Genomic DNA, 72,089 nt, shown 5'->3' on the forward strand with positions numbered 1-72,089 from the left:
TCATTTATACCAGCAATACTATAAATTCCACAGATCTTGTCTCTTACAACAATCCGTATTTTGGCCTAATTTACATATGACCCCCAGGTTATTCACTCAAAAGGAAGTTCTTGTTCCCTTGCTCAAAAGTCTTTAATGGGTTAATATTTCCTGATGTCTCTATTTGGAGCCTCCATCACCTAGTCTCATGCAGTCTGGCCAGTAGGCATGACTTCAGCCTCTATATTTTTGGGGATGCTATGTTGTCAGCAGGTCCATTGCTCTCCCTGGTGATGGAGCATGAACTATCAACAGGAACAAGGCTGGTGAGGGGCTGATGTGGTGATACCTGGACACCTGGACTCGATTCAAGTAGGAGATTGTGTCATAGGAGTTCCATCTGATATGCTGTCAGCATAGTTTCTGAGCAATGAAAAATGGGGAAATGGAATGTGGTTTATTCCCTTTCCCTCATAACCATGCTTTTCACATGCAGCAAAAGTGATGAATGAGAAACTACTGAGTTACGGAATTTCTTACAGCCTGGTGAAGGCTAGTTTGAAGGAAGGGGAGAAAGCAAAGGGACTATATATCATGTTTATTATTATTATTATTATTATTATTATTTGAGAAAGCATAAGAAGATAGAGTCTATTTAACACACAAAGGGGTTCTAGGTCAGAATATTGTGAGAATGAAAATCGTGGTGGAGTCTCCATTTGGATGTGGTCTCCTGTGATGTTCTTTCAGAAACCACTTCTGCTGCAAATGGCATTAAAGTCATTACCTTGCATTAGCTCACCACCTCTCCTCAGTTCAGCAAAACAGGTGCTTAAATTTCCCAGGTGTTTGAAGGAGCAAAACATCTGATTTGTGTACTTTGCTGAGGTGGGTAGTGCTGGCTGAGGAGGCTGTTACCTTTCACAGCTTTTCCCAGGATGTCTCTTATGAGGGACTGCATTCTTCTCCAAGTCCATGGAGCCTTGGTTTCAGAACCCCTTCTTATTTGATTTGTCATGATAGGATGTTCTGTAAAATTTCCTTCGATGTATAAAGTGGTTTTGAATGCTAATTGAACAAAGTACCAAATGATGGAAGAATGATCAAATACGTGGTGTGCAGCAACATGATGTGAATTTATGGGAAGGGAAAATGTCCTTTTAGTATGTGAAAGAGGTGGAGGCAATATCATGAACCCTTTTCATTGGCTCAAAAATTTAACACTCTCTGAGATCCTTTTCTGAAATATATTAGTTTTGTTAGTTCTTCTGAGATGTAAGAACAAATTATGGGCATACCTCATGTCATTGTGCTTTGCTTTGTTGTACCTTGCAGATATTGTGTTTTGTTTTGTCTTACAAACTGAAGGTTTGTAGCAACCCTGTGTTGGGTGAGTCTATTGGCACCATTTTTATAATAGCATTTACTCACTTTGTGTCTTGGTATCACATTTTGGTAATTCTTACAATACTTTAAAATTTTCATTATTATTTTATTTGTTCTGCTGATCTATAATGAGTGATTAAAATTCACTGAAAGCTTAGTAATGGTCGGCATATTTTAGCAATAAGTATTTTTTAATGAAAGTGCATACATTTTTTTAGACATAATGTTATTGCACCCTTAATAGACTATGGTATAATGTAAACATAGTTTTCATACGAACACATTGGTAAACCAAAAATCTTCATTGAGATATTCACTTTATTGCAGCAGTTTAGAACTGAACTCACAATATCTTCAAGGTATATCCTGCCAACATTCAACCTCTTAGATTTAAGGGTTCAGTTCAGTCTGGAGAGATGATTAATTTTCCTATGTAAAAATGATTTTCTCATTTAAAGAAGTTATCTCAGTTTATATATTTTGATGTTTTATACTATGATATTTTCAAAAAAGTCAATGAGTGTTTGACAAAAAACAGATTTCTTCTTTCCATAGTTGAGACAGAAAAAAAAAAAAAAAGGGAAAAGCATAAACATCACTCCCTTCCTGGTACTGATAACAAAAATTGATGGTGGGAGTCGGGATGAGACCATTTGACTCCATTTTGTGGATTTTCTGGGAAGAAGCACTTTTAAATAAATCACCTCGTGGGGATTTGAGCAAAACTGTGTCTAGGCTTAAAGAATAAAAAAGGAGCCCTTACAAGGTTATTTACTAACAGAATTTTGGGTAAAGACACTGGGCTTTCAGCATTTATCCTAAGTAGTGTCCTTCTCTTGTTCTCTCTTTTCCTTTTTCAGGCCACACCCTCCTTCTCTCTCCCCTTCCTCACTTCCCTTCGGGTTCCTCCTTCTCACATATGTATTTAAAAGATACTAGATTTTTTTTTCCATTTTTGGGGTTTCATGTTTATAGAACTTTTGGGGCGAAGCAAAAAACACCTATCTTTTAAGGATTCCTTCCTATTCCATTCGTGCACACTCCCTGCCTAGCATGTAGCCCGACTCTGCCCCTGTCCTCCAAGAAAAAAAGAGATAAACACCAGTGTCCCACATTTCCTATTGTTGGGAGTTGACCCTAGGATCCACAATTTCATTAAACAGAATTGTTGCATGGAGAAAACTGTAAGCTACTCTTTGACAACAATAATAATAAAAAAGGTGGATGCTAGTGCAAACTTCATATGTATTTAAAACAAATAACCTGTGTACATAAAGACAGAAGACTATTGTGTGCCACCTGAATGTTCAATGAGGAGGAAAGCAAATTACCCATAAAAGGTAGTGTATGCTGTGAGAGAGGGAGGGGGCTACTTGCTCCTCGAGCAATAGTATGAGATTTTCCACATGGTAATTGCTCCTATTCTTGGTCTACTGTAGTGAAGAAGGAAGTGTGGCTTGTATTGGCCTGTATGCATTGAGATGGTTAGTGATACCAAATCCAATTATTGTCAGCTGCATGACCACCAAAGCTGTTTTCATCTGTGAATTATTTCTCACAGCCAGGAGAGGAAGGCAGCACTAAAACTCCCTTTTATAAGGCAGAAGAGGGCGGTCGGGGAGGAAACTGAAGGAAAGAGCCTAACAAGAGGGCTAACTTATTAAGGCAAAACAAAACAGAATAGGAGGGAAGAGAGAAAGGCTGATGGTGAGCTAGCATTGAGTGAGAGGATTTCCAAGCCAGCATCAATTACCAATATCTCTTATGCAAGACCATGCCACAGCCTACTGGGCTGATCAAAGCCTCTTGTTATAAACTCAACATTATCATTAGTCTCAAAATGGATTCCACACACTTTTTTTTTTTTTTTTTTTTTTTTACATTTGTAACTCTCAATGTAACAGCCCTGGAGTCACATGCAATATTTCTATAAATGGTGATGCTCAGGTTTCAGCACAAATCAATTAAGTCACACTTTGTGTATCAAAAGATCCTTGGACAATTCTAATGTGCAGCCAAGATTGAGGACCACTCTGTGAGGAGACACAGAAGGCAAGGCAAAAATTCTCAGTGCATACAACTTTTCAGGCATTACGACTGCCTTAATTAGGGCTGAGATGTATGAAGAGCTCTCCCCTATTAAGGTGATTTCTTACCTATATACTCCATTTGTCCCGCAATTTTCCCCTTGCTCTATTGAGGTAGAAGTGGACAATAAAATTATGAGACATTTGAAGTATACATGGTGGTGATTTGTCATACGCATACACTGATGAAGGGCCTCCATCTAGTTAAACATCCATTGCCTCACTCATTTATCTTTCGTGTGTGAGAACGTATCAGTTCTCCTTCCTTAGAAAATTTCAACTATACATTACAGTCTTATCAACTACAGTCAATATGTTTTCCATTAAATCTCAGACTTTATTCATCTTGGAGCTGAAAGTTTGTACCCTTTCCTGCATTTTGTTTACATCAAGTCTTACATGGCTCCCACACATCAAACTACATTCTTCAACGGCAGTGTTTCCAAATATGCCAATGAACTCAGTGGACAGAAATGCTTGGGAAATGCTTTGCCTTGGGGGAGTTTTCAGAGACTTTACTATGTGTATTGGTATATATGTACTTACTATATGCTAATGTAAATTTTTATCATCCAAGGAGGTTTTATATATATGTGTATATACATACACACACATACACACACACACCCACACAACATTCCCTAAATTTATTTGATTTAAAAAACATTTGCAAGGAGAGAGAGGGTCTACCTAGTTTTGTATTCCGCAAAATATACTTTGGAGTATATGTGTTTAGTGTCAATCACCCCACCTCCCTAAGATCCTCCCTGACATTGACTATCTAGAGTTTAGCTGGTTCTAATTATAATTCTGAATACCAATAAAACATTGCCATATACAGCTTTATGTAAATATATATCTTTCACAGCAGCTAAATGGGCCTGGTCATGGAGAGCCCTCCAAAGCCATAGAGTATACACCTTATTGTTTGTTTGTTTTCCTTAGTATTAAGTCCCCCCAAAGTCACAAAATTTGACCACGGCTAGTTCTTTAGTGGGAGTCAATATTCTCATTTACAATAAAGTTTTTTGGGGTGTCAAAAATTTCCCATCAGTATACTGCTATGATATGGTTTCTCTTGGGAAAGTCCATAATGCTTTGCATCTATTTTATGGTTGTCACCCTTGTGACCTGGGAATGAACAGAAGTATACATGGGATGTCAGACTGTGTCCCACTCACTCTTTTCTCGGGTGAAATAAATTTCCTTAAGGAGAGTGCTCAGTTATGTTCAGGGAGGTCAAAATTGCTCATTGCAGTAGAACCTCAGTTCTATGATGACAAATACCTGTGGGCAGAAATGATCACCAACTTGGGCTATTTCTTGGTCAGTGTCTTTCTTTCCTCAGGTCTTTAACAACTATTTCCCCATTTCTCTTCTTTGATCACTTTCCTTTATTCTTCTTGGGTTTGTTTTTTCCTTTAAGGTTGCCTGTCATTCTCTCATACATTTAAATCTTTATGATTTAGTTCCATCTCACTATCTAACAAGTTATATACACCTAGTAGCCAAATAGTTCCCTTTTAATTTATCAGCCTCTACTATTAATTCATCTATTAATCTTTTATCTATTAATCCAATTATCTTAATATATCTTTATCTATTAATCTAAATATCTTATCTATTAATTTATCAACTCTCTACTCATTTCTGAAATGGAACTGTGGGGGTTTAAAATTAATTAAGCTTGGGGCACCTGGGTGGCTCAGTTGGTTAAGCAGCTGTCTTTGGCTCAGGTCATAATCCCAGAGTCCTGGGGATCAGACCCCGCCTCAGGCTTCCTGCTCAGCAAAGAGTCTGCTTCTCCCTCTCCCTCTGCTCCTCCCCTCTCTTGTGTTTTCTCTTTGTCTCACTCACTCTCTCTCAAATAAATAAACAAAAAATCTTTAACAAAATAAAGTTAATTAAGCTCAAACATTCCAAATATAAAAGCCTTCTTGTTTTTAGAGATGGTGTAGGGATTTTAACACCTTGTAATTATAATCAATTATTAGGAATTTGGAGTTATTTTAATGAAGAATAAATCTATAAAAATAATGACATTGTAATTTTGAATGGCTTTTTCTAGAGTAAAGGAGTAGAGAGGTAACAGAAAACAGTGGAGCTTTTAAAGTCTATTTAAACATTTTCCTTGGACACTACTTAGGATTTTCTTTGTGGTTATAGACACCTTTCCAACTACGAAGTCCAATAAAACAGCCTCTTGAGGGCACCGAAAATGGATAAGCTTTATTACCCTTCAGTCTTTTCATCCTTTCATGTTCATAAGGTGAATAAATTTTTTTCTATGCAGCATTCAATCTGGAGATCTTTTCTCGAGAGACTCAAATCTTCTTCTGCTCTTTGTAGTCATATTTTAAAAATCCTATGATATCTTCCAGAAGAGTAGGCTTTGAATATGGCCTCAATGGACTCAAATGTTAGGAATCTAAATGAAAATCAGGGAAGTCAAGATCTTTGCTTATGTCATTAGTGAATTGTTTCTTGCTGGGATATATATATTTTAAATGTACTTCTTGAATTTATAAAGTCCTTTATATTCCTAAAAGGAATTTTAGATCAATCATCTTTGAGAATCTTTCCTTGTGGCCAAGACATAATCATTTCTGGCAGCCATTATTTACAGAGAAGGAAAATGTTGTGTTTATGAGGGCTACCTCCATTCACACAAAGGGTCATGAGAGAGTCACAACCGGAATCCATGTCTTGAATACTAGTTTTTGTTCGTAGATACATAGTTACTCTTAGGACTAGTTTAAGGGACAACAGTGTGAAAGAAAAAAAGGAAGGATTAATAAAAAAGTAAGGAATGAAAGTAGAGGGCAAAGCACCTTTCTATCTTAGCCTTAGGATGAATAAAATGGTTTTTGAAAATGGATGTGAAATCATCTTGATAATAAGTCAAAATAAATATTCCAAGATAAGAGAAATTATATAAGGAAGTTCATAACAAAATATTGTTCAGTGCTCCTTTTTTAAACAAACTTCTTCAGATCTATATGGATGTTTTCTTTCTCTCTCTTTCCTTTCCCTTCATTTCACACCCCATCTCACTTCTTCCATTCTTTCCTCCTTACTTTTTCGTAATGCTTAAAATGTGAAGCTGATGACAACAGAAAGTTTAAAACTTTTATTTCTATTGAGAACTAACAGGATTTTTAAGCACAATGAGGAACATCAGACTGTTAATAACTTAATGCTACTCTTGTCAAGAAAGACATCAGGAAAACGATTTTTTCCCTTTTATATATAATGTTCCACAATGTCAGCAGTAAGGCCATTACGCATTAGCTATCATCAGAAAATAATTCAGGACGAAATTGATAAGAAGTGAATGGTTTTCCTGGATAGCAAAGCCTATCTTTTTGTTTTGTTCTTTGAGTGAAAATGATTTTTCAAGCTCCAGAGCAAACAAGGTAAGGAGAAAACGCCTACAATTCATTTTCATAGACTATAGAATGCTTGATGGCCCTCTATGTCTGATTGTACTTTATAAAGTGTTTTGAATAAAAGATATAACATCATTGGATTTTTGGTCATTTAAAAATTACAAGAAGAATCACAGAAAATTTTCTCTTCACCCGGACATACCATCTCTCCCTCCCTCTTTCCCTCCTCCCTATTCTGGTTCATTAAATTTATTAATCAGGGAGGCTGTATTAACCCACGTGTGTATATTTTCCATGATATCCCAAAGTCTTTGGATTAATTTCATTATATTAGAAAACATATTTCCATAAAGAATGTTTTGTTGCTCTACTGCTGATTTTCACTTCAGTGATGAAATAGACTTCGTTGTTTCACTTGCATGAAAGCATTAGAAGGAATAGATGTAATAAGGTGATGAGCATAATATTTGGCAAATATAGAGTCTGGGATAACCTCTTTACCTCTTTTAGCAGAAAATACTAAGTGATTTTTCATAATTTACTGACAACAGCTGGACGATTCTATTTATCATGTGTAGGGGAGGGATTTTGAATTACACAAGGTAGGCGTACATTTTGTGTTTAGAGGAAAAAGCTGTATGTCAGGATTTGAAGATTCATAGACCTAAAGAATCTCATATTTGGGATGTTTCAAGGCCCCTGCTTCAACCTGCTATTTAATGCTTAAATCAACTCAAATTCCAATAGCTACCATCTGCTGAGCTGTGAAATAAGTGCTTTAGAACATGGTCATGTTTAATCTTCCTATCAGGTATGGGTTGTTGAAAAAGAACTTACAGTTCAAGGAAGTTAAATAATCATCCTCAAAATGCATAGCTACCTAGTAAGTGGTGGATTCAAGATGTGTGAACTTCTATCTGTACGTCTCCATAAGCAATGTTCTTTATACTGCAACCAGATTATTTGAGTCTATAACACAATTTACATTGAAGAATCTGAGAAGATTTTGCTTTTTGGTCAGCCAGATTCAGACACCGCTTTCATCTGTTCCCTGACTGTAGCTAGGAGCCGTTCCTCTCTTAGTACCTTAAGAGCAAAGCCCAAGCCTCCATCATTTTTTTTTTCCCCTACAGATGGATGACACTCATGATTTTAGGACTTATTTTGTCAATCCAAACTCATTTTTCCTCTTTTCTGCTAAAGAGGGAGAACCCTCTCTACAGAAAATGGTATTACCTCAGTAAGGAGAAATACCAGATTTTCTTCAAAGCATGGACAACTTATGATACAGCATTTATCTTTCACTGAAAGAAGAAAGAAAAATCATACTTTGGAAGTAACCCACAGTTGGTCTGTGATGGTTCTTAGTAGTTTATGGGCTTTCATAGTGCCTAAAGGACTATGTCCTGATAATTTATTGCTTTGGATCTTAGTTTCTTCATTAGCATAACAGAACAAGAACATATTCCACATATTTGAAAAAGTGTTTTGAAAATTGAGGTCTAATCTACAGGCGTTTGTTATCAGACTTCAAATCTGGGCTTTTAAAATTTTAAAGCATGCCCTGAATATTTATTGAGTGAGTACTTGCTGAATTCTGGAAACTGTTCTAAGCATCTTACATGCTTTACCTCACTCGCCTGTGATAATAACTCTTTCAGGTATGTATGATCGTAATCTTTATCTTATGGATGAGGAGTTTGTTATTGAGAAAAATTAACTACTTTGCTTCACAGAGCCAATAAGGGGGAGAGTCAGGATTCAAATCTGAGCAGTCAGAATGAAACTGAAGAAGTGAGCAGGAAGTGGAATACACGTGGTATAGGAGAAGTCTATTTGCATATGATGTTAGTGGTTCTTCCACTTGGTGCTAGACTCGGGGCAAGATCTCAAAGAAGAAATACGAACCCAGAATCAAAAATAGCTTTGGGAAGAGTTAATATGAATGCAGTCATCCAGGTTTTTCCCCTAAAGGAATATCTTTCCCAAGTAGACCGTGGTGTTTCCCACCTTGTCCTACTTCCAAGTTCCAACCAAAAAATCTACATGACTAATGACAATGCAAGAGGCTAAGAGCAGCTTTCTTTTCAGATTCCAGATGGAGTTTATGATGTTGGCAGATAGAAAGTCATTTGACTTACAGCCTCAGTAGAGTCAGTATAGATGTTTTTCTGAGACATGATATATTGGAATGTTACATCCTAATTTAGCTTTTAAAATATATTACTGTGTTTTAAAATTTAGCAGAACTTTTAAGACAGAAAACTTCAATAATAAACACTTCTGAGTAGTAATTATGACAACAAAATCATAATGATAGGAATGAGGACTTTAGAGTTAAACCTGGGCTTTAATCCTGGTTTAGACTTTGGAACTTGGACATTTTTTTAAAAAGTACTGTTTTGTATCTCAGTTGTCTTATTTGAAAAAGGGGGATGATAACCTTGGGGATGGTTTGGAGTTATGAATTAATACAGGTAAAGTATTTAAAACAGTGCTCAGCACAAAGGAAGTAATTCAATCAAGTTACCTCTTAGAAGTCCATTTCAATTTCCTTTGGATGATGTTAGATTGGATGAAGATAAATACTTCAACTCCACAACCCCCTCCCTTTCTTTTGGTTAATTTATGGTGACTATGTTTAAGTTTTTCCCATTAACTTGTCTAATACCTGTTATATTTTGTTATACATGTGTGACCTCTGTGCCACTTCTCTATGTTTAATATCAGATTTGTTCATAAGATGGTTCTTTTTGTTGCACAAAGCAAGTCTCGTTTCAAGGGACAGAACTTTTTCACCATTAATATATTCAAGACAGCAAATTGAGTGTTTTCTAACATGGTTAGCTTTAATGGGCATTTCTATAAAACAAATTCTCTCTCCATTCCTTTCCATAGTAATGTGTAGATGTGGGAGGCTTATAAGACAAAGTCTAGTGTCAGAATGATTGAGTTTTATCTCTGCTTACTCACAGTTAATTTGTCCTTTGGGAAAATTATTTAACCATGGTTACCAAATCTGAGTTCCCTTTCTGTATAACCTGCACCTACTTTATAGGCACATCAAATATGTCTTTAATTAAAGTTGATTGTGATACTTATTATATAATTTCATGGGTTTTTGCATTAATCCTTAATCAGTTGGTATCTTAACTATTAGAAAGAGAATATACCTGTAAGACTAAACTCTTGTCCTACAATTTACAATAGAGTAAGAACCATGAAGTTTGAAAAGTATTATGAAACATACTGGATTTTTCATATAAATTTCAAAAAGCACAGTCATAAATGCCCAGATAGGCACAGATGTGTCTCTCTGTATTCTTACCTTCCCAAATAAAAAAATAAGTAGTTTGTATCAAACAGTATAAAATTACGGTGGGCAGCAAATGCCGGCTCATACCATTTGCTCTCAGGAAGACATGCAGACAGATGGCTATGCATAATGCAAGGATTATGTTAAATGTAAGGAACTCTTTTACATCCTTCTGCTCATTTTTTCCTAAATTCAAACCTTAAGATTTCTTTTGATGGAGTGCCCTTGTTTCAAAGAAGAGATATATAACAAAGCCAATACCTGTTAAAAGCAAGGACTTTGTCCTCTGTCTTTCCACTGACCAGCTGGGTGACGTTGGTCAGTCGTCCTACTTCTCTAAATCTAAATTTTCAGGATTACTCATAATATCGATCTCATTGGCTTATCGTGAGGACTACATGAGATAAAACATTTAAAAGCACGTAACACATGACTAACCTGCTATTTATTAAGCCTACAAGGTTCTTCGATATTATAGTGATTTGAATCTTTGCCTACTAACTACCCTTTGTGTATAAAACACAAGCAGGATATTCTGTGTAATGTGTGGTTCATGCAGACAGATCAGACTGGTCTGAGACATGCTTTTGAAGGCATTGAAAGCAGCTGTGAGCAGTAAGGCCCTCAACAGCCAGCGTAGTGCCTGATTTCCCCAAGTTCTTTTCCAGCTCTAACATAATAGAAAGAACAAGTGGAGCAGACTTTCAGGTCATCACTTCAGGCACAGCAGTAGAGCTTTTCGGATGTAATGTTCTCCAAGGCAGTAAGCTAGAGCAGGGGCTTCTGTTAGAAAGCTGGCCATCAGGAGATGGATGGGCTAGAACTTACTCCAGGGGGAGACTGGCAGGTGAGGAAAAGGGTATTGAGAATTGCCATGAGCTAGAGCCTCTGGTTGCTAGGACTTTCCCAAAGTTTCTCAAAAGCCAAAGGGGCCTTCCTGGAAAATAATAGGTCAGATTCTACTCAGATATGCAATGTGCTTTACCTTGCCTAGCTCAAATAAAGAAGAGATGGCATAGTCCTAGGACAGGGTGGTTCACATGGGACCACCTCTTATTCATCTTTCTATCTTCACAATAATGCCTGGCCCTAGGAGAGGTTTTTTGTTTTTTGTTGTTGTTGTTGTTGTTTGATTGGTTTTTGCTCTTTGTGTATTTTTGACACAAAATAGTAATTGTAGCATTGTTTGGAATGGATTAATTCTTACCTGACTCTCTTGCTACTGGTTATCTCAATCTAGAGGTATCATTTTATTTTATTTTTTTTTAAAGATTTTATTTATTTACTTGAGAGAGAGACAGTGAGAGAGAGCATGAATGAGGAGAAGGTCAGAGAGAGAAGCAGACTCCCCATGGAGCTGGGAGCCCGATGCGGGACTCGATCCCGGGACTCCAGGATCATGACCTGAGCCGAAGGCAGTTGTCCAACCAACTGAGCCACCCAGGCGTCCCTAGAGGTATCATTTTAACCCTCAGTTTCCTTATGGCACAATGGAGCTAACAATAGTTTCCACCTTGAAATTTTTCTTTGATGACAAATGAGACAATATACGGGAATTCTCTTTGCAAACTCTAAGTTGCTACTAGATATTAGAAGGAAAGATAAGAGCTATTTCCACGCTGTTGCTACTCAAGTAACTCTAGGCAATAAGATTTTAGTGTTAAATTCCTGTTTTCTCAGTGATACTTTTCTAATAAACGTAACATTAGCTTTTAAAGATAAGAATTTCCCCCCACATAATTCAGAAAATATAATGTTTTTGTGAGAAAAATCCAGCTTACGAACATTTTTGTTCTTATTGAACTGGATCTCTCGCAAAAGAACTTGTCATGCTCTAAGGTTTGCTGCTTTTGGAGTACCCTAATCCCGATTTTGAAATGTAATCCTTTCATGTACACTTCTATGTGGACTTTGACTTGGTGAGGTGTCTGTATTAGCGTTGGCCAATTGTTATAACAAGTAATTCCAAAATTTTGGTGGCTTCACATAGTGGAGCGTATTTTTTCTCTCCTACAACAGCCCAACATGCATGTTCTCAGTCAGAAAGTTGTGTTTTGTTTGTTTGTTTGTGTTTTGGTGTGTTGTTGTCATTGTTGTTTTTGGTGAGAGCCTGAAATCATCAGCAAAATCACCATAGGCTTAGTTCAGTTGAAAAAGTCATATTTTTTTCCATACACCATTTAAAGAAGGAGATATTGAGATAGAGATGGAAATTAAAACAATATTGAGCTCTTTTAGATTGAGTTTGAACTTTCTAGGGTTCACCTATGTTATCCAGTATTTGCTACAGTCTTGGTCCCTTTAGGATTTGAAGTTGGTAAGCCCTACCTTGTAACATCTACTCTAAAAATGGGCAAGGATGTTATTTGTTAGAAAACATGATCAATACATCATGTTGATCTAAGAAGCTAGAAAGGAAAATAAGGGAAAGCTTCAGAAATCTTTGATAGTAAGAAAAAAAATTAAGTGAGATTAAAAATCCATAGACCTTTGAGACTGAATTATTCATAATAAACAATTTCTACACTTTCCATAAAAACTTGTTCTTCCTTGGATAGATTAACTGTGTTTGAACTTTATGAATATTTGTGTGTTCCATTAGCATTTTACAAAAGAATGTGATAAATGGCAGAACAGTGTTATCTACTGGAAATGGAAGTATAAGTTTGATGAGGGCAGTTCACTGCTTCCTCACCAGGCTCTAGGACTGGGTGTAATTCTTAAGAGCTGTTGAATATTTACTTGTCTGATGAACAGATGAATGTTTAGTCTGAATCAAAAGTCCATATGGTTTAATTCTTATTCTGCCTTCTAGAAGTGTGTATAAATATTCATAAAATTAAACTTTCTGAACACGTAGTTTCAGTATTACTCTTCTTAAATTATTGAAAATTTTTTAATGTAGATATAGATTCCAATGTAAAATTGGGGGATTCCTGGCTTTCATACTTTAGTTGCCTTTATTCTTTAAAATTTTACTGACTTCAAAATGAATAAACATAAGGGTGAACACTTTTTCATATATCTGTTGGCCACTTGGATGTCTTCTTTGCAGAAATGTCTGTTCATGTCTTCTGTCCATTTCTTGGATTGGATTCTTTGTTCTTTGGGTATTGAGTTTGTTAAGTTCTTTATAGATTTTGCATACTAACCCTTTATCTGGTATGTCATTTGCAAATATCTTCTCCCATTCTGTCAGTTGTCTTTTGGTTTTGTTGACTGTCTCCTTTGCTGTGCAAAAGGTTTTGATCTTGATGAAGTCCCAGTAGTTCATTTTTTAAAATAAAGATTTTATTTATTTATTTGACATACAGAGATCACAAGTAGGCAGAGAGGCAGGTAGAGACAGGGGAAGGGAAGCAGGCTCCCTGCAAAGCACAGAGCCTGATATGGGGCTCTGGACCCCGGGATCATGACCTGAGCCGAAGGCAGAGACTTTAACCCACTGAACCACCCGGGTGCCCCTCAATAGTTCATTTTTAATGCTCAATATTTTTAATAGACTAGGTAAACACAAATATAAGGAAAAAGCTCAAGAAACACAAATATAAGGAAAAAGCTCAAGAAACATTCCTTTCATGTTGTATCATTTCTGCTGGGCTCAGTCAAGTTAAAGTTCATGTTACAGAGCAGACAGGAAGGAAAAGTTGCTTATTTTCAGTTATGTCAAATAATAAATTTTTCTTTTTTGCTGTGGAAAACATTAACATCCTCCTTTTTTTGAATAAAAATATAATTTTTGCAAGTTAATACTGTGTGTACTCATACAACATTTATATTTCATCATTACAGTTCATTATTCTTAGTATCTTTTAAGTGTAATTTGAAAGAAATGTCATATGGACTAAAAATATATAATATCAAAATGACTAGTCCATTCAGTCTATATTAGGAGCCAAACATCAAACTCTTTGCTGTCAAATATTTGGTTTATTTTCCAAAGATAGAGCCTTTTAACAGTCATGGGATCATGACAAAATATTAATGAAGGAAATATTTTCCAACTTTACTTTGCTTTTAAATAAAAATGCAGTAGTGTTTTTCTATAAAGTATTTAAAAAAATGGGAAGAGTTAAATGACAAATGGTTTGCAAAGTGACCTTCATAGGCATCTTATTTGTAAGCGATTACCTTATAGTTTATTGTTTCTCAGTAGAAATTATATTGAATAATTTTTTAATTTATAATTAAAACTTACATATTTGCCATAAAATTGAAAATAATTTTATTACCAATTAATCTGAATTAGAAGATATCTTTATTTAAAGGGTTCTTCAAAGGAATTGAAAAGCAAGCAGGCATTCAAATAGTTTTCAGTAATTGGAATTATTGATAAACTATGCCAAGGAAAACTTAACCACATCATGCAAAGTTGGTACAAATTCTGATCCAAATCCCAAATGGATTCTTCCACTCAGTATAAAAGTAACTTACATTAAAATGATATACCTGTGTTATGGCCACATGAATGTCATAGCTCTACATTTCATATTAAGATTCTGGAATATGTAAGAATTGTACTGTTATGGTTAAACTATTGGACACCTCAGGTATAATAGACATGTTAGAGTGGTAAGATTGTCCACCAAAATTTGATTTATCAACATCAAAATTCATACTAAAAATGTAAAACATGTATTTACTTTTTTAATTGAAATGAAGTAATGTTGGTTTTATTTTGAAAGTTCTGCTGCGTCCCAAATGATGATGGTAATGCATGCTAAGATCAAGTTTGGAATTCAGCACCTGCAAATTTTTTGAAATCCCGAACTCTACCAGTCATTCCAGCAGAGGGCACCATAGGTAGCTTTCAAACCTGAGAAGTCTGTCTTCTCCTGCCTGCCTTTGGTTTCCTTAAATCATGCAGGGGCTCCCTCTGCTGTCCTTTTAGACCAGAGACCAGAAAGATGTCAATTCACTGACCCAAAACCTCACAAATTCTGTGCAATTATATTACAAATATTATTGTATGATGTTGTAATAGCAGATCTATTCAACTTCACTATCCGTGGGATTACAGGAAAAGATAGCAAACAAGCTGAGTAAGGCTTAGTTAAATACGTCTGTACATAAATGCTGAAAATGTTATCTTTTTTCTAAGATGACTTGGTAGGCAAATAAAAAATACAAAGGTACTTGTATATTATACACTAATAGGGGAGAATGGCACATAGATATTGATCTATAATTGTGATGAATGAAATCATCAAAATATCTGAGCAAATGTCTCTGTGAGTGAACAAATATATGTGTGTGTGTGTGTTTGCGCATGCGTCCACACGCCGGATGGACAAAGAGGTAGAGAGGAGAGAGACACTACCAAATCGACCCTGCAGCTACTTTTGATCCAAGTTCGTTTTCATTAGAGTTTTTTGATTTGTAGTTTTCATTTTATATAACGCCAGAGAATACGTTTTGGCAAGCTTTTAGTTTGTCCACTTACCTAATACGATAAAAATAAATGAGGTTATATGTTTTTGCACATGTAGAAAGAATACATATTGGGGTAATTGTGTTGATAATTGTTTATTTCTAAAATAACTTTAAAAATAAATAGTGAGGTAATTGCCCAAGAAGTCTTTCTTAGCTTGCTATGTATCTTGCTATATGCTGAATATTTAATTTTTGTAGTAAAGCAATGAACAAATTAGTGAAATAACACAGATTTTAATTCTCCATAAACCTTCTAACTCTTTTCTTTCCTACCTGGATTTGCCTTAGTTTTATGTACTGACAAATGAAATTGTGTTGTCCTTTTATACCTCAAGCTAAACACAAGCCACAGTTTCAAACAAAACCATGGAAACTTTTGGAAGGTCAGCATCTATTTAGCGCCTTTTTAGTACTGAATCCCAATAAGTGGAATGTTCATGATTTTATAGCACGATAATAATGGACCTCTTTCTACCAATTGGCCAAGTGCATTTTCCAATTGTTAATAATAAATAATCACTATCTATGGTATATTACTTAAATGGGTAAATGATGAGGCAGAAAAAAGAAGTTCTCTTAAACACTTTAATAGGAAACAGATCTGTCAGGTCAGTTGGGCTACTCCAAACACTACCAACAGTGGGGATCTTGTGGGAGAAAGCCAACGGATTTTTTGCAAAAGTTCTCTTGTGGGATTTGGAATAACATGTGTAATGTTGTCCCGCTACATAAAGTTGTCATCTTGAGCATAGGCGTTCCTTGCACCACTGACGCTACTATATTTGTGTGGTGGCTCTGGAACCAGAATTTGGGGAAAATTGCAAAACCATTATCATTAAAATATTTTTATTTCATTTTTATAAGCTCACAAATCTATTGCCCCATAGAGAAAATTTCCAAACAAACCATATGAGAACATAATGTAACAGGAGATGAAGCTTACAGTTAGGGGAGTCACATGATCGTTCCAGGTTTGGGGACTGGTTGAAGGGCAGAAGGTAAAATCTGACCTTTAACAAGGTTGAAGATTGCCATTTTAGGTGTAGCAGAAACAAATCCTTAATGATATGTATTTTTAAAGATTCTATTTTTTGAGAGAGAGGGAGCATGAGCAGGGAAGGGGCAGAGGGAGAGGGGCAAGCGGACTGGCCCCTGAGCCAGGAGCCTGCCCAATATGCGGCTCAATCCCAGGACCCTGAGATCATGACCTGAGCCAAAGTCTAGTGCTTAACGAACAGAGCCTCCCAGGTGCCCTCATTGTTGTTAAAATTGACCAGAAGTCTTTCTCACTTTGCTTGTTTAATTCCTATCTTCTGACTTTACCAATTACTTGTCTCTAAAAGCAACTGACGATGCCTCATTGAGGGAGTACAAAGCCCATGCCAAATGACATATTTAAAATTATGATTAAAATCACATTATATTTAGAAACAAGACAACTGATGTCTTTATGTAGAGTCCAGTAAAGCATTACTATAGAAAGATCATTCTAATTTGGTGCAAAGGATTTTTAGGTGATTTTATATTAAAATGTTTGACCAGATACACTTATTATAAAGGTAGGATTTGGCATGCTTACATGTGCATGAATTTTTTCTTTAGAATTGCTACCATTAAAAAAAAAAAAATGACTCAGATTCACACAACAGCCTTCTTTGCTGTGACTAATCCCTCCAGATCTGGCTGAGTTGTTCAGGCTGTGCTTCCTGCCTGAACCCGCCTATGTGAACTCAAGGCAGAACACAAACAAAATAAAAATTCAGCAAAGATCCTTTGCATTATTTTTTAAGAATCCCAAAACTTCTTGTCAAATTAGTTAACTTCAAAGTGTCTTGCTGTCTCTCTATCATTGTCTGTGTGTAAAATCCTATTCATTCATTGTCTTGGAAAAAAAAGGAGGGCCCAGGTCTTTTCAGGGAGCATTTCAAGTAACCCCTGCATATTCCAGCAATCAAAAGGGACTGCAAGAAGGGACTAACATGGAATTAAACACTGTCTTCTTGGAAGAAGAGTTATCTAAAAAACAAAATTATTAAATCTTATGGATTTTTTTTTACAAAAAAATGTAAATGTGGAAAGTCTATAAAATAATCTGCTTCAAATATGAAGGTTTTTTTTTTTCCCCCTCTGTCTTTTTTTTAAGATAAGAGGAATTAGGACTATAGATAATTCATATGGATCAAAGTGGTTTATCTCTTGTAAGGTTTCATTTGAATCTTTTAGAAAAAGATTTTTGGATTAAGTCTTGTTGGGTCTCTGTTTTGCAACTCTAAGCTCTGTGTTATTTATAATATTTTAACAGGGATTAGAGGAAGGGAGGTAAAGTGATAAGCTTCCACATTTAAGTAGTTTTTCTGGCAAATTTTAGTTAAAATATCACAGACTATATTTGCACAGATGGAATGCACTGATAGAGCGTCAGTCTGGCAGTGACTCACAAGTCCAGGTTTCTCTTGTTGAGTGTGAGTCCACGTCACAATAGTAAAACCTTCTTGACAACGGGCCCACCTTGTCTGACAGTTAATACTAAGTAATTCTCACACAGACCACCGTAATTTCACTACTGTATAGTGAGAGTTTCTAGAAAGTTGGGCTAAAAATATTCAAGGATTATGTAACTCCACCATTTTATAATTTAAAAACCCTCTGGAAGATAATCTTCAGCCAATGCATTCGTTAGCGCCATATGCTACCTTCAAGAGACAGACTATAAAACTTACCTCCTTACTTTAACACAATGTTTTGTATTAAACACAAGTATTTTGCATCAAAGAAATTCATTTTACATACCTATTTCTCACTCTAAGATGACCCCTCTCTGATGAAAGTTTCTGAGTCATTGAGTTAATGAGTTTTTCCTTCAATTTTCCACTCTAGCTAAATTTAGGTGGTGCCCAAATCAGCTAATTTCTAGCAGAAATTTAAGTTGTATTTTTCCTGTCTTAGGAAGCTGAGCCTGTTGTGCAGGAACACTTTCGCTGAAGAGTTTGGCCTGGGTGGTTTTGTTTCCCGAAGAAAAATGTAATCTGTTGCTCAGCTTATAGACTGTTCTGTGAGAATAGAATAGCTCTGTACTTTATGAGTATAACCAGGAGCACATATGCACATAGGATCCTGCATACTATCGACTCCCTAGCTATATATCTATAAACACGGTTTGAGAATACCTATCAGTTGTGGTCCACACAGACACCAACCAAATCATCTTTATATTATTTATATTTGACCTTGCTCTATAAAATAACTTGGTATAGTTGATGACAAGTATGGACATCTAGAAAATATATATGAGTATACATCAATGTTTCAGGGACTGAGGAAAAAAAAAGAAAATAAGAGTGTAACATCCCAGAGATGAAGGGCTACATGTTGGCTTAATACACAAAAGGTGCTCAATCATTCTTTGTTGAGGAAATGAAGGAATAGGGATGATAAATGTAAGGGCAAGTTTAAGAGGCGAAAATGCACAGTCTGTCTTTTGGTTTCTTAGTCGCAACACACAAACACACAAAATGGTAAATCTCATAAAATCAGACTTTTATTTTTCAAAGTCTTTTTCTCTCCCAATAGGAAGGATGGTAGCTGAGTGAGGGAGCATGAAGTGAGTTGTTCCACTTTGTACATGGGGGTGCATTTTCTCTTTATTCTTAAGAAGCCGCATAGGTAATACTCTCCTGAATTCAAACAAGAGAATATAGCCCTTATGGGAAATGGAAAAAAAAAAAAATTCTTATTAGCTTTCTAGTGGCCTCATTTGTCAAGTGATGTGCCGGCTGTAAGGTTCTTAACCATAACCTTAAAATCAAGCATTCAGAACCTGGAAAAAGATTTGTTTTCTGGATAGAAAAATGAAGCAGAAAATCCCTGACTTACGTGTCACTTTAAATCAAGGAAAGAATTGTCATAGAAGTAATCTACTAGTCCAACATGCTTCCAGTGAAACGTTTGCCATGCAGAGCAAAGGCCTATTTATCTTCCCTGATAACAACCTCAAAATTAAGAGAGAGAGAGAGAGAGAGAGAGAGAGAGAGGACACCCTAGTTTCTATGATTAACCTTTCATTACTTTATTATCCATGAGTTCATCTAAGTTCTAAAATTTTCATTTTCAGGAGAGTTATTTTCAAAGACATTAGCCCTTTCAAACTCTAGGGTAGGAGTAAGATATTCCAAGGCATACATATGTGCTTTACACACATACACAATACTTGCATACACACAAGTATTATGGTTACATACTATATATATATACATACATCTGTATCTCTATATATGCTATATAAGTTATATACTATAACACAGTATATAGGTAGATCATGTCTCTGGGTATTGATATATTCATATATTAGTATGCCTCTTTGCATATCCAGGTTCACTGAACATATTTCTGCATGTATGTGCATGAATTCACAAGCATATACTATCAAAGACACACCCACACACTTTCCCAATTATCATCTTGTCATCTTTGGCCTTGCACATTACTATTTCCCAACCTGCATGGCCTCAAGCATAAACATACCTTTCCTCTCCTGTTTACTGATTTACTTTTCACCAGATAAACACGATCCTGTGACCATGACCTGCCCTCGACCTGTTTTCCTTTGCCAGCCAAAGGAACCGTGAGCGCCGGAGATCCTTATGAGAGGGTGGGGTGGGGGGGGGGGGGACTATCATTTTCGTAAAGTTTGGGACGTGCACAGGGAAACTGACACTTCTGAATAGTGCATTGGATATCTGAAGCCAGCAGATGTTACTCTGCATGTTTTAAACTTACTGCCCTCTCCCACCATGTAAAGATTATAATGTTTCATTTCTCAGTAAACCTAAATGAAAACCTACTATTTGAGAACGAATATCATTTCTCCTGGGAAAACAAATCAATACCAGTTCTCTAGTTTCAATACTCACAGTAAGTGCATATTTCTCATGCTTTATTCACAAAGGCATCCCTTTGTACAAATAAGTTTAGATGCTTGCTAAAATTCAACGGGGGCAGCCCGAGTCTGTAAGAACATTGACAAGTCGAGGTTTTCACACAGAGATCATGTGCACATTTTGCTTACATTATATTAAATTAATAATGGAGAAATATGGTTGAAAATATATATACAATTGGCAACCACAAATGTCTATATTACAGATTATGTGGTCAGGCTGAAAGCTATTTCTTGCAAAGAATGCCCGGCACCGACTTGCTTTTCCGAACAGCATGACAGTACGCATTATTATATATTTACAGCAAAAAAGAAAGCTGTTAAATCAAAAGGAATCAGTTTAACCCTTGCAGTCGAAAAAGGTCTGATAGGGGACTTTCACACCATTGACTAGAAAAAAATACCTTAACTATTAACTTGAACCATGTTTCAGGTCTTGCTCACTAGAAGGATGTCTTCTTTCTCAGTTGGATTTAATTGTTCGGGATGCTATACTCCTTTCTTTGAGTGTCTCCATTTCCAGTATGAATGTCTGGTACAAAAACCCCACTGCTCCCAAAAGGGTCCGACTTTTATGCTAAACCCATTTCCATGCTATCATCAATGGCAGTTCCATCAATCATCATTGGGAAAATATTTCAGTATCAATTCTTTAGCACCAGGAACCCAGAACAAGTTTGGGTACTTCATGTGTATAGATGGTACCATAAAGAGTGACAAACCAAGGGAAGGTCATAGAACTATTTTTATTTTTATTTTTATTTTTTTACATAGCAGATCCATTTGTTGTCCATATTTTTCATTTCTAGTATTACCTAGTAAAGAACTGCAAGTGAATTCCAAATGTGTAGCAAATTTATAGACATGTACCATGTTTTTTCCAGGCTGGGCTCACCACTTCTTTCCCTTCCTGCCTGACAATATGTTGCCATGCTATAAAAGCCCTGATGCCCATTTTCAACGATTAGCTGTACATCAGCATTACCACCACAAATCCACAAGTTTCACATCAAGCATTAAATGGGATGAATATTGATCTGCTAAAGAGGATTTATTTATTTCTAGCTCTATCCAAAGATCAACTGCTAGCAGCTTTTGGGGGATCTGTGAAGCTCTCACAGCACAAAGCTACTGCATACATGACACTGGACTTGACATTTCAGTTCTGGAAGAAAACCAAACAGTAAATTCAGTGCAATAATCCTAGATAAATGAGATGATCACTGGAAAAGCTGAGATAGTTAAGTGGTCTATCAGAGAAGTCCAACGGATGGTATTGAACAGTTGCTACATAGAATCCTCACTCATGTCAATATGGTCCAAAGCACCATCATATCAGATGCCAATATAATCACATTAAAACGAGCTCTACCTCCTGCTCCGATTTTTCTGCCTGTGTATTTTGCTGGATTTGCAAGTGATTGTAAATAATGCACAATGTGACAAAAGCTGTAGCTTCAAGAGTATGCAGAGCAATTGTTTTGAATATGTGTAAGCTGCGTTATAATGCAGCGTGACATATATGAAATGCATTAAATCGAATTATGCTATATAGCGGGTGAGATGCAGCTCCATGTTCTTACTGGGAGCTCAAGGGATGAGAGTGCAGATCTGTGTAACCTCAATCCAATCAGTTTTAGAAAACAAAGATCAAATTCCGTCCTAAATCTTCGAAGACTTGTGGAGTCCTCTCCCATCTCTCCAGCATGGAATACCTGTTCTCCTGTGTCACATTCAAGAACTATTATCACTCAAACTCACGCCCGAACCTTGGTTGAACCAAATAGAAATTCAACTTTTGCTGGAGTTCAGGGTTGCTGAGAGAGGTGCCCTTTAACGTTAACATCACCAAAAATGGACTTCTACCTCTAAGGGTATTTAAAAAACAGTTTGTTCCCCCAAATCTTTGTTTACCAGAAAGTGTGGCACTTTTCATTTTGGTATATTTAATAGAATCAGGCTGAACAACCACTTGTTTACATTTTTTCTCATTGCCAAAAATATTAAAAAATAAAATAAACCAAAACCAAATTTTTGTATGTCTAGAGACATAAGAAAGGCTCATGTTAATGAATTATCTTGGTCCAACCCGTCCCACAAATTCAGTAAGCTTGGTGCTATACAGACAAAAGCAATTTATAATTTAGAGTGATGTAGTAAAAACAGTCACTTGAGCGTCATTTCTTTATTTGTGGGTCCTTTTATGCCACTTCACTCGTATTAGATAGAACACATTAACTGGAAAAGTGCTTATTTTCCTTTGCCTTGTAGAGGCACCATCTGGAAGAAACTGTTTTCGTAAATCTGTGAAGACTGAGAGGTACAACAACAAAACACCATCTTAGATTTTCTCCCGCCCTCTGCTGTATTGTAATGCTTTGCAGTTTGATTGTTTACATTGTCTTAATTATTAAACTTGTCAAACTGGAGAGAAAGTCTCAATACCTGAAGAAACAAAAAGAGAAGAAATAAGTGGAATATGTGAAGGTTTTGCAGTGCTAAGGAAATGGAAGCAGCATCCCAACATGTAACTCTACCCTTTTGGAAAAAACAAAACAAAACAAAAAATCCTTCTATATTAATCATAATGTTTCTGGAGGCTGAAAAATCACACTTTGTTATGGATATTTGAAACTTTTGGTAGCAGATGTCCTTGGAAAAGGTACCACTTAGCTTAATTAGGGTTTGTCTGCAGACCTGAGGGTCTAGATTGCCAAGGCCAAATGATGTTTATCAGTTTAAACAGTGTCATTGGAAGCAAGAGAAACAGGAATAAACATTGCATACCCATTATCTGCACACTCTGGTTTTGTAGTTCATTATAATTCATGTTAGTCACCCAGAAAATAGGTAGCATGTACACTGATCTTAAAAAAGAATAAAAAATAAATGCCAAGTGCATGGGAGAAAGGTTTGGGGCTAGATTTTGAGCTTGATTAATTATGTACTTTGAAGATCTTTTAAAAACAGAAAAATTTGTGCTTTTAGTATTTTTCCTTCCCTGAAGGAAAACAAAGCATTTAATAACTATATAATATACCAGTTAATACTTTCTTTTCAGGAGTTGAATTTCCTCACTTATGAATCATCATACCTTTTGAGGAGGAAAATTAAAAGAAGATTGGGAGTGGGATTATGACACAATATTGTGACCCTGTATTTAGGGGATTTTCTCAAACCATTGATTCTAGAAAATGGAATAGCCTTGAGAGTTTCGATTCATTGGCTGTATGGTTCGTGTCACCTATAGATACCTGGCGAAGTTCCCCATACCTGAGAACAGCTGGTTCTCTTGGGTCGTTCTCCCTGTCCTCCTCAATGCCTCATCTTCCTTTTAGACATCTCCTGGGCAGTTTTTTGTGGGATAATACTCGATATACATTAAAAATATCTGAGTGCTGTGAAGTGTGTAAACCTGGTGATTCACAGACCTGTACCCCTGAGGATAAAAATATATGTTTATAAAAAATAAAAAATTAAAAAAAAAATGTCTGTAAAAATCAAAGATTTGAAGAGACTAAGAATTTCGAATGTCAACGAACTATCCACTTATCTCTGTTATGCTTCAAAGTTCTCCGTAGACACAGAGTGGGCATGCAAGAAAATGAAGCTTTTTTATTGAACTAAACTTTGTCATCCAGATTTTCTTAAGCAGGACTCCAGTTGAACCTGTCTCATGGTTACTGTTACTCAATTAATTGTGAGGAAATCAAGCTATTAAAGAAACTAGGAAGTGCATTCACAGATGGCCTTGACAAAAATTAAAAGTCATATACACCCTTAATAATCTGCATACAGGAGATTCTAAAACCCTTTTGCATATGTCTCAGTAGATATGACTCTAGTGACCTCGAGCAGTCATACCGAAAGCTAAGACTGCAGGATATCTGCCTTATTCTTCTTGGACATAATGCTGTTCCTGAGCAACGACACCTTCCTTCAGAAACACTTCGTAACATATGCCACACTGAAGTGGACCGCAATGCTGGCGGCTAAAGGAACATGGTGAGATTGTAGAGGGCAGGGAAAGCATCCCTCTCTCCTTCCCACTTTGAAAATATATGATCAGGCACACCTTTTCCCTTCCTGTTGGATATGTAAGACAATAGCCATTTTCATTTCTTTCGTTATTATTGTGGGTAAACCAAGGCCATTTAGATAATGTGCTGCTTTCGTCTGGATTTTTTATGGCAGCTGGGAGGAAACACGTGAGAAAGGTGCTAAAGGCAAGCTTTCGAGTCATTGTGCTGAGGGCTGGGCTGGAAACTTGAGTTGAATTACTTAGCTAATCAAATGTCTCGATGTAAAAAGACTGTGGAAGCACTGTTTTGTGGGGGCTTATTTCAGAGACAGATCTGCTTAGATCTCTGCTACCGTTTTTCCAATTTCCTACCGAGAGTAAATTGGTTTTGCTCACATTATTGCTCTTTCTCACGTTTCAGTTGGTCTTACCAGGGAAAATGACTCAATGCCGTAGCAACGATTTGGAGAATACCAATCCCTCTGATTTAGACAACAGGTTTTTATTTCTCCGCATCCATTGTTCTGGATGCTTTTTCTTCTGTTTATAAACAGACTGGAACAAAGGCCTATTGTTCTTAACATGCACTGCATGTGCTCCTAACATATTTGGAAAAATATAGCAGGAAGGGTTTTCTTTTCCAGTTAAATATTATACTACTGCCTAACAAAAGTGCTAGCAGCATAAAATGATGCAATAAACCTCTCTAACAGTAGCTGATTTGTATGCAACAATGACCATAAGGGTAACTCTTCAGCAAACCTGAGTCTCATATATAATGCATAGCAGTTAATAAATCATAGTAAAATCAGATGGCTTAGAGCCAACAATACCTAACTAGTAATGGAAAGGGGTGGAAAGATTTATAGAGAGACAGATTCTGTCTGGATTTTGCTTTTAAGATGCTCACCAACTGCAGTGGAGTATCTTACTCAGTTTCTCACTGGACGTGTATTCTGTTGATTGATTCCATCTTTTTTTCTGAGGGTCTTTTGCGGAAAGTGGCTCCCCGTTTTCTTCTACCACCAGGTGGAGTGTTTTCTACCAAGTAGTTAAGGCTTCACGCTTCAGAATCAATACAGATCTTATGGGGAGAAAATGTTCCTTTTGAACCTCTAGTTATTTGAAAAACAAGTTTCCGTATCATGTTTCCCTCCATCAGGTACATGCAGATACACACACCTTGAAATTTCTGCTCGAAAATCAAACTTTATATGGCATTTCACATATCTCGATAGAGAGTCGGGGTAGAGTTTTTGCTTTATACTTTCAGAACAGAGTGTTCTTAGATGTGCTCATTCTACCTCACTGCCAGTGTTTTACTGACTGTATCATGTGAATTTTAAAAACACAGAGTTTACAAATTTGTCACATGTCAAGAGACAGAATATTGAAAACAACATGTGCCATACAGATCTGAGAGAAGCATTCGTTTCAAATCTGTTTCTGGTTATTAGTAGGTTTTGCCCAATTTCCGGTGCTGACATGGGCTATTGAGATGTGTGGCAAACATGTCACCTCAGAACTGGAAATATTTGAACCTCCTGAATTATGACCTTTTACAAATTCTTAACATTAAAATAAATGAAGATAAATTACTGAAGTAGGCAGTCGGTAATGGAAATTATTAATACCTCTTTTTAGTTGCCTATGTAATTTTCTACCCTGTGCAGACTCCAGTTTTTATTTTAGATCACTTTACATTTACATTTTGACCAAGTGTGGAAAAGAAATAACATATTTGAATGTTACAGTACTGGTGTACATATTTTAATAAAAATGTGCATTAGAGTGCCTCTTTAGTGATGTATATGGGAGGTAAATGGATAAAAGACAGCATATAACAACAGAGTCTTAAATTTTTTTTTCTTTGCCTAGTGCATTAGGATTATTCGCCTTCAATAGTAGTAGCCACAAGATGGCAGTAATTCCTTATCAATCGTCTTCGCTGGGGCTAACAGCATAGTGCCTGATTCCTGGTTAGGGAAAGGTGGGAAAATTAAGAAAAGGACTTCCTAGGATTTAGGCTGAAAATAAAATGGTACAAGGTGTAGAGATAATAGGAGTGGTCTAAAATAGAATGAAATTAGTTTTGCCCTGATGTCTTTTGGTTTTCAGGAGGCAGAAATGTCAGGTGAAATGGTGTCCTCAATCAGAATGATCCCCTAGAAAGCAGTATTATTAAAGGACCACTTTGGAATAATCTAGAATGTGACTAGTTTTATTTCTTTATGTAGTAATTAATTTCCCTGTGACTATAAAGACTTAGGTTTGTTTTGGCAGATTTACTTATTGGCTCTCATATGACAGTGCTGCATTAATGCTCAGTGATTGTAGGTGATGGTTAGATAGAGATGTTTCACTGTAAAAACGTTTATATGTCCCTGAAATAAAACATTAATTCAAAATAAAATAACTGAGGGTAAAAATACAAAATGAAGTGTCCAAATAGTATGTTTGCCCCAGAGCATTCTGTACTTTAAGCATGCAGAATGGCCCATATTTCCAGGTATTGGTGGTATAAACAAGAGTGTAGATAACAAAGCAAATCTGAAAATTGTACTTTTTTTTTTTTGTGGTTTATTCTTTACAAATGACTCCAACTGATAAAGAAAGTAAGGTCTACTTTGTAAATGTTAGCCAACATGGATAAGATATCTATGAACTAGAGATTTAGAAATAAATACTGCCAATAAAATATTTAAAAAAATAGGTAATCATACATAATGGCATAATATTTAGCATAAAGCTAGAGGACACAATGGCTCAGAAAGTTGTCACAGAGCTCTGAAAGGCTAACTATAACTGGCTAAGTTCTAAAAAAATACCATGTGAAATTAACACATTTAGTATCAGATGAATTTGATTAAGTTTTACGCATTAAATGGAAAGGAATTGTATTGATTTTTGTTGATAATTGCAAAGCTTATTTCAACTCTATTTTGAATAAATAATATCTAATTTCCTGCTCAGTATTATAATTTTGATTGTAGTATTTCAGGATTTTGATAGATTTTCTTTGTGTCTATAAAGGAAGAGTCAAGGGACATATAGGAATACTTCAAACTTAATGTGTAATTACTAGAAATATCTAAATAATAGAATGGAAGGATATTTTAAAATATAATGTTTACTGTTTTATCTCAATTTGTTTGCATTATATTTTCTACTAGCATAGATCCAGTGACTGAGAAAAATATTTATTTCTATTCTTTCCTATTCTGATTTATCTAAAATGGCCATTTGTAAGACAGTTTAGGAAATTTAGTTGAATTTATTTTTTAAAAATATATAGCAGAGGCTAAATATAGTTCCTGTAAATATATGATATTTAATACATTCTTACCACTGTTGCCAAGCATATTAAAGTCATTAGAATATTTGCTTCATTTAAGCTGGGGTTAAAGCAGGTATATAGTTATCATAGCAGGATGACTGGGGATTTTGGTCATATTTTCTTCATGTGGATAAACCTTGATTGGAAAGAGAAAGACCATTTTAGAGAGAGGAAGAAAGTGGTTCAGAGAACCTATGTTTCTTTTATCTGCCCATAAGTTCTGATTTATTTATGATATAACAATATTGTAGAACATAACTTTGAAAATTCTGTACTGGAAAAATAAATTTCTCCTGAGAAGATCCTTCAGAAGACATGAAACTTTCAAACAGGAGAGAATGAAGACTCATAATCTAGTTTTTTTTTTTCCCTCAAAACTCCTTTTAAGTTATAATCATCAAATCCTTTAAAAGTACAGTTACATTTTAACATGGAAGACTATAGATATTTCCTAATCAACTAGACAATCATGTGAAATATTCAAAATTATTACTAGACATGGCATAAAGAAACTACATAACATACGGTTCTTCATAGCCAATTTGCATTTGATTATTAGAAACAAAATGCAATATTGTTAAGTAACCATTATTAAAATAAAATAGGATCATGACTGAATAAGATGTCCCTTCTTTGTGTCCCCTCTCTCAGCAATAACAATTTGGGATCCATCCATTGGTAAAAGTGCCTTTTGGGAGCTGTAGGATCCAGCAACAAGGGACCTGGTGGAATATTGTATTCAAGCATACAGACCTTGGTCTCAGCTGTGGGCTCTGTTGTAGCCCCTGAACTGAATTCAGCTCCTCTGTGCTATGGTACAGAAGCCACTGGAAAAGACTATCTTAGGTAATTACTCATGGATGACAGAGCCTTTGTGGAAATGCAGGTTTCTACCAGAGAAGTTCAAGCACACTGTTGAAGCAAAAAAAAAGTACAAGTTTAGATGCCTTAGAGAGAACAGTTAGTGAAGACTGCTGAAGGTGACTGCTACTTCAAATACAAAGACAGCAACACAAAAATTCAAAAAACATGAAAAATCAAGGAAACATACCACCACCAAAGAATCACAATAACTTTTCAGTAACCAGTCCCAAAGACCCAGAGATCTGTGATTTGCCTGTTACAGAACTCAAAATAGCATTATTTAGAAACTCAGTGAGCTACAAGAAAAGACAGAAATATTATTAAAAAAATAGATAAATGTGTGAGGTGATGGATGTGGTAATTAACTAGATGGGGAGTATCCTTTCACAATGTATATAAAATCACCACAACTACAATTTAAATATCTTGCAATTTTATATGTCAAGTATACCTCAGTAAAGCTAAAATAATAAAAAAAGATTAAAAACAGAAAATACAAAAAAATCAACAAAAATCAGGAAAAAAATAGGCAGAGTGAGAAGTTTAACAAAGAAATAGAAATTTAGGAGCACCTGTGTGGCTCAGTAGGTTAAGCCTCTGCCTTCGGCTCAGGTCATGATATCAGGGTCCTGGGATCGAGTCCTACATCAGGCTCTCTGCTCAGTGGGGAGCCTGCTTCCCCCTCTCTCTCTCTGCCTGCCTCTCTGCCTACTTGTGATCTCTCCCTCTCTGTCAAATAAATAAATAAAATCTTAAAAAAATCAAAATTTAAAAATTAATCAAGTAGAAATTCTGAATATAAAGAATACAATGCAATAGAGAGCATCAACAGTAGAATGGGTCAAACAGAAAAAAAATTCTTAGAGGACTGAAATTTTGAAATTATATAGTCAGAGAAAAACAAAGAAAAAGAGTAAAAAAAAGAATGAGGAAAGCTTATGTGATCTATGTGATAACGACAATAAAAGAAGAAACCATTTGCAAATTTTGGGAGTTCCATAAAGAGAAAAGAGGGAGGCAAAGGCAGAAAAAAATTATTTAAAAAAAAAATGGCTGAGAAATTCCTAAATCTGGAGAGGGATTTGTGTACACAAGTTCTTGAAGTTCATAGATCACTAAACAAACTCAAAGAGATCCTCTCCAAAACACATTATAATAAAACTGTCAAAAATTAAAGACAAAGAGAGAATCTGTAAAACAGGAGAGAAAAAAAAAAAGCTTGTAATTTACAAGAGAACCCCCATGAGATTATCAGCAGATTTGTCAGCAGAAACTTCACAGGCCAGGAGAAAGTGAGATGATATGTTTAAAGTGCTGAAAGATAAAAATTGCCAACCAAAAATCCTCTATTCAGCAAAGTTATCCTTCAAAATGGAGGAATAAAGACTCCCAGAGAACAAAACTTCTGCCTTATAAGAAACACTAACAGTTCTTCAAGCTGAAATGAAAGATTTTAAACTATAATTATGAAAACATACAACACCCTGGTAAAAGCAAGTATAGTCAAATTCAGAATACTCTAATACTATAATATGGTGGTATATCAACCACATAACTCTAGAAAGAAGGTTAAAGGAGAAGAATAATTAAAATAGCCATAGCTACAATAGTTTGTAGGTAAGTGCAGAATATAAAAAGAAGTATATTTCCATATCAAAAGCATGAAAAAGGGAGAATAAAAAAGTGAGGTTTTGTGTGCAGTTGAAGTTAAATTTTTTATCAACATAAAGTAGACTGCTATATCTATGTTTTACTTAACCACAGGTAAAAACCTACACTATATTCATAAAAGAAAAAAAAAATCAAATAACAGTAATAACAGTATCTAACTTATAGGATTGTTATGAAAATGAGATAAAATTTACCCTTGCATTGTACTAAATGCTTCATAAACTCTCAACTGGATGTGAAGGATGTGAAGAAAATGCAAGTCTTGTACAGTCTAGGTGTTATTACAAATGGGTACAGCCACTACAGAGAACAGAATGGAAGACCATCAAAAAATTAAAAATAGACCTATCATATTATCAAGGAATCTCACTTCTCGGTATATGTACAAAGGAAATGAAGCCATTATTTCAAGAAGATATATGTACTCCCTGTTCACCACAACCTTATTCATAGTAGTCAATATAATCCACTTCTAAATGAATGGATAAAGAAGATATGGTATACATACAATGGAATATTATTCAACCATGGGGAAGAAGAAAATGCTGACATCTGTGACAACATGGGTTGACCTAAAGAATATTATGCTAAGTGAAATAACAAAGTAAAAAATTTTATACACCAAATAAAAAAAATTTTTAAAGTGGAAAGACCTGATTAAAAAGGGATGTAAGTAGGGTGGCTGGGTTTCTCAGTGGTTAAACATCCAACTCTTGATTTTGGCTCAGGTCATGATTCCAGGGTTGTGAGATTGAACCCCACACTGGGCTCCGTGCTCAGCATGGAATCTGCTCAAGATTCTCTCTCCCTCTTCCTTTGCCCTCCCCCCCCAACTCTCTCGGTTTCTCTCTCTCTCTCAGAATAAATAAAATTTTTCTTTAAAAAATGGATATAACAATCCTAATAATCTTGCTTTAAACTATTAACTTACTACTCTCTGAATGTTTGAGTTACAGTATTATATTCATTAAAAATATCAGCCTGATTGTATTGCTGCTTCACTCACTCGTAAGTGCTAGTTACATAGTCACTTAACAAGGATCCTGGTCAGCTACCCATTTGATTTTTGTATGGCTCATGGATCCTGGCTCAGTTGTAACCTAGAAACACAAACACAAAGACTTGTTATGGAAATGCACATGACTGATGAAGACACAATGTACATTCTGAATTCTCTTTATTAGTAGTATGTAATCTTAGGAGGTTTTATGATTGCAGTTCATTGTTGATCTTAGTCATGTCTCAAAAGCCTATTGGATTCATAGCCACTTGGTAATACGCAATGGGCAGTGTCCTGGTGGCCTCAGAGGATATTAGAGGTCCATATATTATCTAGGACTACAGCTTTATTCTAAAACTATCTCCCAAGATATTAATTTTAATAAATGATTCTTATTTCTTTAAAAAAGTATCCATTGAAATCCACTAATTTGAATCCCTTCAGATATATACACATGCATAGGATTACTGATCATATGGTAGTTCAATTTTTAATTTTTTTGAGGAAAAGTCATCCTGTTTTCCATAATGGCTATACCATTTTACATTTCTGCCAAACACACACACACACACACACACACACACACACAGGAAATATTACTCAGCTATAAAATTGAAGGAAACCTTGTCATTTTCTGGGCATTGTGCTAAGTGAAATAGATCAGAAAGTGAAGGACAAATGCTGTATGGTATAACTTGAATGTGAAATCTAAAAAAAAAAAAAAAAAACCAATTCCATAAAAAGCAGAATAAAATGGTGGTTGTCAGGGACTGGAGGGATGGAGAATGGGATGATGTAGGTCAAAGGGTACAAATTTTCATTTATTAGAAGAATAAATTCTGAGGATCTGATATACAGCATAATTGTGGTTAATAATATTGTTTGAAAGGTACTGAGAATATATCTTAATCATTGTTACCACACACACACATAAAAGAGTTAATTATGTTACATATGTAAGGTGATGGATGTGTTAATTATTTTAATTTGGTAATCATTCTACTAAATACACACACATATATATTTACATATATTTATCATGTTGTGCACTTCAAATACATATATTTGCCAATTATTTCTCAATAAAGCTTTTTAAGTTTAAGTTTTAAGTTAAGTTATACTTTTTGGCTATGAAATTAAATAAAAGCAAAAGAAATAGAAGGGTTCAACTAAAGTGACTTATTAGTATATATTGGATAATATCTTCCAAAAATATATTGTTAAAGAAAGCATATATTTTGGGAGTTTTTTCATGGGTAATTGTTATTTCCAAACTGAGAAAAACTCAAATTATTAGATATTTTAGTATTGAAATTATTTAACTTTTTTATGTGGAATAACATGTCTAAATAAATATATGCTGACTCCCAAACATACTCATACACCTATGATATTGGAATCAACTTTATGTTTTAATTTTTTACATGATATGTATTTTCAGAAATTTTCATCTAAATAAAGGGATGAAATAAAAATAAGGATGGAAATAGGGCAAGGAAAATTATTCTCGTACAATAACTCACCTGTGTTTTTGTTTTCCCTAGTTTTCAAGTTTGTCTGTGGCACAAGAAAAGTATCATCTCCTGATGTACACATGTGCATATTCACACAAACCAGAAGAGAATCACATGGATTACACAAGGCCTGCACAATTTTGATAACTTGTGTGTGGGGGGGCTGTTTTCAGTTTATAGAATAAACTCAGTAAAACTGACTTTTATGGTAAGATACTGGTTTGAAGGATTTAGTTATAGCTAGATAAAATAACATTTTCAAGTTATTTGCATCTTTTATTTATTCATTTACGTTCATCTCCCATCTTCATCAATGTTCAAATTAGTAGGCATTGAGTGTGAAATCCTGGGTAGACAATCAACCGGGTGTTAAGGATGTGAAGTCTGTTAGAGAAATCTTTCCCCTTCCCCATTTATCCACTCAATAAATATTTATCAAGCACATTCTATATATACAGTCTTTTAGGAACTTAGCATGTAGAAATGAACAAAATATACTAAAGGTGACTGACTTTGTAGAGTATCTGTTCTAATTGTGGAAGACAAACAATAAGTAATAAACATGATCAATTAGTAAATTATATAGAATGATATTAGGTGATAAGAGCTAAGAGAAAAAAGAAGAAAATAGACATGGTAAGGGGCATTGGGCATAAGAGTGCAGTCTGCAGTATTAAATAAGATGTCAGGTCAGCTTTATTAGTTCAGGAATTAGTGGGGAAAGCATTAACATAATCATAGAATAATAATTACAATTATGGTAACTACTATGAGGCAAAGCACAGGATACTGTGAGAGTATTCACGGACTGGTAAGTCAGGGGATATTTCCTTAAATATTTCACATTTAAGCTGAGACTTGAAGGATGAGACCTGTGGTGACGTTAAGGTTTATTGTTAAGCACTCTGGTCTTCTCCTCCTATCCTGGTATATTCTGGGGCATTAAGTAATGGTTACCAAAAGTATCACCTGACTGTTTGCCACTTTGCAGAAGCCAGCCTTATAGCTTTAGTTCTGCAATGCAAAAGAAAAAATGGAACGAAATCCCAAGCCTTCCGATGTTATTCTCCAAAGACCACTTAGTATGGACTGGACAACTTTGAGGCTTGGATTTGTGTTGGATTATTGCCAGGAAAATGTGGGAGAAGTTTTCTGCTTACCAGATAAAGGCTGTTTTATCCCTGTTCTCATTGAGCTGCCATCAAGGGGGGGATTTGTAGGCAGTACATAGGTTCCTGAGGGAAGGTCAAGAAGGAAGGAAGCTGATGAACTAAATGAATCATCATTAACATGAATCATTCTTTTCCCTCAAATTCTGGCTTTTATCTGGTAGAGAGTAATGATCAAGCAGAGCATCACTCCAACTCCAACTTTGCTGTAACCCATTCTCACCCTCAAACCTCCCTCCTTAGGGGAAGATCCTTTAAAGAGCAGAAATCGAAACAATATTCTAGACTATGAAACAGTACACGTTCATTTCCTTGTAGATATGGGTAGGACTAAGGATGGGAGTGATGGATTCACAGGGTATGGGTTCTATATATAAATAAAATCTTCTGAAATGGGGCAACATGTCAACAGAAATAGAGGCAGTGTTCTGAACTAAGTAAGTGAGGAAACCATGCCAAAGAAGTGAAGTAAAAAAGTCCAACAAACACGTGGAATTTTACAGGCATCTAATATAGGAGCTCTCATGGGTAGGGTCACTAAAGTGGAGATGGCAAGAGAGGTGGGTGAGCACCTGTGAAAGGTCTGGGTGGTGGAAGGAGGTTCTTTAAGCACCCCCTTCGCCCTGCCCCACACACAGCAGTTGCCTGCAACAGCAGTAGTTCTGAGGTCAAACGTTTCTATCTTCTACTCTTTCTATTATTTTTTACCCTTTGCTCCCTTTCTTTGTGTTTTACTAGCAGGCGAGAGTAAGGAGAAGTGGGAACAATATCAACTGATTCGTGTGGGTAAAAGGGAAGAGATTGGGGAGATCAAAGTGGGGTGACATTGGCAGACTTCTAACAAGTCTGCATTCTGGCCAGAAGCCCAAGGAGCTACAGAAACCTAAGGACAGACAGCAGGCTAGCCACCCAGCAGCAGTTCTAGCCACCTAGGAGCACTGCTAACCAAAGTTCCTCCTCAGCCTCAAATACATTCTTCTCTGAATCCTTCTTCTAGACCCCATGCCCTCTTTCCTAACCTTCCCCGTGCCCCACATGCTTTCTGTTTTGAGTGATGCGACCACTGTTAACTAGCTCTGTGATGTTGGATATATTATTCTCTGGATCTCTGGGTCTCTATTTCCTCATCTGTAGATGAACTGTAATAACAGTATCTAACTTATAGGATTGTTATGAAAATGAGATAAAATTTACCCTTGCATTGTACTAAATGCTTCATAAACTCTCAACTGCTGTTATTATTACAATTACCATTATTCATTCACGTTGCATTTTGTCTATGTGAAATTCAAAACCCCCCTCAACTATGTATCAGTCACAGTGTTAGAGGATACAGAGGGGACCAAGACATAATCTCTAGCCTCAAAAATATCTTACAGTAATGCAGGGAAGTTACAGTAAAATACAGTAATTGCCTTAATAGATGTAGTAACAGGATACTTGAGAATATGGAGTAAGAACTCTTAATTAAGCCTAATTCACTTCATGCCCCATTATTCACCTGTTCAATCTTTTCTTGCCCTAATTTCCAAGATATTCCTCTTTTCTTATTTCTTGTCTGGTATCCTTTTTTTTTTTTTTTTTAAGATTTTATTTATTTATTTGACAGAGAGATCACAAGTAGGCAGAGAGGCAGGCAGAGGGAGAAGCAGGCTTCCTGCTACACAGAGAGCCTGACTCTGGGCTCAATCCCAGGAGCCTGGGATCATGACCTGAGCTGAAGGTAGATGCTAGATGCTTAACAACTGAGCCACCTGGGCGCTGCTCTCATCTGGTACCTTTAAATGGGTTTCATTTTTATTGGAATTCTCTTTTCATATTCCTCAAGTTCTCTAACTCCCCAACCACATACATTGCAAACTCATCTCAAACCTCAAGTCCCCAAATAGGGATTTCCTTCTCTCTGATCAACCACAGTTGTTTATTTTCATATTTGCACCACAGTTAGTAATAGTTCTGCTATTATTCTATCTCACAAATTACATTGCAACTATTTGTTTAACATATGTTCCCACACACACATTTGATGGAAAGCTTTTAATTTATTCTTGCATACTTAGAATGTAGCATTAAATTTATTACACAATAGGCTTTCACTGATGCTTCAAAATTAACTAAAAGTTGAAATTTCTCTCTGTTCCATGCTTTATAAGTGACCGATTCTTATTTTACTTTTTTCCACAATCAGAACTCTCATTTGTTGTTAATGAGTTCTAATTTTATGAACTGTCACTACATATTAATAACGAATAGAATTTCTCATCTTGGAGAAAACAGATATCCAAACCAAATCCATTCCTGAAAATGTGTTCAGAGAGTAGGAACGTATATGCCATGTTTCAAATAGGGAGTACCAATGCACTAAAAGCCTAAAACACTCAATTCCTTGTATAACAATCTCTCACAGTCATCTGCATAATATAAAATACTTAATAGACCAATTATCTAAATTATTTAACACTTAATAAACATTTAAGTTAATGGATATGTTTTTGCATGATTCTCAATAACACTGTACATACACTGTTGGATGTGAATGATATTTTACTTCTACGTTGCAATAAACAAGGAATTGAATAATCACCATTTTTACTCACTTTTTCATCTCTAACTCTTGCAAAATATGGTCATTTTTTGTTTTCTTCAATTTAATAAATTTATTTTCAGCTATAGTGAAGACTATATCAGTGCTCTGCCCAAATCCCCTCTTGATAGTGGGAATATCTGCTGCTGAGTATATCCCTTGCTGGGGATTGCTAAAGATCCCAGGGTAACACCTCTTCCAAGGTTATATCCCTCGCAGGGCTCAGCCTGTGCCCTCACGCACGGCCTGATATGAGGTTAAAAGAGTCTGGACCACTTGTTTCAAGTTGGGACAACTCTGAAGGTTCATCCCAGTTCTAGGAATTGCAGGATTGGTTGGAATTTACATTTTTTAAAGTATTTTGTACTTCACCATTGGTGGTGATCCAAGATGAAATTCTGAGGAGGATATTGCACTAGCTAGTAGGGTATGAGACAAATAGTAATAACTATTAAGAATATGGAACTGCAAAGTTGGTGAAGAGCACCAAGGGGGATAATTGGCTTATTAATCACCAATTTGTGAAAGCCGGAGGACATCCTTGGCAACACAGAAGGAAATTTTCATCTTTTGTAGCTAAGAGCAGAAAGAATGAAGGACCAGTCTCAGATTTAGTTTCTAAGGGTAATGGATCTTCTGAAAATGTCGAATGCTTAGTCTACTAAGTAGTAGTCTACTACTACAACATGTCTACTATGGGATTCTGAGACTGAAAAGGATATTCTGGGAAGATGCACAGGAGATCATCGAACTCCCAATTCCCCTAAATCTGCTGGGCTTTCCAGAAGTGGACCTTCTGCAAAGTAAGTAAGAAGTACTTCTTTACTTCTGCAAAGAAGTAAGAAATCCTTATTTGAAAACCAGTAAAGAAGACTCAAATGAGGCAGGTCCTTATAAGACAACACTTAGTCCTCCTTTCCTGGCAACCAAGGTTGGTTGCCTCCCTTCCTGGGAACCAATAAGGATCCAGTCCTAGGGGCACCTGGGTGGCTCAGTGGGTTAAAGCCTCTGCTTTTGGTTCAGGTCATGAACCCAGGGTCCTGGGATCGAGCCCCGCACCAGGATCTCTACTCAGCAGGGAGCCTGCTTCCTCCTCTCTCTGCTTGTCTCTCTGCCTACTTGTGGGCTCTGTCTGTCAAATAAATAAAATCTTAAAAAAAAAAAAAAAAGAATCCAATCCTAGCATAGCTCAGCTGGGACTATGCTAAATCTAGCAAGGGAGGAGTGGGACAATTGCCAAAGGAGCTGCAATGTGTGGCTAACATGTATCAGTGGAAATCTAGGGGATATGCATGAGACTTGATCCTGGGGGTGCTGGATCAAGGGGGCAGAGATATAAAATTGAATACAGGAAAGCTTATCAATATTCATATACATTCCTATGGAACAGAATTTAACACCTAGGCATGAACCTTTGAGTACCGTGTTGACAAGTATCTAAGTGGCTCCTGGAGGCTTGGGAGTGGGGAGACAAACAAATTGAAGTAGAAATGTTGGTACAACTATAGCAGGTGATGAAAGAGAGGTTTGATAGGCTCATAGAGTGAACAACCAAGTAGAAAGAGTGATTCAGCATGGGTCTACCATGTAAGGCTGGAACTCCCCATTAACTAGGTGGATACATTGCACAGAAGAGCCTGGAAAACATTTTCCCCTGTAAGTGGTAAAGAATATGCTGATGCGAGCATTACCAAAGCATTGATAAACTCAATAATTTCTGTACTCTGCAGCCAGGGACAATGGTAAGAGATGTTGTTATGGAATTAGTTTCTTAATAGCAATGGGGATAATGATATCCTGAAATCTTGGAATCCATAACAGAGGATGAAGTTGTGATACTTAACCATCAGGAAAAAAGGATAAGTTCTATTGTCTTAATGAGTAGGAAGATATGTTTGGTAGCCAGAGAAATCTAGAAATGGTTACTAGAACACAGTGTTCCTAGAGGCAAAATACATGGGAATCCAAAATATGGATTGGATTAACTTGTTTACTTAAAAGAAATCAAGAATGGAGGTTGATCAAAAAGCTGAAGGCAGTCACTTCAACAAAAAAGTGCCTTGGTAAATTTATCTACTTGACCCAGTTCTCAGACCAAAAATTCACTGATTGAAGCCAGGTTTTCTATAAAGAAGGGTCCAGCAAGAGGTATTGTAGAGGTGAAAGCCAAGTGGAAAGCAAAACTACTCATCCGAGATCATAAATCAAAAACAATGCTACATTCTGTGGGGAGGAAAGATTAATGTTATCTTAATTAAAGAATCTCAAATTTAAAGAGGATGGTGATTTCTGTTATATCCCTAATTTGTCAATCTGGTTCCAGTTTATCAACTGGGATCATCATGAATGGCAGTGGAAAGTGGCTGCACATGCTTCACAATTGGCTCAGCTTGCTATGTCCATGGTTAGTGGTCCATGGTACAATAAGAGCATACTCAGGGGCACTTCCCAAACAAAGTGCAGTGAGAGGAAGTTTTTCCAGGGGTCAGAACTTTAGGTAGTGCATCTGGTCATCTGTTTGGTAGAGAAATTATCCTTGACAAAAATATACATGGAATATAGGGCAGAGTGAATAATCTAGCTGACTAGTAAGTCTGGAAGGGAAAAGATTAAAATATTGTGTTCAACAGTATATGAAAATCATCGGTGGGAATAGATGATATATGTGAAGGTTTTTATATTACTCACCAGACATTATCCACCATAGACATTTTCTTAGTTCAGGGACTAAGAAAATAGGCATGTAGAAATAGGAGTTGTCTTTGATCACCACTTGCTATAACACACTTGATGAATTTATAGTCCCTGTTCTGAAAGTTTAGAACAACCAAGTAGAAAGAGTGATTCAGCAAGTAATTCAGTAAATTACTCCCAAGTGTTGAAATATGGGTATGTGCATGAGATATTAATGTAGACAAGGAGGGAGACTATATACACAGTCTACATTATGGGTTTCCAATAAGACTGATTCAGCTACTTCCACTGTCAGATGTCTAACCTGTCAACAACAGAGATTAATACTGTGGCCCTGATATAGTTTTACCCCCCCTCCAGAAAAAAAAAAAAAAAAAACAATGCAGCCACTTGTGGCAAGTGGACATTGCATCCCTCTGGCTTTGGAAGGGGTGATAACTCATCTTGACTGAAACTGACACAGTTTTGTTTATGTGATTGTTTTTCATGACCATTAAGTGTTGGCCAGCAACATTAGTGGGAGATTTATATAGTGTTTGACCTACCTATTTGAGACTTAATATATGATCACCTTAGACCATAAGAAACAACTTTCAATAAAGACAATGGGAATGTGAGTTTGGGATATACCAGTCTTATTCAAATGCTGTTGATGTTATAGAGAGGTGAAAAGCACCCCTGAGGTACCAGATTGGGGCACCATCCTCTAGGGTATGGTCTACTCTAGATCCATAGCATTTGTATGGTACTGTGTCCTTAGCAGATAAATGCATGAGTTCAGGGACTAAGAAAATAGGCATGTAGAAATAGGAGTTGTCTTTGATCACCACTTGCTATAACACACTTGATGAATTTATAGTCCCTGTTCTGAAAGTTTAGATTTTGCAGGCCCAGAGATCCTGATTCTCAGAGAGGGGGGTTTTCCATCCAGGGGTATGAGAGTCTCATTTTACTTAGGCTATAGTATATAGCTATCATCAGTAACTTTATGTACCTTGTACCAAGAAATGGGCTGACAAGGAAAGAAGTGACTATTCTGGCACAGTAATTGAACTTGATCTTTAGGAGAAGGTACGGCTGCTAGTACACAATGTTGAGTTATAGTATTAAATGGAGATGTATAAAAGCCATGAAGAACATTTAATGCAGAGGTAAAATAAAGATAAAGTTATCTAAGCAGTAGCACTCTTGACTGCGCAATAGCAAGGAGGCCAACTTGGCTGATATACATTGGATAAAGGGATAATGGTGGAGGTAAAAGGAGAAGGAACTAGAGGCATTTCGGCTCTGTATTACCTTTAATTCAATTCTAAATGTGGGAAGATCATGATGAATGATGGACAGGAGAGCAACAAGGCATAAGCCAAGATTAAGGATGAAACTGAAGCAACAGAGAAAATGAGAGAGAACACAGAATATGTAGGGCAAGTATTCTTAAAATCCCATTCTGATAATGAAACCTCCAATACCAGATAGAGGAGAAATAGAGAATGCTGCCTGGTACAAACCTATAGAAACCACTTTTATGATTCATCTCACTGATATAAATTTAATACATTTATTTTGTGTACAAAATTAATGTTTTTGTTTTGCTTGTTAAACTACCTCTTTTATTTCTATGAAACATTTGACCGCTCTGGTTGAAATGTTTCAATAGAAACATTCAACAGAAATAGTGTCTATGTTTGGTATCTTATTTTATATAAGATTAAAGAAGTGTATTGAATAAGGACAGGTGCAGCATATGTACATTGTGTTTGTGATGACGAGATTTCTTAGGTTCTTTTTTAAAATTTTATTTATTTATTTTTTATTTTTAAGTAATCTCTACACCAAATATGTGGCTTGAAACCACAACCCTGAGATCAAGAGTCACATACTCCACTCCACTGACTGAGCTAGCCAGGTGCCCCAAGATTTCTTAGATTCTAAATATTCATTCTTGATCATGCCTCTAGCCCTAATTTCCTATCCTCATTCATTTAATATGTCATCTTCTCTTAGGTCATCAATTGGGGCAGACTGATCAGGTGCTCATTTTTCTTTTGTGCTTACTATAGGCTCTCTTTTACAGTCTTCAAATTCTTCACACACACACACACACACACACACACACACACACACACCAATTATTTTGGTGTCATTCTATAGAATGCAAAGAAGTAGACAATAAAGAGTAGGTTCCTATTTGCTTTTGCAACTTAAAGAAGTACATATTTATTTAGGAGGGTTTTATCTAGCTGTACTTTGCACTGTTGAAAGCAACAGAGTATTAGTCATAGTCAATAACCTTGAGAAATTTAGTGGAAGAAAGCATAGTACTTATGTATGAGAGTTATGGAGATTTGAGACCTATAAATCAGAAAAAAATCAAATAACAATTATAGTAATAATTTTTGCAGGTGTTCAGGTATTGGAGAGAATGCCATCTAAATTAGGGAGATTTCTAAATTCGGAAGATTAGAGGAATTGCAACAAGTAAGGATGATTTAGATTTGAGTGTCTTTGAAAAAGCAGGCCTTCAAAAATTAGTTAGATTATATTTTATGGAGATGAAGCTACCAAGGAAACTAGCCTGGTGGAGGTGAAGCATATTTTGGTCCTCATTCTGATGGTAGGAAATAGCAACAAGGAAAATGATGATGGAAGACCCAGTTCCCTATCTTTGAAATATTTGAGTTCATCTTCAGCTTTCAGATCCCCCTGCCTGATGATGTGAATATTAGAAATCAATGTTAAAGGGAACTTTCATTGCTCTACACTGAAGTCTGGTAGAGAGGGATTTGAAATGGTATGACTGGTGTCCAAGCTGATCTGGACAACACTGCTGGATCTTTATCAGGATTATTATGTAGGAGTTTCATGCAATAATGAAGACCTTGGATTTGGGTATTGTGTGGGAATATAAGAGAAAGATTGAGCCTAAATATTCCTAAAGAGGAACTGATGGGATTTGACCAGGGGGTTATATAGAAGGAAGAGTAAAGAGCAGAGATGACATATCGATGACTAAAATGGAAGAAGTGGGAAGTATAGGACTGAGATATTTGTAGAGGGTCCTATTACCCTCTTCTGAGTGCCCAGTAAGTGTTAAAATTATCTAGGGTTTGCTCCACTGTTTCATTTTTCATCCTCCCGTTCTACTGAGATATTCTTATTCCTGACTGTGGTTTCAACTTCCAAGCTTTTATACTTGTATGACTCCCAAATGCATATGTCTAATTCTGGCTTCACCCCCGAAAGCTAGAATCATATTCCCAAGTGCTGTCTGGGTGTATTTACCAGCAGGCTACTTACATAATTGACATATTTAAAACTTATTACTTTCCCTTTGAATCAGTCCTGCCTGCATCCCCTGGGTGAATAACAGAACCATTTTCAGTTGTCTGGGCCACATACTTAGAGATTCCAATTCTCTAACAGACCATGCATTTTTTTTTTTTTTTTCCTTTAGGAAATTTAACAAGTATGAAGAGTCCTCCCTCCTCTGCCAGTGTTTCAGTATATCTCAGGTACCTTTATATCTTCACTTTACTATCATAAATATACGTGCAGATAATTTGCTGAGCAGCTTCCTTTTTTTTTTTTTTAATTTTTTAATTTTCTTAATTACTTTTCAGTGTATTAGAATTCATTGTTTATGCACCACACCCAGTGCTCCATGCAATACCTGCCCTCCACAATACCCACCGCCAGGCTGGCCCAACTTCCCAGCCCCCACCCCTTCAAAACCCTCAGATTGTTTTTCAGAGTCCATAGTCTCTCATTGTTCATCTCCCCCTCAAATTTCCCTCAACTCCCTTCTCCTCTCCATCTCCCCATGTCCTCTGTGTTATTTCTTATGCTCCACAAATAAGTGAAACCATATGGTAATTGACTTTCTCTGTTTGACTTATTTCACTCAGCATAATCTCTTCCAGTCCCATCCATTTTGCTACAAAAGTGGGGTGTTCATGCTTTCTGATGGAAGCATAATACTCCGTAGTGATATGGACCACATTTTCCTTATCCTTTCGTCCGTTGAAGGGCATTTTGGTTCTTTCCACGCTTTGGCAACCATGGCCATTGTGAGCAGCTTTCTTTGTATGTATTTCTGGTAACTAGAATATTTTCCTCCCCCTCTGACTATGTAAAAGACAGATAAGAATTACTTAAATTTCTTATGTTCTATAAAGCTAGTCACACTTCACTATTGTGCCATGAGCAAATACATTCATATTTATACTCCATTTCCCAGTCATCTTACTAAAATATCAAGAGACTACTCCTGGACATAGTCTAAGCTCAATGTAATTTTCTTATGTGGTCTTTTGTGGTCTTTCTCTCTCTCTCTCTCTTTTTTAAAGATTTTATTTATTTATTTGAAAGAGAGAGAGAGAACACACAAGTGATGGGGGGAGGGGATGAAGGAGAGGGAGAAGGAGACTCCTTGCTGAGCAGTGAGCCCAACTTGGGGCTAGATCCCAAGATCATAGGATCATGACCTGAGCAGAAGGTAGGTATTTAACCGACTGAGCCACCCAGGCACCCCCCTTTGTGTTCTCTTACATTAGCAACTAACCAATGATAGCCATTGTCTGAAAATGATATTACAGCAAATTTAGTGCTTGTTTTAAAGTAAATAAGAGATGAACCATGAAAGACTATGGACTATGAAAAACAATCTGAAGGTTTTGAAGGGGTGGGGGGTGGGAGGTTAGGGGAGCCAGGTGGTGGGTATTATATGGAGGGCATGGATTGCATGGAGCATTGGGTGTGGTGCATAAACAATGAATTCTGTTACACTGAAAAGAAATTTAAAAAAAGTAAATAAGAGAAATAAGTAAATAAGTAAATTTAAAATTTAAGTAAATTTAAGTAAAATAAGTAAGTTAGTAAATAAAGTAAATAAAAAAAGAGAAAAAAATAAAGTAAATAAGAGACAAAGTCAGAAATATTTCTAATGCTGAGCTGAATGGTATTACAAATATTGTTTTTCTATATTTTTATAGTCAGTACTCCTACATAGACATAAGTTGAGCTTACATAACTTGTTCTCTGCTTTATCATATACATCTATCATCTTTTATGCATAGCTTCTAATTTGCTTAGGTTATTCCACTGTCTTTCCAGATCTCAAAATGAAATTGATTGACATAACATCATTTGTTGTCCTGCCCATTAAAAAATTAAAAATGATATAAAAATGCTTTGTGCTTAATAGAGTGACTTACATCTCCTTAATCAAATGTCAATAATATTTAAATATTACTTTAATAATTTGTACATCCTTGAGAAGAGAGCAAACGATCATTGCTGCAATACCAGTACATTACACTATTCTAAGTATGCCTGTAGAATTTATTGAATAAAACTATTTTCACTGTCTATCTGTTTCTACATTATATAGTTACTTTTGAACTACTGCTAAATGCCCTTCCCATCACTGCAACATTTGACTGGTCCTTCATTACTATATCATGAAATGTGGTTTCTGGTCCTCAATGGTTCTCTGCATCATTTGCAACTTTACAAAAAGAATTTAAGTAACTGCAGGTACACTTACAATATATTAAATAATGTTAAGTACATGTGAATACTCTTTAATTAATAATAATATTACATAATTTTATATTAATTTATGTTAAAATGCTTAAATATTAAATGCTTCATATTAAAATATAATTATAACCTTAGGCAAAGTGGCAAAGCCAATTAGTTTATATTATTAAATTCTGGCTTTGCATTTAAGAGTTAAATGATTGTAGATTTATTTATTTATTTGTTCAACTAAAATATATTCATCCTGGGGTCTCTGGTTGGCTGAGTCCGTTAGTTGTCTGCCTTTGGCTCAGTTCATGATCCCAGGGTCTTGAGATTGAGCCCCATATCAGGCTCCCTGCTCAACAGGGAGATTCTCTCTCTCCCTCTGCTGCTCCCCCTACCTGTGTGCTCTCTCCCTCTGCCAAATAAATAAGTAAATTCTTTAAAATATATATAGATATATATTCATTCCTACTTGTATACTATACATTGGTAAACAAAGGAAACAGAGCCCTTGTGCCTGGAGCTTACCAGTGAGTTCTAAAAAGCTCATAGACAATTAAGTAAGCAACTGGAATGAAATTTGCTACATTTTTGATGGGATGATATAATTATTAGTAATATTTTCCTGTAGTTTGAAACCAATAGTAAAACAAATTGTTGGCTTTTCTGAATTGTCAGTTGAACAAATTCCAATGGAAAAATATTTCGAGTTTTAACTTAGTTGTTAACCAATACATAACTTTAGATAATCTCAGAAATGTGACCTCCTAAATCCTTTTCTTTTCTGAATCATATCCATTTCCACTAATGGTGAAAATGATTCAGGATCATCTTTTATTTTATATTTAGTGGCTTGCTATATACATATATATTTTTAAATAACCTTTCACATGAGGTTACCATACTGGGTAACTTACTGCTAAATTACTCATTCAAGACTCAACACAAAAGATGTCTCTTTTAGAATTCCCTCTTTGTTATCAAAAGTAACTTCTTGATTCTACAAGTTCACCTTTGTGTAACTGTCATTTGTATAATCTATTGATATATTGTGACTTATGTATACATTTGTCATAACTGTTTCTTTTGACCTTCAAAGGCAAAAACTGATTTTTTTTGTCTAGCTTTTGAAATTCCTTAAACTTGGATCAAGTGCTGAAATGTAGGATTGCAATATAGTAATTGCTTGATGATGAAAAATTTGCACAAGGTCCGGAATTGCTCCCAGATCATTTGACCAGTTAATGATATCACTGACATTTGTTTATGAGGTCTATTTTATAGATTTGGGGGCTGTGGGTTTTTCCTGTGTTTCTAATTTCCTCTGCTGCTTCGTAAATTTCTTGAAGGCAGAGACAATGTCCCATTCAATTTCAATAACATCTATCACAGTGCCTCTCCACATAGAAGGTACTTAATAAATATGTCAAGTTAATTAACAGAACATCATTGTATTAGTCAGCTGAAGCTGCCATAACAAAATGCCATGGACTGGGTGGCTTAAACAACTGAGATTTACTTTCTCACAGTTCTGGAGCCTGAAAGTCTGAAATCAAGGTGCCAGTGTGGTTGGTCTCTAGTGAGGGCTCTCTTCCTAGCTTGCAAACTGCTGCCATCTCACTGAGAGAAAGAGAAAGGGCTCTGGTATCCCTTCCTCTTCTTTTTTTTTTTTTTTTTTTTTTTTTTTTTTTTTTTTTTTTTAAGATTTTATTTATCTATTTGACAGAGAGAAATCACAAGTAGACGGAGAGGCAGGCAGAGAGAGAGAGAGAGGGAAGCAGGCTCCCTGCCGAGCAGAGAGCCCAATGCAGGACTCTATCCCAGGACCCTGAGATCATGACCTGAGCTGAAGGCAGAGGCTTAACCCACTGAGCCACCCAGGCACCCCAATTCCTTCCTCTTTTTATAAGGGCACTAGCTCTATTGGACCAAAGCTCCAGCCCATGATCTCATTTAACCTTAATCACTTTCCCAAGCCACATCTCCAAATACAGTCACATTGTGGATTTAAGACAAATTTGGGGGAGACACAAACATTCAGTTCATAGTAATTATTAATGTAATCATTTGAAACATACAGTGCATTTTTGAACTTGTTCTAATTTATACCTCAAATCAATTGTGGAAATACCAATATTATTTCTTTATTGAGTTAATAGCAATTTAGAAAACAAAAACTACTATATATGCATGTATAGAGAAAAAAGTTTTTTTCTTTCTCTAATTAGTATTATTAGAATTAGTATTATCAGAATTTCAACTGTATCCTTTTTGGGGGCATTTTCAAGTAACCCTAAATTTGAGAAAAAAGCACCCTCAATTTCTTCTTTCTCTAACCCCCATATCTAACTAATCACCAAATCCAGGCAGCTTATTTCCTACATGCTTCCTGAATCTCTTTTCCCAGTTTATTTCCATGGCTACCACCTCAGTTCAACTACTTTATTTTTATTTGATCTTGAGATTAATGCAGTACCTCCTAGATGGTCTCCCTGGCTTGAGGGGGGTGATAAACTCTGGGAGAATGCTGACCCTGAAGTAAGCTGACTCTGTTCAATGTCCCCTTTTGCCTTTCAATGGCTATGATGCTTTTTCGAATTAAAAAATATATATAATTATAATATATTAAATGTAATTTGGTAATTACCCCTAAGAAATTTTCTTTCTTTCCTTCTTTTTTCTAGTTTCTCTTTTCTCATATATTGTCCCCAATGCAGAAATCACCTTAAACTCATATTTTTGTTCATGTTTTCCTGCCTGAATTCTAATACTGACTTTCCACAAACCTACAAGATGAATCTCAAGCACTGGAGAGTATTATTCAAGGTCTTTAAAAATCTGAAGCGAGGCTACTTCTTTCACATCAGACATATCAACTAACCATGTGTATCTTTAATCCTTAAGGTGTGCCATGCCAAATTTCATATGGCTTTGTATATATTTCTATTATTTGAATTATCTGCTATTATTGTTACTGGTGTAAATATCTGTTTTCTCTATCAACTCAACCTCTTGCCATCTCTCTCCAACACTACTACAAATATACATACTTCACTAATTCTCAAGAATTTTTTGTTTATCCTTTGAGAAATGTTCCTTAGGGTTCTGCTATATTCTTCGCATGATGTAAAGAGATTAAAAAGACATGTCACTGGCCCATGTAAATTCTTGGTAGTTAAGAAGGGCATTTTAATAGATCAGTAAACTGATGCACAGAGAGGATAAGGCCCCCACAAGGTCTTACAGTTACTGAGCTGTAGAGATCAGACTATAAATCAGGTCATCTAATTCCTAAGCCAGAATTATTTCTATTTTACCAAGGAGACTTCAGAGCATACAAAATACAATAAAAAAAATTATGTATTTTGACTGGTCCCTAGTATCTTATATTAGTAAACACTTTGTACAAACATATTAGTTACTCATAATATATACACATATACTATTAGTATTTACTCACATGTTATGTTACATGGCTGGTGGAAAAGAAAGGCATGCCAGTAAGACAAGGTGATTTATTGGTAGTTTAGGAATGTAATAAATATGTCATTAGTAATTTAGGAAGGAAATGGTGAGAGTTTAGTTCTTTATGCATAATAATCCCTGCTAATTTAAAAAAAATAATGTATGCTTATATGAATTAGTTAGTTCATCAGACATTTATTGAGTACTTGCTGTATGGCACATACTCTTCTACAAGCTTTTAATAAGACATGTTTCTGTCTTAAATAAGTAGATTAATAACCATAGAACCACAGTGGAATGTGTTAGATGTTGAATAGACTAATTAACATGGTGCTGTGGGAGTAAGGAGGATATATTCTCAGAGGAGGTATCATCTGACCTTTAGTAAAGGATGAGTAGGTTTTCGATCACCAAAAAAGGTACATCAGTAAATTAGTAAAAAAAAAAAAAAAAAAAATTTAAATAGTAAAGGTTATCAGTTTAATTTATAAGAATTAGCTTCTGACATGATCTTCACCATTGTTACTATTATCATCATCATTGTCATGTGATACTTTACCATATAATGAATATGTTCCAGCAATTTTGTGGGGTTTTTCTTTTTTTGTTTTTGCATTTCTGGGAACAACAATGTAGTTTTGAAATTTTTTATATCCTTTCAAGTGTCATGTATAGTTTTTAGATTTTTTTTGTCAATGTGCTTATACACACAAAATAATGTTTTTTTTAAAAAAGAGTCTATCTTACTAGTATTTTTCTTTTACTATGTATAGTTATGTCTCTTTTTGCTTGTTTTGAGAATCCATTTGTATGTAAAACTGTCTTATGCTAAGGACTTTAAAAAAAATCACATAACTTCGACAGTCAGAATTGGAGATAATATTAAAAATTGATACAAATGCACAAAAAACTCAGGAGCAAAATTAGAATCAATCTCAGAAAAAATAAAACCAAATGCTAAAAATTCAGTTTCTAAAACCTGGAGTAGTAGAAGAGGAAGATTTTTAAATGATGGGTTAAAACATGTATAATAAAACCTGTGAATCAAAACTATTAAAGCCTGAGACCAAAACAAAACAAAACAAACAAAATAAAATAAAAAACAAAAAAACCTAAAAAACAAAAAACCCACAAAACAAAACACCCAATATTGTTAGGCTACAGCATAGGATAAAATATTGCAAATAAATAACAAATAAATGTAAGTTTGAATATTTGATTGTAAATTTCATTTCATTTCACTTAGTTTGTCACTTCAGACAATTGATTTTCAACCAATTTGTTTATGAACCATTTGTATGGAACTGGATGATTGCCATATGTATTGAGAATGAGATTAGACTGATTAGCTAGTGTCAGTTATTAAATGTTATGCTAAAAAAATTGTCTTATTCTCAACCTGGAAGTAACGAAAAGTTTTGAGAGCCTGTGAAACCCAAAGCATTTTATTCTAGTTTTAACCAAACCAGAATTTTTCAGGTCATTTAATTTGAATTAACTTTAATTTCCCAACCCATACAATATACCATCAAACTTTCCCAAGTATTATTACATATATTTTTATTTAATCCTCACAACTATCTGAGGTAGATAGGGCTTTTATTAATTAAATAATTTGTAAGTGAAAATATTGATACATGAATCTTGTTTAGTGATGTAGTCATCTCAAGTACTAGTCTCTGGTTCTTTTGCTAGTACTGTATAATGATGTCTGTATTTTGCTGTCTTAGGAATTATGAATATACCTTACGTTAAGGACTTTGTATTATATTATAAATAGATCTTCTTGGAGTTCTTCCAAAATTAGCCTGTTTTATATTGGACTCCACTACAATTGCTAGGGACATGATATTTTCATGAAAAAAGTTGCCATGCTTTTTCCCAAATTATATCGCTATCAAAAAAATAAGCATTCACTAGATTTCTATTGTAAATGATAAATATCCAGGCTCAGTGTTTCAATAGAAGGTAAAGTTAGAAAATTATTAAAACTAGAGCATTTTAGATATAATATTGTTTGCTTATTATTTAAACTTTCTAACAAAAATAGCAAAATACATTGTACATGTAGGAGTTTATGCATTAAATTGATTACATAAGCAAATTTAAAAAAAAATTAAAAAGTAAAAAATCATATCTATAGGTCATCAAGTTAGTAAAATTAGTGAATTGTTTTAATTCACTTATGTTTACTATCTTTAATGTGCAAAAAATTTGCCATCTTTCCAAATAGTGATATTTTAATGTATCTTTAAATTTTTGTTTTTGAAGCTTCTAGAATTGTATGTAAACACTACCTACATTTTTTTATGACTCATCATTCTTTTATTCTAAAATTTAAAAAAAAAAAAAAACCAGAGAGAGAAAGGGAAGGGAGGAAAAGAAAAGGTAAAGTAAAAGGTATACTCAAGGTATTTAGACCTAGTGGACAGTATTTAAAAGCCCACACATGAAGCAACTTGTTGTTGGTTTAAAGAATAAGTAAGTAAGTGACTAGCAGATTGGGACCTTTTATGACAGAACAATGCAGGGATGAGCTGAGGGCATTAGTCTCTGAAAGAAAGCTGGCCCCATTACAGTAATTATAGTTAATCAGCAGCAATTGTCTTGACTAAGATACAGATCAACACTGAGCACTAACCCAACAGGCCTAATGAGAGTAATGAAGGATGAAAAAATCCTGAATGAGCTCAGCAAGGCATTGAATAACCTCAGCAGATGATGCATTTTCAATTTCAATTCACTCTCCACTTCTTTCGGTCCAGAAGTCACTAGTTTCTTCAAATCAGTGGGCTGTGGTTATAATTCTTAGCATGGACATGGAAAAGTGGTTAATGTTTAGCACAATGAGTAATATTTATTTACATGGCCCAAAACACATTTGCACAGTGGCACTCTCTTTAATCCTTGCTACTCAAAATGTGGTTTAAGGACCAACCAAATGGACATCTCCTGGAAGCTGGTTAGATATGCAGACTCTTGGGCCACATCCCAGGCCTGCATAACCCAAATCTGCTGGCAACAAGATCCCCAGGTTATTCCTGTGCACTTTGAAGTTTAAAAAATTGAGGAGAACTTTGTGTCTATTGTGCTGTCACACATTAGCTATCCAGGTACAGTTTCTTAGAGAGGGACGGACTATAGTAATTTGCCCTCAAGTCTACAATAAAACTAGGGTATTCGATGGAGAAGAAAAAGTCATTTCTCTAATGCTTCTTTAATCCAAGACAGCATTAATGCTTGCAAAAGGAGGGGTGACAGGCTCCTCTAGGAAGGAAGTGCTGGGTTGGCCTTACGACACAAAGTCTCCCATTAAATAAAAATATATGTATTTTCGTGTTGTAACAATCTCTTCCAAAAAGCCAATGCACTTTACAGAGGTAATAATTCATTCTTACCAGTTAGGTAACCAGAGCCATTTTTCCTCTTTTATTCTATATGGAGAGAATATCTGAATCCTGAGAAAGGTGATTTGGACTACTTGTGCAGTGGAAATTTTGAGACCAAAAAAGATAATCATTTATTTCTCACCATACCATACAATGCATTATATTTAGTGAATATAAAGTGAATATCTATTCTAATGTATTAGACTTTCACCTACAATGGATGAATGTAATAACAGATTATTGAATTGCATACATTTTAGTTTTTGCCTGTGGATCTCAGGTACTTATATTGTACATTTAAGTTAATTTTGATGAACATTCTTAAAGAGTACAAGATATTTATGTATTTATTTAGATAAATGCAAACAAAAAGGAAGAAAGTAAGTTCACACATATAAAAATTCTGCAGTATTTTTAAAAATATTTTATTTATTTATTTGACACAGAGAGAGAGAGAGAGCACAAGTAGGGAGAATCATAGAAGGAGAGGGAGAAGCAGACTCCCTGCTGATCAGGGAGCCCAATATGGGGATCATTGTGGGACTTGATCCCAGGACCTTGCAATCATGACCTGAGCCAAAGGCAGACCCTTAACCAACTGAGTCACTCAGGCACCCCAAAATTCTGCTACATTTTAGTCACTTTACAGTTGTTGTATCTTTTATGTTCATTAAAAACAAGGTGACAGGCTCAAAATGGAGTCACTTATCCTAAGCTCCATGTCACTAAACAGACTGAATGAACTTAAATACGGCTTTGGCCTCTCCCAGAAATGGAATCTTAAACCAGTCAATCAGGAATCTCCTGGTCAGTACTAGTGATGAAATCTGACTGACAGACTCCTGTCATTCACCACAGGGAAGTGACCTTGCTGCAAACAGCCTATTGTTTGCCTAGAATAACTTCCTTGTTTCTGTTCCTTTCTACCTATAAAAGTCTTTCATTTTATTTAACTCTTTGGAGCTTCTTTCTATCTACTAGATGAAATGCTGCCTCATTCATGAATCATTGAGTAAAGCCGATAAGATCTTTAAATCTTAACTCAGCGGAATTTTGTGTTTTTTGTTTTTGTTTTTGTTTTGTTTTGTTTTTACATTTCTGACAACACTATAAGGAACATATCACAGTCATTTTTCCCACAAGGAAACTGAGGCTAAGGAAGGCTAGGTAAGTAATATACCTAAGGCAGTAAGTGGATGAAACTGAATGCAAATCATGTAACAAACTCTATACTAAATTTATTTACTCATTTGGCTTGATGAGTATTTATATGCATATTTTGTACTTTGGAATGTGATTGTTATCCTTATCCAAGGAGAACTAAAAAGAGTACTAGAAGATTTTATTGCAAATAGAGCAATCTCTTGCTCTATACCTTCTATACTCTTCTTCTCCCATATCCAAATATTCTTAATTCTCAAATCTTCTATTTCTTGCTCTTATATCCAGTTGCTTTATAATGTTATTATCCATTATTAAATCAGTTTTAGATATCAACTATTTATTTTACATTTTAATAGTAAAAGACTTAGCCCTTTTTATATTTTCCCTCTTTAACATTTTTATTACTCTTGAGGCTAAACATAATCTTGTTTATTTAATTTATTTAGTTTCATATATGCTTACCATCAATTTTTTCCAAAGGTTCCAACAGTTCTGTCAGATATCTGCCTAGTAATAATTAGTCAGAGTACTCAAATTTATGGCACCTTGGTGGCTCAGTCAGTTAAGTGTCTGCCTTTGTCTTAGTTCATGATCCCAGGATCCTGGGATCCAGCCCCCTCTCAGGTTTCCTGCTCAGTGGGGAGTCTGCTTCTCTCTCCTCATGGGCCTCTACCTACCCCCCTCGCTGGTTTGTGCTCTCTCTCACCCCATCTCTCTCTCTCAAATAGATAAATAAAATCTTTAAACAAAGTGCTCAAATTTTCCATAAATTCAGTATTCCACTGCCCTCCCAAAGGGATTTTCCTTCCAAGGTCTTCCATACTCTTGCTAAAGCTTGATAATTTTTTCTGAAGTACTACTGCAGAGTTTATAATTCCCAGGCCTACCTTCCCTCTTTCCAGTGCTGGTTCCCTGTTTTCTGGATCTGACGTTGCTTTCCTTTTTTGGTTGACCCATCATGTTGCTAAGGTACACCCTACAGTAGTTTCTTGAAAAAATGATTTTGGGGATGTAGATATGCTGAATCTTTGCATGTCTGAAAATCTCAGCATTCAGCAGCTGGTCTAGCTGATATTCTAGTTATGTATTGCTCTATAACATATCACCCTGAGCTCTAGTGGCATAATGTAACAACTATTCTATTATGTTCACAAATTGTGTGGGTCAGTAATTTAGTGGGCACATGAGGATGGCCTATCTTTGCTCCACAGTGTCTAGAACTTGAGCTGGGAAGGTTTAAAGGGCTGGGAAAGAGTCAAATGGCTGAGCTGGAATCATTTGCAGTTTCCTTATTCACAGAGCTGACACTAGATTTGGTTAAGCTGAGATTATTGACTGCTGGGCCTAACCAACATAATCATTATAGAATTCTAGTTTTAAAAATCATTTTTCCCCCTCTGGAATTTGAAGCCACTCAATGGGAATATCTAATCTGGAAACCAATGATTTCAGTTTTATCTTTCTTATTCTTTTTTTTAAATTTTCTTTTGTAATTTTTGCATTTTGACTTTGTTTAATTTCTGAAATTTATATTAGTTGTATAATGCTTTTTTAACTTGATCTAATTCTTCTATGTTTCCCCTTTAGTTATACATCTTTTTATTATTTTGTTTAACTTCCTATATCTTCTCAGCTTTATCTTATAATTTAAAAAATTCTATGTTTAATATATAGGATCTCATTTTTGTTCTCTGATTTATTTTATTCATAGCATGGTATTTCTGGATCATAGATTTGGTATCTTCTTTTTTATCTGATGGTATTTATAATGATGTTTTTTTTAATGCTACTTGAATTATTTTTGCTTCATCTAAATTATTGTCTTATTCATTTGTTTTAGTCTCTCTGTTTGAAGAATTTCCTTAGAACCTTAGTAATCTTTTACCTTCAAGAAGGTGACCTAAAAAGATCTTGAAAATAATTGTGCGTGTGTGTGGTGGTGGAAGTAGTAGTGTGATAGTTAATTCTAGAGACTTTCTAGAGGAAATTTCTATCATTTTCCCCAAAATATGACACATATTAATATTTATGTAGGTCTTTTATCATTTAGTTTCTCTAGTGAAGAATCTACTGTTCTTTTGTATTAGAAATATATACCTAAATACCAGTGTTCTGGAAGCAGCATGGAATAAGCTATCTGGGAGGCCTCATTAATTATGTGCAGATTTTATTTAACCTTATTGTTTTTATTCTGACATCTGACTTCCCTCTTCCACTGCCCCTGATATGTCTGTAGTTCAATTTTTTTTAACAAGCAGAATTATGGTATTTCACAAGATTTGGAAGAATTAATAATGGTGGGAGACAGAGATCTGTGATCTAACCCCTGCTAATTAAAACTTTCAACCAACCCCATCTTTTGAACCCCAACCTAACCCTGTCCTTTTATGTTGTTTAGTTCTGGCAAGACCTAAGCATTTTATGAGTTCAGGGTGGATTGGCTCAACTTCCCTTCATTATTCCCATCCATTTCAGTTTCAATTCTGTCTCTTCTGTCATGTAAGTTACCTCTTCTTGCTCTACTTTCCAGCTTCAAAATAAGAGCTGAGCATTTTTTGCCTGTCTTGTTTTCTTTGTCCTTTTAGTTTGTGTCTTTTCTTTTTCATTTTCAATATAGGTGATGGAGGCAGTGGCAGATAAATACATTTTGTTCTGTGGAGTGATTTGAATATAATAATAAACTGCAATTCTCACAGGCTTAAAACACAATTCATTCCTGCCTTTCTCACACAGGTAAATTCATCACAGTCTAATGGAGGTGGTGGTTGAGTGCGCTGGGGTACTTTTCACTATGTGGTCATTTGGGAATCCAGCCCCCTTTCAGTTTGATACTTCACCATCCAACAGGGCTTTGGCAGCCCACTGGATCCTCCGCATAGTAGGGGAAAGAGCCCATATTCTTTCTTATGGGTGGCGGTAACGGCAGACTGAGTTACATGTCACATTTGAACACACGGTTATGACTAAATTTAAAAAAGTTTCAGAAATATAGTCTGGTGGTGTCCCTATGAAGAAAGGAAATTAAGTTTGTTGAGCATCTAATTTATCACTGCTGGACACGTATATTCTATCTCCTATTTAATCAGAAGTCTCTAATATCTGTTCTTTCCAAAATGTACTTATCATGAAAATACATAGGAGAACATAGTTCAATTTCTGATTTCTGCATGTAATTTATCATTTAGGATATACATGCAAACTCTATGTTAACAAACATGCTGGTAAAAATTGGTATAAAGCCTAATAAATATTTCCTTAATTTCACTGGGAAAGAGGAATCTAATTTTAATTTTTTTAATTTAATTTTTTATTTTTTATAAACATATAATATATTTTTATCCCCAGGGGTACATGTCTATGAATTTCCAGGTTTACACACTTCACAGCACTCACCATAGCACATACCCTCCCCAATGATCATAACCTCACCCCCCTTCTCCCAACCCCCCTCTCCCCAGCAACCCTCAGTTTTGTTTTGTGAGATTAAGAGTCACTTATGGTTTGTCTCCCTCCCAATCCCATCTTGTTTCATTTATTCTTCTCCTACCCATTTAAGCCCCCATGTTGCATCACCACTTCCTCATATCAGGGAGATCATATGATAGTTGTCTTTCTCCACTTGACTTACTTTGCTAAGCATGATACCATCTAGTTCCATCCATGTCATCGCAAATGGCAAGATTTCATTTCTTTTGATGGCTGCATAGTATTCCATTGTATACCACATCTTCTTTACCCATTCATCTATTGATAGACATCTAGGTTCTTTCCATAGTTTGGCTATTGTGGACATTGCTGCTATAAACATTCAGGTACACGTGCCCCTTCAGATCACTACGTTTGTATCTTTAGGGTAAATACCCAGTAGTGCAATTTCTGGGTCATAGGGTAGTTCTATTTTCAAAATTTTGAGGAAACTCCATGCTGTTTTCCAGAGTGTTTGCACCAGCTTGCATTCCCACCAACAGTGTAGGAGGGTTCCCCGTTCTCTGCATCCTCACCAGCCTCTGTCATTTCCTGACTTGTTAATTTTAGCCATTCTCACTGGTGTGAGGTGATATCTTATTGTGGTTTTAATTTGTATTTCCCTGATGACGAGTGATATGGAGCACTTTTTCATGTGTCTATTGGCCATCTGAATGTCTCCTTTGCAGAAATGTCTGTTCATGTCCTCTGCCCATTTCTTGATTGGATTATTTGTTCTTTGGGTGTTGAGTTTGCTAAGTTCTTTATAGATTTTGGACACTAGTCCTTTATCTGATATGTCATTTGCAAATATCTTCTCCCATTCTGTCAGTTGTCTTTTGATTTTGTTAACTGTTTCCTTTGCTGTGTAAAAGCTTTTGATCTTGATTAAATCCCAATAGTTCATTTTTGCCCTTGCTTCCCTTGCCTTTGGCGATGTTCCTAGGAAGATGTTGCTGTGGCTGAGGTCAAAGAGGTTGCTTCCTGTGTTTTCCTCAAGGATTTTGATGGATTCCTTTCTCACATTGAGGTCGTTCATCCATTTTGAGTCTATTTTCATGTGTGGTATAAGGAAATGGTCCAACTTCATTTTTCTGCATGTGGCTGTCCAATTTTCCCAGCACCATTTATTGAAGAGGCTGTCTTTTTTCCATTGGACATTCTTTCCTGCTTTGTCGAAGATTAGTTGATCATAGAGTTGAGGGTCTATTTCTGGGCTATCTATTCTGTTCCATTGATCTATGTGTCTGTTTTTGTGCCATTACCATGCTGTCTTGATGATGACAGCTTTGTAATAGAGCTTGAAGTCCGGAATTGTGATGCCACCAACTTTGGCTTTCTTTTTCAATATTCCTTTAACTACTCGAGGTCTTTTCTGGTTCCATATAAATTTTAGGGTTATTTGTTCCATTTCTTTGAAAAAGATGGATGGTACTTTGATAGGAATTGCATTAAATGTGTAGATTGCTTTACATAGCATAGACATTTACACAATATTTATTCTTCCAATCCAGGAGCATGGAACATTTTTCCATTTCTTTGTGTCTTCCTCAATTTCTTTCATGAGTACTTTATAGTTTTCTGAGTATAGATTCTTTGCCTCTTTGGTTAGGTTTATTCCTAGGTATCTTTTGGTTTTGGGTGCAATTGTAAATGAGATTATTCCTCAATTTCTCTTTCTTCTGTCTTGTTGTTGGTGTAGAGAAATGCAACTGATTTCTTTGCATTGATTTTATATTCTGACACTTTACTGAATTCCTGTACAAGTTCTAGCAGTTTTGGAGTGGAGTCTTTTGGGTTTTCCACATATAGTATCATATCATCTGCAAAGGATGATAGTTTGACTCCTTCTTTGCTGATTTGGATGCCTTTAATTTCCTTTTGTTGTCTGAGTGCTGAGGCTAGGCCTTCTAGTAGTATGTTGAAGAGCAGTGGTGATAATGGACATCCCTGCCATGTTCCTGTCCTTAGCGGAAAATCTTTCAGTTTTTCTCCATTGAGAATGATATTTGCGATGGGTTTTTCATAGATGGCTTTGATGATATTGAGGTATGTGCCCTCTATCCCTACACTTTTAGGAGTTTTGATCAGGAAGGGATGCTGTGCTTTGTCAAATGCTTTTTCACCATCTATTGAGAGTATTATATGGTTCTTGTTCTTTCTTTTACTGGTGTGTTGTATCACATTGATTGATTTGGGGATGTTGAACCAACCCTGAAGCCCTAGAATAAATCCCACTTGGTCGTGGTGAATAATCCTTTTAATGTACTGTTGGATCCTATTGGCTAGTATTTTGGTGAGAATTTTCGCATCTCTGTTCATCAAGGATATTGGTCTATAGCTCTCTTTTTTGATGGGATCCTTGTCTTGTTTGGGGATCAAGGTGATGCTGGCCTCATAAAATGAGTTTGGAAGTTTTCCTTCCATTTCTATTTTTTGGAACAGTTTTAGGAAAATAGGAATTAGTTCTTCTTTAAATGTTTGATAGAATTCCCCTGGGAAGCCATCTGGCCCTGGGCTTTTGTTTGTTTGGAGATTTTTGATGACTGTTTCAATCTCCTTACTGGTTATGGGTCTGTTCAGGCTTTCTATTTCTTCCTGGTTCAGTTGTGGTAGTTTATATGTTTCTAGGAATGCATCCATTTCTTCCAGATTGTCAAATTTGTTGGCGTAGAGATGCTCATAGTATGTTCTTATAATTGTTTGTATTTTTTTGGTGTTGGTTGTGATCTCTCTTCTTTCATTCATGATTTTATTTATTTGGGTCCTTTCTCTTTTCTTTTTGATAAGTCGGGCCAGGGGTTTGTCAATCTTATTAATTCTTTCTAAGAATCAGCTCCTAGTTTCCTTGATTTGTTCTATTCTTTTTTTGGTTTCTATTTCATTGATTTCTGCTCTTATCTTTATGATTTCTCTTCTCCTGCTGGGTTTAGGGTTTCTTTCTTGTTCTTTCTCCAGCTCCTTTAGGTGTAGGGTTAGGTTGTGTATTTGAGACCTTTCTTGTTTCTTGAGAGAGGCTTGTACTGCTATATATTTTCCTCTCAGGACTGCCTTTATTGTGTCCCACAGATTTTGAACCATTGTGTTTTCATTATCATTTGTTTCCATGAATTTTTTCAATTCTTCTTTAATTTCCTTGTTGACCCATTCATTCTTTAGAAGGATGCTGTTTAGTCTCCATGTATTTGGGTTCTTTCCAAATTTCCTCTTGTGGTTGAGTTCTAGCTTCAGAGCATTGTGGTCAGAAAATATTCAGGGAATGATCCCAATCATTTGATACCAGTTGAGACCTGATTTAGGACCGAGGATGTGATCTATTCTGGAGAATGTTCCATGTGCACTGGAGAAGAATGTGTATTCTGTTGCTTTGGGATGAAATATTCTGAATATATCTGTGATGTCCATCAGGTCCAGTGTGTCGTTTAAGGCCTTTATTTCCTTGTTGATCTTTTGCTTGGATGATCTGTCCAGTTCAGTGAGGGGAGTGTTAAAGTCCCCTACTATTATTGTATTATTGTTGATGTGTTTCTTTGATTTTGTTATTAATTGGTTTATATAGTTGGCTGCTCCCACATTGGGGGCATAGATATTTAAAATTGTTAGATCTTCTTGTTGGACAGATCCTTTGAGTAAAATATAGTGTCCTTCCTCATCTCTTATTATAGTCTTTGGCTTAAAATCTAATTGATCTGATATAAGGATTGCCACTCCTGCTTTCTTCTGATGTCCATTAGCATGGCAAATTCTTTTCCACCTCCTCACTTTAAATCTGGAGGTGTCTTCCAGTTTAAAATGTGTTTCTTGTAGGCAACATATAGATGGGTTTTGTTTTTTTATGCATTCTGATACCCTATGTCTTTGATTGGGGCATTTAGCCCATTAGCATTCAGGGTAACTATTGGGAGATATGAATTTAGTGCCATTGTATTGCCTGTAATGTAACTGTTACTGCATATTGTCTCTGTTCCTTTCTGATCTACCACTTGTAGGCTCTCTCTTTGCTTAGAGGACCCCTTTCAATATTTCCTGTAGAGCTGGTTTGGTGTTTGCAAATTCTTTCAGTTTTTGTTTTTCCTGGAAGCTTTTAATCTCTCCTTCTGTTTTCAATGATAGCCTAGCTGGATATAGTATTCTTGGTTGCATGTTTTTCTCGTTTAGTGCTCTGGATATATCATGCCTGTTCTTTCTGGCCTGCCAGGTCTCTGTGGATAAGTCTGCTGCCAATCTAATATTTTTACCATTGTATGTTAGATACTTCTTTTCCCGGGCTGCTTTCAGGATATTCTCTTTGTCATTAAGACTTGTAAATTTTACTATTAGGTGACTGGGTGTGGACTTATTCTTATTGATTTTGAGGGCATTATATGCACCTCCTAGATTTTGATGCTTATTCCCTTTGCCATATTGGGGAAATTCTCTCCAATAATTCTCTCCAATAACTCTCTCCAATAATTCTGCTCCCCTCTCTCTTTCTTCTTCTTCTGGAATCCCAATTATTCTAATGTTGTTTCATCTTATGATGTCACTTATCTCTTGAATTCTCCCCTCGTGGTCCAGTAGCTATTTGTCCCTCAGTTTCTTTATTCTCTGTCATTTGTTCTTCTATATTGCTAATTCTTTCTTCTTCCTCATTTATCCTAGCAGTGAGAGCCTCCATTTTTTATTGCACCTCATTAAAAGCTTTTTTGATTTCTACTTGGTGAGATTTTAGTTCTTTCATTTCTCCAGAAAGGGCTTTTATATCTCCTGAAAGGGTTTCTCTAATATCTTCCATGCCTTTTTCGAGCATTAAGAATTGTCATTATGAACTCTAGCTCTGACATATTACCAATGTCTGTATTGATTAGGTCCCTAGCCTTTAGTACTGCCTCTTGTTCTTTTTTCTTTGTGGTGAGTTTTTCTGCCTTGACATTTTGTCCAGATAAGAGTATATGAAGGAGCAAGTAAAATACTAAAAGGGTGGCAACAACCCCAGGAAAATATGCTTTAACCAATTCAGAAGAGATCCCAAATCGTGAGGTGGGAGAAAGGGGATAAAAAGATGTTCAGAAAGAAAAAAAAAAAAAGAAAAGAAAAGAAACAATTAAAAAACGAAAATGAATAAAGAAAAAGTATAAAAAAGAAAAAATATATATTGGATAAACTAGTTAAAAAACGTTCAAAAAGAAAAGGGTAAAAGTTAAAAAAAATTAGCAGAAGAAGAGAAAAAAATTGAAAAAGAAAAAAAATTAAATTAACTGCAAGACTAAAGAATCATGGGGAGAAAGCCATGAGTTCTGTGCTTTGTTTTCTCCTCCTCTGGAATTCTGCTGCTCTCCTTGTTATTGAAACTGCACTCTTTGGTAGGTGAACTTGGTCTTGGCTGGATTTCTTGTTGATCTTCTGGGGGAGGTGCCTTTTGTAGTGATTCTCAAGTGTCTTTGCCCCAGGCGGAATTGCACTGCCCTTACCAGGGCCCCAGTTGAGTAATCCGCTCGGGTTTGCTTTCAGGAGCTTTTGTTCCCTGAGCGCTTTCCATAGAGTTCTTTCAGAAAGTGGCTGATTTTCTGTTTCTAGAATTGCTGTTCTTCTCTTTGATATGCCATTGGATTTGTAGGTGTTTGCAATCTTTAGATAAGTGATCTAGCTGATCTCCTGCTAGCTGAAGTATTCTCAGCCTGCTACTTCTCCACCATCTTGACTCCCTCCCCCTTTTTTTAAATTTTTTAAAAAAATTTTAAAAAAGAGGTGCTGGGGTGGTTCAGTGGGCTAAGCCTCTGCCTTTAGCTCGGGCCATGATCTCAGGGTCCTGGGATCAATCCCTGCATTAGGCTTTCTGCTCAGCCAGGTGCCTGCTTCCCGCACTATCTCTCTGCTGCCTCTCTGCCTACTTGTGATCCTTGTCTGTCAAATAAATAAAATCTTAAAAAAAAATTTTTGAAGTTTTTAAATTTTAATTTTGCAGTGTTCCAAAATTCATTGTTTATGCACCATACCTAGTGCTCCATGCAATACATGCCCTCTGTAATACCCACCAGAAGGCTCACCTCACCCCCCAAAAAGATTTTATTTATTTATTTGAAATAGGGAGAAAGTGAGAGAGAGCACAGGCTGAAGGGAGAGGGAGAAGCAGTTTCCCTGCTGAGCAGAAAGCCTGCTGTGGGGCTCCATCCCAAGATCTGGCAATCATGACCTGAGCTGAATGCAGATGCTTAACTGACTGAGCCACTCAAGGACCCTTAAAATTTTAATTTTTAACCACATGAATATAATTTCCCCATCTATAAAATAGAGGTGGTTCTTGGTGCCCTTCTGCTTGCAGGACTTTTTTGAAAAATGTTAAAAGAATTTTCCATTTAAGGTATTCTCTTAATATCTTGGAGGAAAATCACTATATAAGAGTAAAAGAACAAAACATTTGTAAAGGGGGGAGAGTAAAAAAACAAACTTTGTTATTTTTTCACTGACAAGTTCAAAGTATTGGTTCTACTATATAAACTTAGGACAGAGTTATCCAGATGATTAGTTTGCCTGCCTGCCATTTTACCTATAGGTGGTTCTCTAGTTTTAACTGATTACAAATTGTAATGTCAAGTACTACAATTTTTAAAAAATATATTAAGTATTAATTTGAGAGAGAATGAGAGAGTGAGAGAGCATGAACATGAGTGGGGGAGGGGCAGAGAGAGAGGGAGAAGATGACGCCCCATCAAGTAGGGAGCCGGAGGTGGATGGGGCTCAATCCTAGGACCTGACAATCATGACCTGAGCTGAGGGCAGCTGCTTAACCCACTGATCCAGCAGGCACCCCTCAAGTACTATAATTTAAAATTCTTTTTCTGGATAATTGGATTTGATTAAGTGTGTTCCTTGTTAAGTTCATTCTGCAAACACTAAATGCTCATTCTATAAAACCCATGTCCATGCATGTCTGACTATAGAAGTTTTGTATGAGGTAAACCAAAGTTAATAATCTGTTTGTATGAACAACTTTTTAAATGACATACTTTTCTGGTACATGAAGAACAGTGTTTCATTTAGTGCCAATATCACTCCTTGACAGTGCATTGAATATTTAGATAGGCAATAACCCTTTAGTTTTTTTTCACTTGTCAGTTCTCGAATTGTTCCAAGAAAGCAAGCCCAGTGACAGAGGAGAACAAATATGTAAATAATCTGTCCTACTCTCTATAGAAGTGCGTTCTTGAGGTGGAGCCGGATGTGGTTGGCTGCATATAAATATTTTAAAGTTTTTATCATTAAAGTTTATATACATTTTGTATTATAACCAATCATATATTTTATTTTAACTTAAAATATTATTCTCCTTCTGAAACTGTCCAATTAAATTTATGCTTAAGAACATAGTATTTTTATTCCTGTGATTATGCTTTATATTTCTCAGCCTGGTTAGGGAAAAAAAGGTACTGAAAATGCATTACAAATATCAGTGTTCCCTCCCTGTCTTGGGGATAAGATTGTAAAAATGTATGACTTTTCACTTCATATTTTGTGCAACTACTATTTATTTGCTGTGCCAGTAGAATTTCATACATATTCAGTGACTGAAAGCAGAGAATATAGATAGCAACCCAATTATTTGTCTTATCTCCCTATTATATCAACTGGAGCAGAATTTTTTCAGAACTTTTCCTCTATACTTGAGTTTACAGTTACTGTAAGAACTTGTGGAATCCTGCTGAGATGTGCAAGCAGATAAGAGTAAGGTCATTGGCTAATTGCATAGGCTCTGCATTATGTGAAATGTTGAACAATGCCTTATATTTCTATTATACAATCACTGTCTTTATGAGAAAAATGATAGACTTGAAATCTTATACCTTTTAATTTTCTTAAGCTATAGGTAATAGTCTACTAGAATATGCCATAAAATACCACCCTTCAAAATAATAAAGTAGTAAATAATAATTAGAGTCTAATAACTACTACTAACTAATAGCTACTAATAACTACTACTAACTAATAACTACACATTATGAAATGTGTAGACTTTGAGACTTCCATTTTAAATTTTCTATTGGCATTTCAGAAATTGAGCCCATCTACTCATACTTTCCCCATTACATTTTCAAACTTTCTTCTTCTCCCTCTTCTCCTTCTCCTCTTCCTCCTCTTCTTCTTTAGATTTTACTTATTTGTTTAAGAGTGAGGGGGGGTTGCCGAAAGCATGAGCAGGGGGAGGGCCACAAGGAAAGGGAGAAACAGACTTCCCGTTGAGTAGGAAGCCGAACACAGGGACTGCCTCTAGAATACCACGTGGGGCCGTGATCATGACCAGGATCATGACCTGAGCTGAAAACAGGTGGTTAACCAACTGAGCCATCTATGCATCCCTCAAACTTTCTTCTTATTTAAAGATGATTTTCTTTCAATAAGATCCTTCTTCAGTATTTTTTTGCCAATGTTTTCCCAGTTTTTCTTCAAACTTTTGAATTATTTACTCCTAGCTTCTTCAGTATTACTTTTACCAGTATTTCTTACTCTTGTCTTATCTACATTAAATCTTCTTTATAAATAAACAGATTATTTCTTAATTTGGATCATGTGAAATTGCTAATTGGCTTTCTTTTGACCTACCAAAATGACAGTTTTGTAGGAGTCAATCTAAAATGGTAACTCTAGGGGCACCTGGGTGGCTCAGTGGCTTAAAGCCTCTGCCTTCGTCTCAGGTTATGATCCCAGGGTCCTGGGATTGAGCCCCACATCAGGCTTTCTGCTCAGCAGGGAGCCTGCTTCCCCCTCTCTCTGCCTGCCTCTCTACCTACTTGTGATCTCTCTCTGTCAAATAAATAAATAAAATCTTTTTAAAAAATAAAATAAAATGGTAACTCCATCCTCCAGGCTATTTCCTTTCTTTTAAAGCCAGATTTCTCAAATATGGCATTTAGTTTCTCACACTTAAATATATTATCAGTTCTTAATCTCTTGTATCTCAAGCTACTTACTGGGGTCCCAAAGATCACCAACACTCTTGCATTATCTCTTTTAAATTCTCTTTCTCTTTGCTCTCTATAACTTTTGGACATATTGGCATTTCTAGGGAAACTTCATCACTCTGATGCTTAATATCCTGGCAGTACTACCTTTGTGTTCGTTTTTTAGCTCTTCCATGGCTTTTTTTTTTTTCCTTTATTTTTACTGTGAGTCAGTCTGTGAACCCAGTTTCTTATGGCTTTAATCTTCCTTTTATGAAGATTTCTACCCATGCTCATTGTATTGATGATGATTATGGGCTACTTTGTGGTTCTCCAAATTCACATGTTAAAGCCTTAAACACTAGTACCTCAGAATGTGACTAGACTTGGAGATAGCGGCTTTGAAGAGGTGATGAAGTTAGCATGAGGTCTATTTAGGATAGCCCGAGTCCAATCTGACTGGTGTCCATAAAAAAAGAGGAAATTTGGACCGACAGAATGTACATGTACAGAGGAAAGACCATATGAGGACACACAGAGAAGGTAGCTATCTGCAAGACCCATCTGCAAGCTTCATTAACAAGCCAAAGAAAGGCTTCAGAAGACACCAAACATGTTGACACATTGTTCTTCAACTTCCAGTTTTAAGAACTGTGAGAATATAAATTTCTAAGTCCCTCAGTCTGTGATATTTTGTTATGGTAGCTTAGCAAATTAAACATGATTATATCTTCCCCATTTTTATTTTTCTGTGGATTAGGAGTCCTCATAGATATTTCATAATAAATAAATGGTGTTTGAACAAATTTTGAAAATTTTGCAGATATAAAACCACTATATTGAGATTTGTAAGGCACATGGGATATTAAAGACTCAAGCATTCTGCAGTAAGAAAATGTTTTGACTCAATGCTTCTCAGATTTTTACTTATTTGGGCATGTCTACTTTTCTTTTCTTTGTATGTCTTATTCAATACCTTATAACATCCCATGGAACTTACGTTGGAAAACACTAGTCTACGTGTCCCACTCTAAACTCAGACTCATATATCCAGTTATATATTTCTACTTGCTGAATAGTTATTTCTACCTTCATATCATAATTTTCTCTCAAAACCTGGTTTATTTTATATTCTGTATATCTACAACTTGAGTTTCCCTATCATTCAAGTTCAAACCCCATAATTTCTTAGTCTCTGTTTCTAATAGAGAAATATGTAAAAAGTCCTGCCAGTTCTTCTATAGGTACTGATTCCTCCATGCTATTCATGATAGAGCAGGAATCTATCATGATATGTTTGGTTTCTTGCAATAGGTTCCTTCTTGACTTTGTTTTTTCCTTCTCCTCTTTTCTTAGTCTAAGGTGGACCATACCACATGACTCAAATTTCCAACATTTTTTATTCCTAAAATTATTTTTACCTTAACTTCCTACTGATCAAAAACCTTCCATTATTCCCCACTACATTAGTTTATCACAAACTTTCTGCTTAACATTTAAGATCTTTTTGAATTTGATCTCAACTTCTGTTTTTCTGTATTATTCCTCTACTAGAGCTCTCTGTTCTGTCCACGATCGTCTGAAACTTCTTTAATGCAGCTGGGTTCAATAAACCTTTACTGATTATCAGTTGGACCGACAGTCTGTGAATATCTTGTGTGAGTCACATAGTGTGCTAGTTCTGCAAGAGTTCCTCCCTTCCTACCTGCCCTCTCCTTTGAAAGATTCTTCCTTCCTAACATGGGATATAATGTAACAGTCATTGTGACTCTTTCATTCACCTCACAATTACTGACTACATATTTTTCTCAATTTACTATGGGATTGAGGTTTGATAAGCCCATCATAAGTTGAAAATCATTTAATATGCCTAAGCTGCAGAACATCATATCTTAGACTTGCCTACATTAAATGTGACCAGAACACTTACATAAGCCCACTGTTGGGCAAAATCATCTAATATAAAGCCTGTTTCATAATAAAATGTTGACTGTCTCATGTAATTTATCAATTACATTCTACTGAATGTAAATTCTACTGAAAATGAAAAATTGAATGGTTATATGGGCACAGAATGGCTGTAAGTGTATGGGTTGTTTACTCTCATGATTGTGTGGCTGCCCAGAAGCTGGGGCTGGCTGCCACTGCCCAGCATCACAAGAGAGTATTAAAACATGTATCACTAGGCTGGGAAAAGATCAAATTTCAAAATTTGAAGTATGATTTCTACTGAATACATATTGCCTTTACATCATTGTGAAGTCCAAAAATCAAAAGTTAAACAATTGTAAGTCAGAGATCATCTGTATTTACTACTCGGTCAAATCACTGGGGATGCAGCAGGAAATAAAAGCTCCCTGTAGGAGGGAAAGGCAAGAAGAAAACAAATGTGCATTTTAGATATTCATGAATGCCATGAAAAAATGCATTCATGTGATAGAAAGTGGCAGCTGACAGGAATAAAATGATAAGCTGAGACATAAACACTGAGAAGGAACCAACCTGGGAAAATCTGAAGTAAGAGAACTGTTGTCAGCAAGAATAATTGCAAAGGTCCTGAGGCATGTTAGAACGTGAATGTTTATAAAGTAAAGCAAATTATGAATAATTGACTTTAATTATTCTAGTATTAACAAGGGATGATTATCTGTATGTTCCTAATTAACATACTTTTATTTCTCACTGACTGTTATTAAATCTTCCTGTTCATCCCAAGCCAGGACCAAGTCACGTCTCATCTATAAGCCTTCATGGCAGTGTCTTCTATGGCAGACTCCAAAGTCCTCAGCGTGCATGTGATTGCTCATTTTGTACTAATATAAACATTTTTGTATTGATAGTTAATAGTTGTGCTATTTAACATTTTAAATAATGTGTTTATTTTTTCTTTACTTAGATTATAAACTTAATGAAAAAATATACATTTTCAAACAACCAATAGCTCCTTATCAGAGTGGGGTTGAGCATAAAATTTGTCTTTGTAGACCTTGCAAGAAACATAAACAGACAAGCCTGAAAATAACTATGGCATACAGGGACATAGAGCAATTAAGGATATTTGAGTCTTAAAACTACTAAGCAGTAAAACAAATTGTGCTACTTCATTTATAAAAGGTCAGAAAATATCAAAATGGGACCATACATTAAGATATTCCAAGAAATATTTTATATAGTCATGATGGCCATTTGTGGTGACTACATGATGAAAAGGAGAGACAGATAGTGAATAGCCCAAGCCTGCCCATGAGTTCTTGCCCTACATCCTGCCCTGTGCAGCCGCTTTCAAGATGATCTTCAAGGGATGTGTGTGCTCAGCAAGTCAGACAAAGATTTCTTAACTTTTGACTGGGCTTTGGTACCAACTTCTGTGCAGTTTCCAGGTGAAATTTACTAGATCACCTGTCAGTCACAAGATCCCTCTTGTCACGTTAGCTCAGTATCTAGACAAAATGCAGACTTGTCACATTTCCCCAACCTCCCTAATTTTGGCATTAAAGTAAGGATTAATGCCATTCGTTTTGTTTGGGTTTAAGAAGGACAAGGCAAGTGAAAAATTCCCTCTCACAATCCCGAGATCACTACTCCAGCAGAAACCAAGAGTCAGATACTTAACCAACTGAGCCACCCAGGTGTCCCACCAGACCACTTTTAATTCTATGCAAAACTCCATACCTTATCTCTCTCAGGTTTGAATTAAGTGATTTTTCCCCCTCTCTAAAATGGACTCACAGGCCTAGTGATGGCATACTCAGGTGTGTATAGATTCCAAATCTCTAAGCATGGACAAAGTATATGTGACTATTCACTATTCACATGTATCCCAAGGATAATATGTCATCTAAGGACTCAACTTAGGTGATACAGCATTCACCCAAAAAATTCAGATGACTTTCCACCTTTTAAGAATGCACCAAATTCTTTTCCTGCTAAGCAGAACTTAACTAAATTGTTAATAAGCTAATTTCTTAATACTTATTTATAAATATAATACTTATTTATGACTTACTACTCATGATTTCTAAAAACAATATTGTACCTTTAATCAATTGGCATAAAGTAACTGTAAGAAGTAGTGGTTGCATAAGTAGAAGAACCAGTGGAGACTGGTGGCCAAGGGAGGAGAGAGTTTCAAGAAGGAAGGCTTGGCTTCAAACCGCCAAGTAGCAGACAAGTTAGAGAAGGACATGCATCATTTCTCCCCAGGTCTATGCTTGTGTATAATACTTTCTTATCTCTGATGTCACTTAATAAATTTATGAAATGTTTGCTAATGATGGCTATGATACTTCATAGTTATTTCCACTTGAAAGTGTGGTTCTGAAGAGTGGAAATATTTTAAGATTTAAGACAAAAAGTTGTTATAGAAGTAAAATCAATATTGAATAGAAAAGAGCCATGTGCTTCATTAGCCTATAGACTCAGAAATTTTTAAATGTTTGAGTATAATTTGATATAATTCTTATTTGGTGGGTGGGGAAAATGAATCCCAGAGAGTTAGATGATTTTCTTTAGATAGAGCGCCCAGAGTTTGGCTACAGTTAAGGTTGTTTTTGCTGTTAGTTGTGGTGATGGTGTGTGAATCTATATGTGCCTAACTGTGTAGACTGAGGTAATAAAGAAACTTCTTTCCTCCCTCTTCTTCTTTACCTTTGATATTCGTCATCTTCTAATTGGCCATTCACCTGATCACTAAAAGATTAGAGTGTGGGACACCTTCTCCTGCAACAGCTCATACAAGTTGCGTTGTAAAAAAATAGGCGAGAGTTTTCCAGACAGAGTTTCTTGAAGGATATGTAAGACTGAGATACCAAGAAAGGCCTGAGTCAGTATTGAGCTAAGAGAGAGTAGCTCAGCACGAGACTTAAGAGGTGTGCAGGTGCTAGATAATCAACATGATTCTGAGCCATATCCGCATTTTGGACTTAGGTTAGGTTCAGTGGAGCAGTTTTGAAAAGTTTAAAGCAAGGTTGTGATAAGATCTAATTAATAACTTAAGAATATCTATTTAGATGCTATGAGGAGAATTGATGGGGGTGTCAAAAGCAAAATTGAGCGAACATTTGGGTGGTTTTCAGTTTGGAGGAAAAATGAAAGAAACTGGTATTCTGAGGAGCAATGAAGGCTTTGATTGTTTAGTAGAGAGATGGTAAAGTCTCAGAAGGGGAAGGTGACAGTGACAATGGACAGATGTGAACAAACTTAAGATATCTCTTTCTTCTGGAATCAATAAGTATTTTCCACATATTAGATGTCTGGGACAGGGCCCTGTTGTGGATGTCTTCCAAGTTTCTGTCATGTGCAGCTGTGCGGATAAGGTGTTGTTACTGATACGGAGAACACTGGAAGAGAAGCTGCTTGGGCAAGGATTAAAGCTGGATCGTAGCGATTTAGTGAGATGAAAACAAAGGCAAAGTTTCTGATGTTTAATTCCTTCAGGGAATATTTGTTCGATAAACTTCAGTACAGATCAAACCCTGGGGTAGGTGCTATGGCTGATGAAATTATGTTTAACACATGATTACTGTTCTTCAAGATCTTCCAGTAAGATTAACTACAGATAAGTTCTTGGTTCTGTTGGACTTATACTCAGCTGAGTACCAAGCTGGTCCCTAAAATAGCCTGTCCAGGACTTAGATTGCTCAGTTTTTCTCATTTATAAATTAAAATGATTATAAGCAAAGTACCATCAGTGGACTACTTAACATCTGTGTTACCCGTGAGCTTAAGAGTGCAAAATCTCAAGTCCCACGTTAAAGCAACTAAAATCAGACTTCACATTTCTGCAAGTTCTCCAGGTAAATAGTATGCATATTAACATTTGAGAATTGGTGTTTTAGATAATCTTTCACCTCCCAAACTTTGCACTTACAGAGCTGAGTTACATCCTTCCCCAGGGGAAGCCTAGGTTTGTGTTTTGACCCTACTGTCCCAACACATGTCAGTGGTGGAGAACTATTGGTATAATTAAATTAATTCTGGAAACAAGTTGTAATGTATGTGGCAGAGCTGACATTATCTAGGTAGGAAAAAGAAGTAGTGTACGTTCCCTCTCATTTGGTTAAAACTCACGAACAGTAAAAACATATTCTAGAGTCAATCTATTGGGCCTTAATTAGGTCTCATGCTTCCAAGTATACTCTTTGGGGCGAAAAGTTTGAATCCTTGGCAAATCTGAAGTCTAATAAATTTTGTAGACAATAACCCAGAGTAGGCATTAGAGCAATTGGTAAGTACTATATTATTTAAGTACTAATCCATAATCCATAATAATTTGATATCATAATAAATATTATAAGTATTATTTATTGTTATTTATGAGAATGCAGTGGTGGCAATTATATTTGCAAATGAAAACTGGTTGGCCTGTGTTTTGTGATGATAAAACTAAAGATAGATATTAAAGAAATCATTATAAGGCGTTTGAAGTATTGAAAGTCAAAATCATGTTATTGAATTGACAATCTCTTTTTCAACAATTCATTACATATTTTTAAATTTATTTTTCACTTTTTATTAACATATAATATATTATTACCCCCAGGGGTACAGATCTGTGAATCGCCAGGTTTATACACTTCATCATTACATATTTTTGATAGATCAAATGAAAAAATATAATCTTACTTCAAAGTTATAGTGATAAAATTGTTTTATTTTTCACACATGTATAGATTCAACATATAAGATCTTTACTTTTAATTAAATGTATAGTAATACACTGATTAAAGATCCAAATTTAAAAATCATATAATTCAGGATAATTAATTCCTTTGTAAAGGAATATC

The sequence above is a fragment of the Mustela lutreola genome, chromosome 1 (assembly GCF_030435805.1).
Source record: "Mustela lutreola isolate mMusLut2 chromosome 1, mMusLut2.pri, whole genome shotgun sequence".
In the NCBI taxonomy this organism is placed as follows: domain Eukaryota; kingdom Metazoa; phylum Chordata; class Mammalia; order Carnivora; family Mustelidae; genus Mustela; species Mustela lutreola.